The 72,089-nt window shown below is 42.3% G+C and overlaps 1 protein-coding gene across 1 annotated transcript; it reads right to left on the bottom strand.

Moving 5' to 3' along the window:
• Positions 1 to 25,998: 25,998 nt before the first annotated feature.
• Positions 25,999 to 58,480, bottom strand: LOC111839810 (caM kinase-like vesicle-associated protein). Its single transcript, XM_023804050.2, has 11 exons — positions 58,205 to 58,480; positions 34,385 to 34,492; positions 33,827 to 33,958; positions 32,609 to 32,683; positions 32,119 to 32,257; positions 31,663 to 31,783; positions 30,652 to 30,727; positions 30,386 to 30,522; positions 30,156 to 30,234; positions 29,887 to 29,974; positions 25,999 to 29,074 (listed from the first exon to the last, which is right to left on the bottom strand). Exons 2-11 carry the CDS (start codon positions 34,477 to 34,479, stop codon positions 28,763 to 28,765), a joined length of 1,254 nt encoding a protein of 417 aa, XP_023659818.1. The 5' UTR covers positions 34,480 to 34,492; positions 58,205 to 58,480; the 3' UTR covers positions 25,999 to 28,762.
• Positions 58,481 to 72,089: the final 13,609 nt, after the last annotated feature.

Here is a 72,089-nt window from a genome sequence, read left to right as displayed (position 1 = left end):
TATGATATATATTTGCTCAATTTGAATTTTAAGTCAGCAACATTTTTCAAAAAGCTGGGACAGGGGCGTGTTTGAGACTGTGTCGCATCACGTCTTTTTTTAACAACACTGTAAACGTTTCAGAACTGAGGAGACCAGTCGCCTGAGGAGACCTATTGCCTAATATAGGATGCCAACTGCTCGACAATTTCTCCTTTGTCACATGATTTGTTTAATGATGCACCAAATGTTTTCAGTGGTTCACAGATCTGGACTGCAGGCAGGCCAGTCTAGCACCCAGACTCCTCTACTAGATCCATGCTGTTGTATTACGCGCAAAATGCAGTTTGGCAAAGTCTTGCTGAAATATACAAGGCCTTCTCTGAAAAAGACATTGTCTGGAAAGCAGCATACAGTATGTTGCTCCAGAACCTGAATATATCATTCAACATTAATGGTGCCTTCCCAGATGTGCAAGCTACCCAAACCATGGGCACTAATGCACCCCCATACCATCACGGATGCTGGCTTATGAACTGTCTGCTGATAACAAGCTGGATGGTCCCTCTCCTCTTTAGCCCGGAGGATGCAGCAGCCATGATTTCCAAAAAGAATTTGAAATTTTGATTCATCAGCCCACAGGACAGTTTTCCATTTTGCCTCAGTCCATCTTAAATGAGCTCGGGCTCAGAGAAGTTGGCAGCATGTCTGGATCATGTTTAGATTCATGTTTCTTCTTTGCATGGTAGAGTTTCTTCCTGCATTTGTGGATGCTGCGATGAACTGTGTTCACAGACAATGGTTTTTGGAAGTGTTCCTGAGCCTATGCAGTGATTTCCACTGGAGAATCGTGTCTGTTTTTAATGCAGTGCTGCCTGAGGACCTGAAGATCATGGCTATCCAATATTGGTTTTCGGCCTTGTCCCTTGCGTACAGAGATTTCTCCCAGTTCTCTTAATCTACCGTACCATAGATGATGAAATTCCTAAATTCTTTGCAGTATGACGTTGAGGAGCGTTATTCAATTGCTGCACTATTTGCCCACACAGTATTTCACAGTGATGAACCTCTCCCCATCTTCACTGCACAGAGCAGTGAACCTCTCCCCATCTTCTGGCATCAAATTTAAATTGAGCATACATTCATAAAACAATAAAATTTCTCAGTTTCAACATATGATATGTTGTCTGTGTTCTATTTTCAGTTAAATATGGGTTTATATCATTTGCAAATCATTGCATTCTGTTTTTATTCATATTTTACACAGAGCCCCAACTTTTTTGGAAATGGGGTCGTACATTAGTAATGATGATCCTTGCATAATCGCTGAAGGTGTTGTTTTTGTAATTATGATAAATGACATAAGTATCATTTATCTGGCTATTTAGCAGAGCAAAAGAGTTCAAGGTTTAGACGAAACATATCAGGATCTCAGATTGAATTAGTTGCTTTCTCTAGTCCATGAATTTACTCATTAACTGAGCCAGTAACATTCTTGCTTGGAGTAAAAGACTTTGATCTTACCAATGAGGCCCTTCTCGTTGCCTCGCCTCACCTTGCCCTGTGAGACTGCAGTTCCTCCATACTGTATGTGGATATGGAACACGGACAGGTGCTAGGCTCAGTTAGCATGTCCTCTGAGCCGCTTCAGCAGTGTGAACATATTCACAACTCCTCTGGGGGTCTGTAAGACCTGGTGGTGACAGGTTTCCATGTTGATGGAGGTCATTTAGCTCACACATGATGGCAGAACCTGTCAGATATGTGGAGGACCAGAGGGATCTGGGTCCTGAAGACCTGCCGTTTACAGACTAGTGACTGGAAATCCTCATCCGATCCTTGAATCTTAACACCTGGATTGTGATGATTGTACTCCAGTTGCTTGCCCTGGTGATTAGAAACAAGATGCTGAGTTTCTTCAGGCGTTTCTCCTAAGGATGGTATCCCACCAAAATGGAGGTATCTGAGATGTCAGTATCAAAACTTCGATCGCGTTGCGGAACCTGAAAATATTAACCTATTTACCTATTTCAAGGATATTTTGCACGTTTAATAACGAGGTCCAGTGACAACTTTTCCGCACTATTGGAAATTGCTATTTGAAATTTAGATTTTTTTCACCCCATCCTAATATATATATATTTATAAAAAAAATCTGTGACTGCAATGAAAAAACTAAAAATGCAACTCTTGCATTTTGTTTGGTTACTTATGGTTATGGTTAGGGCTGGGTAGGGGTTATGGTTGTTAGCATTAGCATTTTTCCCATAGAAATGAATGAGCGGTCCCTAACACACACGACTGTGTGTGTGTGTGTGCGTGTGTGTGTGTGCGTGTGTGTGTAAAGCACAGGGTATCTGGCTGCTAACTAGCTCGGTTGCATCTGTTTCACAAGAAAAGCAGTAAAATATTGATACTAGTGTAAATAACTAATATCACGGAATACAGCCACAGGTATTTCTTCTCATTTTGTTCACTTGCTCTTTTGCGCCTCCTATTCAAATGTCAAACCTAGGCGATCGCCTATGTCACCAACAGGGGGGCCAGCCCTGTCTGACTTTAGCAATCAGCATGACATGAGTTATTTTGCTTGAAAACAGATCAAATCTAAACATCTGTAATCTGTGCTCGACCATGAAGTAAAACCAAAGAGTGCAATCTGTACCCATTTTGTAGATGCTTATAAAACTGATTCTTAGGATCTCAAGAAAAATATCTGTAATGCAAAAAGCCAACCAGTGCATATAAACTTTTGAGAGAGGGCGATATGAAATGAGAGACACATAGAGGGAGATATACACTTTAAAAAAAGTATTTTCATCCTTTCCCAGTGAGTTACCATAGAAACTCATTCCCTCCAGCAAAAACATCCAGAATGTTGTGAATGGATCCAAGGAATTTCAGCAGCAAGCATCTGAGAGATGCACGCGTGATGACATTCTAAGAGGTGCCAAGATTATTCTTTATCGACAGCCAATTATTCAGCCATGCCTTCAGTTCTTCACATTTGTTGTCCACTAACAATGTCTGCAATTGTTCCATGTAAATGCTATGCTCTGTTCTATCAGTGTTTGGGTCACTCAGTGGTTTAAATTGGTTTTTATTTTCCGGTTACAAAAATTTATACAGCTGAGCCCTGAAACATTAGCAAAAATAAAAGTATGTTCCAAAAGGATACCGGAGAATGTTTTCCCCACATGGGTAGTTATAAATGCATGGACCGGCTCAGCAGTGCATCCCGGGAGGAGAATACTTTGAGATGCCTGAAGGCAAATCCTGACAAAGAAAAGCTATAAATTCAATTACAAGATAGAATCCTGACCCACTGTGGCAGGCTGGGTGGCCTGATGTCATTACATTTTCTGATGTTCTTATCCCCAGAGGAGACAAAAAAAAGAACATTAAGAAAAAGGGATTTTTAAGAAAACCTTATTATGCCAAACCAATCATTAAGAGCCCGGTCTCCACATTGCACGTTTTGCCACATCCTGCAGTACGTCCTAGCAGACCCAGATGGACCAAACAAATCCTGACAATTTTATACGAACCATATATCTCCACACCCAGTGTTTATGGAACATATCTGAGGGAGTAAATTACATTCTGATCCAAAACCAGACATGGTTTGTTCTGTGTTTACTTAAACGCATTTTAATGCAACGTGATGACAGCAAGCAAGAGCAGTATGGGAATTATTAAGAGAGAGTGTTAAAGATGGGTCTATTACTCAGCATGAAATGCTGATCCATCTGAGTCTTCATTTAGATTTGAAGTGTGAAATGTGTGTCTTTTTAAAAGACATTCCCTCGTGTATCCTTCCAACAGCCCACTGTTTTGGCATAGTCAGGCTCTCTTGAACTGAATCGATAACATTTCGTTTTACATCAGCCAGTCTGTTTTACATTAGCATTCGTTTGAATGTAATTTGAATTGGCATTTAGCAGTAAAGCACTAAGGAATTAACTCTGTATCAGGCCCTTTAAGAAGGTACCACATCCACTGGCTCCGGCTTCATTAAGCAAAATGAATAATTGATGAAGCATATTAAAAGCTCCCCTAGCTCCCCCACTAGCTTATTTGTGAAGCTCTAAACATTGTACTTACTTCACATTGTTAGTTTTCTTAAATGCACAAGAACCTCTAAAGAATCATGCTGTGGCTCTGATTCTTAAATGACAACTGCATTCATCCAGTCATTTGGCCTCTGAAGTATCTACACTATTGCATTCACAGAGAGTGACCAAACTGTCCGGATCAGTCATTATACAGATAGTGACCAAACTGCCATGATCAGTCACTGCACAGAGACTGACCGAACTGCCCTGATCAATCACTGTACAGACTGACCATACTGCCCTTATCAGTCACTGTACAGAGAGTGGTCAAACGGCCCTGATCAGTCACTGCACAGAGAGTGACCAAACTGCCCTGACCACTCACTGTGCAAAAAGTGACCAAACTGTCCTGATCAGTCACTATGCAGAGTGACCAAGCTGCCCCAATCAGTCACTGCACAGAGAGTGACCAAACTGCGCTGATCAGTCACTGCACAGAGAGTGACCAAACTGCGCTGATCAGTCACTGCACAGAGAGTAACCAAACTGCTCTGATCAGTCACTGCACAGACAGTGACCAAATTGCCCTGATCTGTCACTGTACAGAGGGCAACCAATCTGCCATGATCAGTCACTGTGCAGAAAGTGACCAAACTGTCTTGATCAGTCACTACACAAAGAGTGGCAAAACTGCCCTGATAAGTCATTGTGCAGAAAGTGGCCAAACTGTCCTGATCAGTCATTGTGTAGTGATTGACCAAACTGCCCTGATCAATCAGTGCACAGAGAGTGACCAAACTGCCATGATCCGTCACTGTACAGAGAGCAATAAAACTTCTCTGATCAGTCACTATGCAGAGAGTGACCAAGCTGCCCTGATCAGTAACTGTGCAGAAAGTGGCCAACCTGCCCTGATCAGTCACTGCAGAAAGTGACCAAACTGTCCTGATAAGTCAGTACACAGAGAGCAACCAAACTGCTCTGATCAGTCACTATGCAGAGACTAACTGAACTGCTCTGATCAGTCACTGTACAAACTGAGCAAACTGTCCTGATCAGTCACTGCACAGAAAGTGTCCAAACTGTCCGGATCAGTCACTGTGAAGAGACTGACCAAACTGCCCTGATCAGTCACTGTGCAGAGAGTGACCAAATTGTCTTGATCACTGCACAGAAAGTGGCCAAACTGTCCAGTTCAGTCACTGTGCAGAGAGTGACCATACTGCCCTGATCAGTTTTTGTACAGAGAGTGACCAAATTGCCCTGATCAGTCACTGCACAGAGAGTGGCCAAACGGCCCTGATCAGTCACTGCGCAGAGTGACCAAAGTGTCGTGACCACTCACTGTGCAAAAAGAGACTAAACTGTCCTGATCAGTCTCTATGCAGAGTGACCAAACTGCCCCAATCAGTCACTATGCAAAGAAGTGACCAAGCTGCCCTGACAAGTCACTGTGCAGAAAGTGACCAAACTGTCCTGATAAGTCACTGTGCAGAGAGTGACCAAACTGCCATGATCTGTCACTGCACAGACAGTGACCAAATTGCCCTGATCCGTCACTGTGGAGAAAGTGACCAAACTGTCTTGATCAGTCATTGCACAAAGAGTGGCCAAACTGCCCTGATAAGTCATTGTGCAGAAAGTGGCCAAAATGTCCTGATCAGTCACCGTGTAGTGATTGACCAAACTGCCCTGATCAGTCAGTGTGCAAAAAGTGACCAAAGTGTCCTGATCAGTCACTGTATAGTAATTGACCAAACTGCCCTGATCAGTCACTGTACAGAGAGCAACAAAACTGCTCTGATTAGTCACTATGCAGAGAGTGACCAAGCTGCCCTGATCAGTCACTGTGCAGAGTGTGACCAAACTGCCCTGATCAGTAAATAAGCCTAAAAATGTATAAAACCCGGTAACCTGGTGGTTAGCCTGAGAAATGTCACCATGCTTCAGTTTAACCTGAAAGCTGACTGGCAGAGAGACCCACTGCGGTCTGGCTGCAGATACAGTGTACAGTGTTGTGCCTCAGGCTGCTTATTATCTGATTTAACAGCTCATGCAAATAAACAGTGTGAGTGGCTCGTGTCTCTAAGTCAATGAGGCCTTTCCTCTGGATAGTTTCATAAGAACACTCTTACATTCTCAAAGCGGGGAAAAAAAAGAACAAATTGTATGTTTGATTAAACTTCTTCATCAATTTTAACCTCATAAGTAATCCAACAGCAACCAGGATACACTGCTTAGCAGCAAACCTCACAAAACCATTAAAGTAGGAAAGAGATAAAATGACTGAGCAAAGCAGACTCTTTGATGGGCTGCAGGACTGCATACAGGATATGAAATTTACTCATGGGTTAAATGTGATAGTTTTTTTTTATTACAGGGAAGAAACTGCTATATGCTAGAATGAAATGTGAAAACAAAGACCAAAAGAAGACTTCTTGAGGTGGATTATTTCGTTTCAGTTCTTATTTTCAGAGAAGATCCAAAACCTTTAAATTCATAGAGGTAATGAAATTGCCAGTAAACTTTCTTGATGCTTGGTGCATTTGATTCAATATCAAATATTGCGGCCGAGAGGGACAAGACAGACAGATCGATTTTGTCGTACGACAGCTTATGCAGCAGATCCCCTGCAAAGATCACTTTGCACAAATTCAACTCCTTCTGGCCAAGAACAGCCAGACAGTCAAAACATAACATTGGCATTCAGAGTTCAGCTACACGTGCGCTTTGGGCTGCTCAGATGTTGCAGTGATGTCACAGTGCTCTGTAAGTCACTTCCTGCTTCTGAATAATTACAAGCATGGTAGTTAACCATTCAATTAATGTTGTGAAGACTGCATCATTCTAATTTCTCTAATTAAGGGTACAGTTTAAGGGGTGGGCAATCTCCACAGTGAACCAAGAACTGCTTATCAGGAGAACCTAAATGACTGTACCCAACACAGCATGTGGGAATGCTGCACTAAGCAAAACGTGAAGCTATAACTCATTTGCCGATAAACCCATCACAGAGCGACAATTGCCGGACGCTGCCCAGAAATAGCAGTTCTCCTGGGGAGATAAACCCAGACAGCACATCAATCAGAGCAGAGAAAACCAACGGATGGGTCCGTATGCCATCCTGAATGCATCTCCGCACTAAGAATGCTCTCAGAGTCCAGAAGCAAAAAGAACAAAGATGGCAGAAAATTCTTAGTGGGAGGATCGTGGGCAGGGATTAGACTCTGAAATTAACCCTTTTGTAATATAGGGACAAAGTAGAGAAATCCCCAAGTCTCGGGGTGAAGTTGGAGCAGAAGGTCTACAATAGCAGTGACCCATCACCGTTGGAGAAGACTGCCGTAGGCGTGGACTCAATGCGGTCATTGAAATCGAACATCTGCTGAGGGACTGGTGATATATTAGCCTTTTTAAAAGAAGCATCTCATTTGGATTTGAGTGTATGTTAACTACTTAACATACATTAACTTAACATTAAAATAATACCCAAGAAGTATTCAGGCGGCATGACACCAAATAAGAAAAGAGGCCTTCATTTCATCATAACAATAAAAGGTCATTTTGAAAATGAAATGATATAATTATCCTCCTAAAATGATCTGTATTGTTTTATTACTTCACATATGTCATCCTCAACTGTAATGTGACTAAAATGCATGTAACTAACAGAAGGTCTAGCCTACATCTATGGAAACAGAGTCTCCTACTGAACCTGATGTTTTATGGAAGGAAATCCCAGGCCTAAACAGATTAAGAATCCAGTTTTTCATATGCATGGCCACGTACAAATAAAGATTAAAATTATGTCTCAATTTGCTCTTTTTAATCTCTTTAGATGTTGGGAAGTCAAAGAAAACGCAGTAGGTGAACATGAAGGAGAATACAACTAAAATGAAACAGGTCAAGTACAAGTATTTCAGCTGCGGAAGCTGAGTGGAGAAGCTTCTTTTATAGCCTTAGAGCCGGGCAGGAGACTGAGCACACACTCCCCAGCACACAGGAGAGCTGTGAAAAGTTGCACTCTCACACTGAATGCCCCCAAAATCACTGACTGTTTCTTCCCAACACCAAGCCTATGACCAAGACTGAAACAGTTCAAATCTGTCCCTTTTCACTTTTTTTTACCTTTATGTGACAATGAAATCACAGCACTGGCATGAGAGATTAGGATCCAAAGTTATTGCAAGGCTGACAGTGCAGGAATGTGGAGAAGGGATACAGAAAGATCAGAGTGAGTCAGAAAACAGAAAGATCAGAGGCTCCGTTCTCATGTCACTTACCATAGGGTCACACATGTAGCAGTCAGTGTTCTGCAAGTTACTGAAAATGAGTAATTACAGGTACTAGTTACTTCATTCAAAAGAAATTCCTATTGTGGGTTATATAGTAGCCTAATCGGGAAAAATAACAGTAGGCTAAAAATTGCATAGTGATCTCATTAACGCTGTTTTGCTGTTTAAATACATCGTGCAGATTTCGGGGGAATGTCGAATCATTATTCGGTAGCAATGTCTCTGCGACATTGTGCCTGTGAGCAAATGACCTCATAGAGATGCTTTGCAAAGGGTTGGACACATTGTGCCAATGCATGTCTGCTGTCTGGGTAGGTATATTATTTTAGTGTTGCGGCTGTGACAGTGCAAGACAATACAACTGTCAACCTTTATTTATAACTGTACCTAATATCACCCATTCACTGGGCTACCGTAAGGTCGGATGATGTTAGATCCTAACCAGGAAATTAGGGGAATAGGCTGTATTTGTCCATTAAAAGGCAAAAGTAACCAGTAATGAGCCCATTTAAATTTTAGTACTTAATTTGAAAAGGTAATAAGTTACATTTCTAGTTACCACCAGAAGTAGTGGAATTAGAGCTACGCATTACTCCCAACACTGATAACAGTCCAGGTAACTCATCTTGGTGTTGATTCTATAGAGGTTCTACCATTGATTATTTGCAACACAGAATAGCACATTCCGTACACTGCTTTCCTTGTTAAAAATCCTCTGAATATAACTTTTATATGTTATAATTATATCCATAATTAGTCTATATTAAGTGATACAGAATCAGGTCCTTTTAATGACAGAATCTCAAGTTTATACTTCATTAGTAGCAGCTGAAATAGCCAGTGTCACTTTTTACAGTTGAAAAGTATATTAACAAGTGAAAAAGACATTTGGAAAAATGTCAGTTTTACAGTATAAAAAAGTGTGAAAAACAGTATTGTGCTTGTAAGATTCCAATGAATGGTTCATTTAACACGGAGCTGCTGAGAAGAAAAGGGCTTTGCATTATGGGAGTCTGTGTCATGTTCATGAAAACAAAACAGCAAACATAATGGTGCCCAGATATTAAATGACCGCTTTATATTCTCCATTTTCCTGCTCTGTTGTTGTGTCTTATTTTGTTTAGACGTGTCTTACTTTGCAGTTTTAGAGATGATCAGCAACTAAAAAGATGATGTACAGTTTCATGGCGAGCTTGTTAGAACATATACTTCCGCCAGGATTTAGATGTTGACCAGAAAAAACATTTAAAAACATATCAAAGAATGTGTAAATGACATCAAATCAAAGTGTAACAATTGAACTAGGTATTAAGTAATGTGTGAACTAGTCTGGTAACCATTAAGATTCCCTGGATTTTTGTGTGAATGGCTGTGATTTAGGGGCATAAATCTTTGGCCCCAAGGTGATTCGATGATAATTATTTAGGAAAGGATTCGATACATCAGAAATCTTTCTACCACGATTTGATTAGTTTAAATGATTATTCAATTTCATTGGATTACTTAGAACCTTTTTTAAAAAAAATTCACAAATACCACCATGAGCATGGGATCTTAATCACACACCATCCAACCACAGAGTGTCTCTCTTTTGGTATTTGCCAATTTCTTCTTTGGCCACGTCCTTAGAAGATTTCACAGTCTCTGAAGCTGACTTGCAGAATTCATCACATTAACTACACAAAGGGCTCCTGCATTAAAATACAACTGATAGTTGATAGCACTATTATTATCTTTAACATCCAGCCCTGATTAGAAAAGACTTTTATTCAAACATTTCTTTTATCTATGCATTAAACTGTTAGCCACTTCTACATTTTATGGAGGGAAAATGATGGCAAAAGAGCATGTCCAGCGCTTCAAAACAGTGTCATAGTGCAAAGATTTTCTTGACCCTTAAAGAGAGCATTCAGTGCTATAAAATGGGTACAAAAGCGGTGGAGTGCGAAGCACAAAGGTCATGAAGCAGTGCTTCCTTTATGAAGAATGGCATAGGAGAGAATGTGATATTGTGGGGGGATTAATAAAGACAAATTCAATATTGGGCGGGGGGGGGGGTACATGTCTCCTCCACCTCCCCCGGGTCCTACACCCCCATTTATGAATATTAATGAACCTTCTCCTTCCATCCTATGTTTCAGAAGTCCGCTTACAGACACAGCACCTGAGCATGAAGTATGCGACCTGGACGTAGAAGTGTCTTCAAGGGGGATTTTGCTCCAAAAAACGATTATGACCAATTCTGACGTTACAGATCGATGCAGCTAAATCGCAACCTTAATAATGCATTCATCATGATTGATCTTCACAATCCTACTGTGATCTTACCCTCATCTAAGTAATAATAATAAATGAACAAACATACAGCATTTTACATTGCCATGCCTTTATCGAACACATCTTATCTTTAAAGCTGAACGTGTAGCTGAAATCTATAAAGCTCTATTTTTATTTACCATAATGTTGAATGATTTAGGATTTAGCATAGCAATATTCAATGATTTAGCATATTAGCAGGACTGAGTACAGTAACATTTACTGATTTAGGCCAGAGTCTAGGCCAGGAATTTTATGGGTGATATGTATTCTTTCTCCAAAACAAGCTCATAAAACTTAATGCAATGTTTGCCAGTTGCCTTTAAAAAAAACATGTCACTGAGTAGCAAACAAACAGGAAAACAGTGCTGAAGCAATTTTACACCTGATATTGTGTTAAAACCAAGGCTGGGGGTGAGTCAAGTGTGAAGGAGGTTTTCCCTCGAAGCTCATCCCAGTCCTCCCATCCCAGTCCTCCCATCCCAGTGCATGCTTTGCTCATGCTGTCCCATCTCCTGGTCTCTCATGCTGGCCTAGCGTCAATAGTAAACTTCCCTGATGATGTAAAACTTTACTATAACTGTTAATGGACCAGTGATGCCGGGTACAGCCTAAAGAACTCTGATGCACCTTTTCAACAATGGTGATAAACATAGCTAGTGCAAAAGTCACAGAATACTGAACAATAATAATGAGGCCCATTTTCCTAACTAATCTAAATTCATTTTGCCCATATATTTCATATAGACTATAGAATATGAATGGATTATGGTAACCAATTAAATATTTCCCAAGTGATGTCATTGTCTGTGTTTTCACCATGGAGTAATTTTTTGCACGGAAAGGGACAGCTGCCCCTGAGAAACATAATCAACTTCTAGGGAAATAATAACCTTTATTCAAATGCCCTCTACATGGTGCCGGAGCTGTGACACTGACACAGCACTGACACTCTGCTCAGCCTTTGCTTTGCATTGCATGCCCATTACTGACATTCATGGTTTCTTTCTTATAGCTTGTCCAAAATATCTTTCATTTGTCAGTGTTCAGGTTTACCAAGAATCATGATATTACAAAAAAGAATCCTAACTTTAGGTCTTTTAAAAGCTATACAGAATTCATCGCACCAGACTCTTTCTCAAGTTTGGGCTACAATCCATAGGGAGCTAAAAGAATAGGGGGGGGGGGGGGGTAACATTTTACGTTAACTGCACCTTCATGATGCCTTTATAATGCATTCATAGAACATTAGGTGTATCTTCAAAATGCATTCATAATGCATTAATAACAAATGTTATAATTGAATAACTATTAATGTATATTAAAGCTGCTATGGTATGTTAGGATGTTAAAGTACTTACATGCAGCTTATGGATGTTCTATGTATGCATTATGAATGCATTATGAAGGTGCAGATAATGTAAAACATTACCAAATGGGAATTGGCAAAGCACCTGTAGAAAAAGGGGAGGATGGACATGGATTTTAAGGTGTTGATGACCATTGCACAAGGTGACCTCAAGATAGATATAATTCTAAGTATAAGCTATGAACAGCAGAGAGAGAACCTTTGGGAACACACGCTTTGGGTGTGTCAGCATCTGTCACTGCACAGGAATGCATCACATGTTGTTCAAATTGATCTCTGTACCCCTTATTGTCAATTATTATTATGCTCATCTATGGTAGAAATGTAAAGTACACCAATTAACTGACCAATTTTAACCACCGGTACCCTGAATAAACATGCTGATGTAATGTGTCCCATAAAAACACTGTACATGGTGTTAGATACCAGTGCATACAGTTGAAATGGATGCATTAAACAAGATGTGTATCTGCCAATAATTAGCCAAAACTGAGCTTAAAACTTCTATTTTGCCCCCCTGCCTCCAAAGGCAATACCTTTTTCATGAGGGAATGATTACTGCAGTCAGCAGGGAGTTCCTTTGCCTACAGCATTCCCTGCGTAAATCACCCACAGCATTGCAGTGCATCTGCAATCGCTCACAATTATTCTAATTTGAGTTATGAATGGTTATAACTGTGAGATTATAAGACAGTGAGTCACTGTCTGCATCGCTCACCATCACCGTCAAATGAGGAAGATGAAGTAGGTGAAAACAAGCAGAGGTAAGCTGGTTCTAACTTTTGGTGACACTCTGCAGATGCTTGGCACTCTGTCGACAACCTGAATTTGGGGCAATTATAAGTGAAAGTTCTCTTACCTGACTCCCACCCCCCCTTCATGGAAAATCTCAATTTTAGATGGCCAAGCTGACAAAGCCCTTTTTAACTGCTACCCCCCAGTTGACACTCCTGCCTAGCTCACTGGTCCTGGGAAGTCTCTGGTCTGGGATAATTGGGTCCCCTGTGATGGATTCCAACTTCACGCCTGCCACAGAGGTCCCCTAACACAGGCTAAGGTACAAAATGGATACATAATTTTGCTCATTCATTTACATTCCATTTAGAGCACTGAAGTTCACCTCCTCTGCTACCATGACGATTCCAACTCCCTACTGTATAAGCTGCTCCACATACGATCCAGAGTGGAGAATGCAAATTAACTTGACAATATTCGGGACACAAACGCAGACGACAGCCATACCTCCAAATGCAAGTGCAACATTCCCTGTTAGTTCCTAATTTTACATTATGAGTATGAAAATTCACAGATGAAGAACAAATGCATATTTGGCCAGGTATCTGCCCGAGTAAACTTCTTTCCTAGTCAAAGTCAAAGCAAGTCAGTGTCTCATAAACACGTATGGTCTGTGACGTCTAGCTCTTCCAGTGTCTGTAGACAGCATTATGGCAAATATGCATAATTCAGGATTTGCTGTGAGTGCTGCAACAATGCAAACATTCCAGAACAATGAAACAGACCGAGACAATCCAACACAATCATCCCACGTGTCAAGCAGTAATCCCTCCGATGCAGCTCGTCTTCCAAAAGACATTTAATGCAAAAAAGAGCAGATGGTATAAGGAAGTGCCCTCGCTTTTCATGAAACCTTTCTTTTGTTCATTTTGTTTTGCTTTTTTACTTTAATAACCATACATGCCCACATCCTGCACGCAAACTAATGTCTCCGTGGGAAACTGATATACCTCATGAAATAACAAAAGCCTAAATATCTACGAGAAACATTTACGTTTCAGCGATTCTGTCATTTATGTGTGCACTAACGTGCAATTCTGGGACTTCACACATCTGCTAATTCAATCCAGATTACACTGCACATCTCCCAAAAGATCTCCCCACATTCTTTTTTATTTCACTCCTACACCAGTCACAAGACACCTAACCTTTTGACTATCACTCCTTTTTGAGCGAGTGACAGAGAATTCAGCATTTGTCCGGTTGTAGCCATGGCAACTTGCAATGAATAAGGCAAATGGCTCCTCCAATTTCCTTTCACACCTGATGAAGAACATGAACAATGATTCAGGCATTCCAGAACCGGAGGGTGTGGACAGCCTGTGGAGCAGGCAGCCCCTTGGTAGAGGTCATGCCTGATATCATGCCACAAAGGTTCGCAAAGTATGGCATCATGTTACTATCAATGGCATAATGTAGAGGACATAGACAGACAGACAGACAGACAGACAGACGGAGACAGGATTAAACCGCAGAATATAAGACCCACAAAACAGGTGACCACTGCTTGTAACAATATAGAATACTGTAGTACACTAACGATATTACAATTAAAAATAGAAAGGTGAGGAAAAGATTTATGCCATATCTGAGAAAATTGCTTATGTGTTCTTTATGATTCATGTGGAATGAATGAATGCAAGATCTACACAATATAGCTTTGATTTTTGAGTATTTGATCAGGCTCTAATTACACTGAAATGTTGTAAATGCCAATTTGTCAGAGGCTGCAGCTTCATACGGTTCAAGTAAATAAATCTTGTCCATTGTAACAAAAAATGATGGGTTTCCGAAAGAGAAGAACAGAAGCTTCCATAAGAAGGCTGCACGTGTGAGAAGTTTCTGTCCCAACGCTACTCTTCCAGGCAGGACGCACTTTCATTACCCAGCACTTAACCAACAAACCAAGTTTATACAGAGAAGTGACAATCACTCCCTCAATCTCCTCCTCTCATTAAAATTACATAAATCCTACATGGCTGAAGAAAATGGACTTCACTAAAGCTTCTTTAAACATAGCTTTCTGACAAGCATTCAATCTATATGTAAATACAGAGCATTTTTAAAATAGCGGAACAAAATAAAATGCATTCCCGTTTCCATTCGATCGGTCCCAGCAGCTAACGTTATGACTTTTAATGAAACTTGTGCAGATATGCACGGAGTCCAGGGATTTCATTAAAGAGCGAGTCTGAGGTGCGTGTCCATCACAAAGTAACCTTGAATAGATCAAGGGTTTAAAGTCCATTTCAATACGTCAGCAGTTTTCTTCTTCTGTTTTTAAAGAGAAGTAGCTGAACCCAGGAAGAATGAAGTAAATCACAAAAGTATCTTGGAAAGCATGCATCAGGGTTTGGTCCAATATGCCGCTGAGATGAAAGGCATGAAGTAATGGACGTGCTGTACAGGGGCGTTTCTGTGACATGAAGAAGTCAGGCAAAGCTGCCACTGGCAGCCCCCTTGCACTGAGAGATGTTCACACCCTACTTATGAACAGCAGATTTTGCATGTTTTTTTTAAAGGTCTTTCCCATTTGCTCAAAGGTACCATGTAACTCAGGCGATACTCCTGTAACATCACTGAACAGGTGGTCGCGTCAATTTTAAAAGTTCAGATCTGCAGGAATGAAGTGTGCTTCTGAGTTCACAGGGCACACAAGTTTTTAAATTACAACCCAAGAGCGGATGGAATTAGGTGTTTGCAAAAGCTTATCGGTGGGAAAGGATTATAAACCTCTAATCCCAAAACTATAATTTAGCAACACGGACAATTTGTAAGACAGCAGAAAATTCCAACGAGGAAATTGGCAGGAATAACCCAGCAATTAATGCTGCTCTGCAGAGATCCTGATCAAAGCCCCCCCCCCCCCCCCAGGGCTCTATCTCTTTCTCATTTCTAAACCCACTATTGGATTAAGACACCTCATGCTGTTTCTGTTTAACAAAACTGTTAAAAACATTTATATGCCAAAAACAAATGATTTCCTTGAGTCACACACTCAAGTTCAGGAAATGCTTTAGAAATTATTTAATGCAAATATGCATGATGATTATGTTTGATACTGGAATTCTGGGCTAATTTTCATAAAGGGTCAACTTTTCATTTTTATTCATCACTAACGCACATTTGTTTCATCGCTGGCCATCGTCCCCAAATATCTTGAATACCTGTGCAGCCCTTACACATCCCCTGCTAGATAACATCTCTGTTGCTATCCGACCTGCCATAATAGAAAGCCTTGGTAAAGTCTCTGTAGGTCCCAACAGGGAACCATGTTAATAAAGGATCTGAATATTTGTTTGGACATACGACAACTGCTTATTTTGCCTGGACAGTAACAGTATTTGTTAAAGAGTGCTTGCTTTTGAGTTAGGGGGCCATTATACCTAAGAGGTTTGGCCTATCCCTCCCCCCTCCAATGAACTATAAACATGACTGGCTGATAGCTGGGAATGCCCTTAGAAATACCCTGCGATAGGGGTCCCCCAAACGAGCCCCAGGGCTGTGTCCATCACTCACCCCTGCCGCCCTTTCATCTCATGGTGTTTGTAAGATTGTATATTGCTGCATTATATCTAGTACAAAAACATAATTACAAGGCCTTAGAGATAATGATACAGAAGGCAGAGGCAAAGAGGAAGCAGCTGTTTGTCTGATCTGGTCACAGCTAAAGTCATCAGAGCATCAGATCCCCATTGATCACCCCAGAGTTTAGAAAGTTCCTCTGCTGAGATAGACACATTCAGGACGAGTTTCTGGACATCCAAGCCAATGGTGGAAGAGACGGGGAAAAAGAAACCTTCTTCTGATACTGTCCCAGGGTTCATGGCAGAGTTATTTTATTCTAGCGTTTAATTTGTTTTACAGTCATTTTATTCAAGTTTCCAGCACTACACTTATGAAACTGAAACTGGAGACAGGAAGAATGAATTAACATACACAGACGGAGAAGCACTCTGGCATTTTTTAGTTAAACAGTAATCAAGGCCTCCGAGATGGGCTCCAGTCCCAGAACGGCCTGGAAAGTAAGAACACCTTCGCTGCTCTGACAGACGCTGGCATCAACCCGCTCATCGTTTTAAACTTCTCTCCCAACCTGCAACTGGCAATAGCATAGTCACACCAAGAATGGCCACTGTCTCAGAAGTATGACCAAGCATGAAGCCCCAATGACGCTGAAATCCCATTCAAATATATTGAGGTTATTGATGAAAAAAAAAAACATTGAATTTTAGAACAGTAGGTTTGATTTACTGGGTCAAGTGAAATCAGGATAAGACAAACAGTGCAGGCAAGAGGCTGTGCTCTGGCGAGTCAGAACGTGATGAAGTGAGTCTGGTTTCTCATTATCGAGGGACATGAGAGTCATGGCAGGCAGCTGGAGGGGTGATTAATACCCCCCTATGTTCTTCCTGCAGTAAAAACCATCCATACTCTTCCTCCAGCTGAAGAACACCCTGTTGATCTCTGCTGGAATATCACTGGTCCCTACTACTCTGTCTCTCATTAGGTTATATGTTCGCAGGCGTTTGCCAAAGCAGCCTAAATAGCTTTATTTCCTACCAGAAAAGAATTTAAGTTTAAATACCTCCTTAAACCATTTACACAACTGGGTAAAGACAGAACAAAGTCCAGACCCCTAATACATCACCACCCCATTTATCAGCCATAGTTCTAATGCCCAGAGGTACAGCATCTGTCTCGCAGGAATCTCTCTCCTTCTCCTTTCAGGTTGTTCTGTAATGTGTACTGTATGTCAGAATGATAGAGTGAAGAACGAGGCGACTCTTTGTTGCCGTGATAAATTCCAGGACTTTGACGGACAGGTAAACAGTCAACCTGTATGGAGAGCCCACAATTAATTGGTTCTTTGCACACTCCCCGTGGGGAGCCAGGTGGGGAGCACACCCCGCTGATGTCATACCTGCTGTGCTTTAACCCTAATGACCCCAAACGTGGACAAGCTAAAAGGACTCCTGGTCCAGTGAGGATATTTTTTCATTCCTACATAGTCGGAAGTGAGAGTGCAAGTTCGGCAACAGTCCCAATGCAGCCCTCGACGCCGTCCTGGAGTGACAAGAAACCAACAGTGATGCATCACCCCTGTTTATGCATGTGCAGAGCCTTTCGGATGACGTGCAGCCTAGCAGTGAAGCGATGGCTCATTTCCGAAGCAGCAGGGTGTGCATAGGTAGCCCACTGGCAGTGTCTGTACACCAAATGACCACTCACTAGTTGACAGCCATTCCTGCGCAACTTGCCACTCCCATCTCCACGGCAACACTAAACATCCCCACTCAACAGCTATGTCCCGGTCCCAGTGAAAACACCAAACGCTCCTGCCAGCCGTTCATTAAACCCTCGGTTAATTAAAACTTTTACGGCCTTGATGGGACTCTGCGGTCGGAGTTCCTATATAACTGGAAAAGTGCAGAATTTTATAGTTCCTGCCTGGCTTGTTCATGTGCTTCACCATTATTACTATTATTATTATTTCATAATGATGCTTCCGGCACATGTCAGGGAGTGTGTGGCTTCAGGGACGTTAAAATTTGCCTTAAGGGCCCAGACTTCAAAAATTAATATGATTTATTTTTACTTTACAAGATATTTCCACACATGGCAGCAAGTCATGCTTTATGGACAGCAGGTGGCCTAATATGTAAAGAACTTTAAGCACCCGCTCAAATCCCCAGGACAGATTTTAACCCTTACAAACTACGCAGAATGAAATCCACTATAATATATATATATATATATATATATATATATATATATATATATATATATATATATATATATATGTAAGAGCCACAGTGGATAAAAGGAGCTGCTAAGCTAATAAACACGAGGTTTAATCTGGTAAAGTGTCTAACAGCAGGTGTCACGCTGTAAGGGCTGTGCGAATGTATCTGCGGCTAAACACTTGCTGAGAGACAGCTGGCTCATATGGCCAAGGGAGAGAGAATAATGGCGAAAAGCCCACAGAAAAACCACTAGCGAATAAGCAGACCGGGCTTCACCGTAAACGAGCGGCTATAGAGTGCCTGTCAGGTAAAAACAACCAAGTAGCCAGGTGACACACGGGGCTGTCAGGACACAGTGAGGCCTCCACAGTCGATTTATAGCCAGAAATGGTACTGGGTCTTCAGAAGATCATTGGTGCCTCTTCACTGATTCTGGAATTCCAGTGCTATAGACTTGTTTACTGCTTGGGGGGGGAGGGGGTGTGGCACAGGCCCCTGCTCAGTAAGAGGAGCTAAACAAAACACCCTGCGGGTGCAATGGAAAAGTCCACCCCCCGACCCCCCCCAGGCCTAATCCCCTGAATCTTAGACCTTGGTATTGAAACTCGAGCCCCATGTGGCTTCCAAGGTCTACAGAAGGCCCAGCTGCACCACCAGTACCACTGCGGTCTCAGCTGTACTTTGGGCCTCGGAAGGAGGATCGAACCTAGTAATCCTCTGCTTACATAGTAATCTTGGGGAAGGGTTGGGTCAACAAAAGTGGCATGAACGACAAACACAAAAGGAGCTATGATGTTTCCACCAGTCAGCTGAAAGAGAACCTGAGAAGCCACAGCTTCAGTGAGTATGAAAGTCTCAACTGTTTTGACAACAAAAAATTAAGACTTTCTTAACATCTCACATCCAGCGACATCCCTATCCAGCAACTTAAATGCCCCTATTTCATTGTATCAAGCATGTTGTGATAATGGTATGAATATGAATCGAATATTTTCGCATTGCAGTATTATACAGGCATACTTTAAAAAGCTAGTCTCTTCTAAATGACTTTACAAGCAAAGAACGGTTTAGCTTTCATGCAGGAACATATACATCGGTTTCCACCTTGTGGACAAAAAAGGTAATTGCATGACACCAAAGAAAAAATCCTGAAAACGGCATTATGGTTATAAAAATTACACACAGAGGGCTAACCCTAACACGTCGAATCTGCACTGTGAATCTCCAGGTCCAACACACAGGGAGACAAGAGGCATCTCACTCCCTCCTTCCCAGTGGCTCACAACATATATAATTCTTATTATTCAAAGAAAAGATCTAAGCACCAAAGTCTAAGACTGGGAGGTAGCCTATAACTGAGCCCCGAACATTGAAATGGTCAAGCACACTTGGAGCACCATGATTAGAGAACTTTACAATCACAAAAGGCAAACAAAATTCAAAGTACCATGGTCTCCTGCTATGGGGCACCAAGTGCATGTCGTCCACAAAATTATTTCATTCACGAAATGTATTTTGTCCACGGAGTGACATTTTTCGGGCCATAAAATGATGGAACCAATAAATCAGAAATATTTTTACAGATTTAAGCAAGCATCCCAAGACTTTCTGTGAGGACCGCAAGTCGGCACAGAGAATGACAATGCATATCAGCTGAGGACATGAAACAGACACATACACATCCTAATGTAACTGCCATGAGTAACAAAATCATAGCAAGGTGTCAGTACTATTCGAATGACTTCCAAGAACATATCATTTAGTTATTGCCTAGCCATTAATATAATTTTACCATTGAAAATTAGCAATTTGTAAAGTCAGTAAAATACAAATGAGAAAATGAGATGTGATCATGTAATGTTCTTTCACTGATGTCTGTAAACAAATTACCCTGCGTAATCAATAAAGCAAATACAAATAGATTTTGAATTTCCTCTTAATTTGCTTACTTTCATCCGTATTCCACAGTGTTCATAATGAACCAAAGCAGTTGAAACCATGATGATGAAACCCCCCTGTCCCCCAGACATGCCTGGATAAAAGGATATTTAAAGATTTCCAAAGCCTGAACCACCCTGAACGTTCTCCTGTCTACGGAGGAAAGTTTAAATTTTTTTTTCATTTTGTGCGCGTGACATGCCAAACCAAAACCAAAGTTGGAGTCTTGGGACTGCAGTACTTGTTGTAGCAATATCGATAGTGTCAAGCTCATGGCAGTACGTACAGTACTGTAATAATCTGCAGACTCAGGCATCATGGCGGCAGGAACAAGAAAAACAACACTGGTTACGAGACAACGGCACCTTGACTGCCATTACGTATCGGGATGAAATCCTTGGACCCATTGTCAGACCCTACGCTGGTGCAGTGGGTCCTGGGTGCCTCCTGGTGCACGACAGTGCCCGACCTCATGTGGTGAGAGTATGCAGGCAGTTCCTGAAGGGTGAAGGAATGGATACCATTGACTGGCCCCCACACTCGACTGACCTAAATGCAATAGAACACCTCTGGGACATTATGTTTCAGTCCATCCAATGCCACCAGGTTGCACCTCAGACTGTCCAGGAGCTCAGTGATGCCCTGGTCCAGATCTGGGAGGAGATCCCCCAGGACACCATCCGTCGTCTCATTAGGAGCATGCCCCAACGTTGTCAGGTATACATACAAGCATGCAGGGGCCATGCAAAGTACTGAGTACGATTTTGAGTTGCTGCAATCAAATTTTGGCAAAATGGACTAGCCTGCCGCATCATTTTTTCACTTTGATTTTCAGGGTGTCTTTGAATTCAGCCCTCTGTATGTTGATCATTTTCATATCCATCAAACAATGTGGCATCCTTTAATTCCTAACACATTACCCAGTCCATATCAGTATAGATCCAGTATAATTTTTCCCATTGAGATCTGATGTGCTTTCAAAGTGTTGAAATTAATTTTTTTGAGCAGTGTGTATAGGTATAAACTAAATATATTTTTAGAACTTTATACGGAGAATAAAAAGAACAAGAGTGACTGACTCCAGTGTCCGAGTGTCGAAGCAGTCCTGATCGCCCACCTATTTGCAAATAGCGCTATTCATATGATAACGATATGATAATCCCACGGTTGTTACTGGGTCAAGAAAACAGGTGAAAACGCCTGACAATCATGCGCTTAAAAACTGAAAAGACCTTTGTTTTAACCTTTAACAAAATAAAACAAATATTCCAAATTATGGTGTTTTCAACAATATTTTAAAACACAATGAACTAAGTAACAAAAGCTTCTCCCCATTTCCCTCCATCGGCTTCCCTGTGAAAACACAGATATGAAACAAGTGTTTCATATCTATTTTATGCAAACTGGAAGTGCCACTGAACAAGTTGGTGAATGAATCAGAACAAATCGTTTAGGTGAACTGAATGAAAAGAACTGTGTTCCAAAAAAGGGTATTTTTTCTCATCACTATAAGATATGCCCAGTATAAGTAAGCCTACCACAAGACATGCCCGCTTGATAGTAATGTCACGCTGCAAGTCACACCTACTGCATACGATAAATCTACATGAAATGAAGTAGGGAAGTTTAACATCAATTGCACTCTCAATCAGTAAATTAAATGAGAACAAACATAAAAATAAATGTAATAGGCTTTCACCGGTAGACTTTATGCAATAAAACTGTATTGAACAGAAGAAAATAGCTTAGGTTAAGTAGCTAATGAATAAGCTAGCTACAGCTCGATCAGCTGGGTTAGCCTATATAGTTATCAACATGTCTACAGAATGCTGCGGCTAAAAAGAGATGTGTAGTGTATTATCACCGTTAACCAAAGCAGGTTCATGCCATTGAGCTCTCCAGAGAAAAATGAACTGATTTAGCTAATGTTATTGGCATGTATTATTATGTATAATTATGTCTGTTTGACAATGTCTTGGGCTAATTCAGACCTATGCAAAAAAGAAGTAGACACGACGTCTGCTACAAATTCCGCCCCTACACGGTCAGCCCCCGCAGCTTTAGAAGTGTCATAATTTTTTTCTACGCTTTTCAATAAAACTGCGCCCCGCCAACCCTTGGTACTCGCTGACGCCCCCTGGTGGCCACCCCTGGTCAAGAACCAGTGCTCTAAAAGACACTAAAATGGTCAATGTATTCTCCGCTCTCAATAAATACTTAAGACCTTCGGCACAATTTACGCTCATATTTATTTATTTAACGGGCGGTTTTTTCCAAAGTGGCGCACAAATGAAGCAGATTAAACAGTAATAATTAAAGTTCATAGACAAATCATCAAACGGAATTAGAAATAACAAAAAATATTAAATTAGTTCCAATTTATCCACCCAGTAAGAAAATAGGTATGAATAGTTTCCTGTAAACACGAAACATTTTTCAGACGTTCACCAAATATGAAGTTGTAACTGAAAAAAGTCATGTACAAGTGTTACAAGATTAAAATAGTCCATTAAAACCGACAAAAGGCATACTCTCTGCCATAAATTTAATATTAATAATGAATCATTACAAAAAATTAATATGAATCGATTTTATCTATTATTCATGATTATTTATAATTTAGGTTAATTATCTTTTACAACTTTCAAGCAAAGGCAGAAGTAAAATCAGTGCAAGCCTGAGCTTTTTGTTATACAAGCCCGTCGATCTTTCTCTGGCGCAGCTAAGCAGGTTAGATAAGGTTAACTAGATAACCAGCGATTTTATTGAAGCGCAGGCGGGAGAGCGTGCACCTCGGCTCCGGAGATCCTCCCGATCCTGGGCGGCCAGACGAGCCGTGCAGTTGTAAGGCTGCCACATGCATTCACTTAACCACTAGCTTATTTTTTCTTTAACACTTTATGTACGGAGTTTTAAGCGATTAAACGTGACACGTGTTTGGAACTCGCTGTTATGTACACTGCAGGAGTGACAAGCAGTTACCTCGCTCATGCACTGTATCAAACGCTGCCCTGAGCCATTGAAAGTGACGTCTGGCCTGCGCAGTTTTAAAACCCATTTCTTGCCTTTAGGAACCCGTTACCAAGGTAACTGTTCAGTGACCACCCCTCCCCCTTCAATCCACAGCTCTGTATTTAAGAAGGCTATAAAAACATCCAGTATTGGTCAAAAGCCGTTTTTATCATTAAATATTTTTGGTGACGTGTTTATGCTTTTCCATGTAATTCTGCCTTGGGAAACAAAGTCATCTTCCCAGTTGGCTTTCGGTTGAGATGGTGGAGGCGTCACCCAATAATGGCCCAAACAGTGGTATAACAGCAGTGCTGGACTGACTAAACGCTTTCAGTATCATCTGACAGCTGGCTTTTAAAATTATGAATGCCCCGCAACTGCCATACTGCTTATTCACTTCAGCAATGTTTCCCAATCCGGTCCTCGGGGACCCACTGACAGCTTTTTAGTAAAAATGTGGACTGTCTGGCAGGGATCTTGGAGGGAGCAAAAATGTAGACCAGTGTTGGATCCCCGGATTGGGAAATACTGCAGTACAGGAGCACAGTGAGCCTGAAACCTCTCACAGGGAGCATAGGGCACCAGAGAGGGTATACAATCTACAGCAGGGGTGGGCAATCTTATCCACGAAAGGCCGGTGGGTATGCAGGATTCTAGGATAACCTTTAGGTAAGCTGTTAAAACCCAGGTGTGAGGACTCTTCAGACAATCTAATCAATTAATCCTCTAATTAGTAATGTAATGGTGCGTTCGATTATTTCTCTCCAAGTCGGAACTCGGATGAAAACGTCACGAAACTTCACTTCCCGTCGTAAACACTCCCCTTTTATGACGTTGAAGTCGGACAAGATTTTGTTGTCCGAGTTGCCCCTGTGACGTAATTTCAACATGGCGACTTGGGTAGCTCGAACGGGAGATTGTCGGACGTGATGTTACTAAACTCGGAATTTCCGAGTTCCGAGAGAAAAACGAACGCACCATAATTATGGAGCTGCAGCGTAAACCTGCATACACACCAGCATTTGCGGATAAGATTGCCCACCCTTGCTCTACAGGATGCCAGTCCATCACAGCCTACACACAAGGATCGGTTCAGAGACCCTCATTCACCCAGTTGCATGTTTTGCAACCAAGACATGCAGGCTGCTAAACACAGGTTTGACCAGAATTGCATCAGATGATTTCCATCGAGATGTCCAACAGAAAAGTGACATTCTGAGCTGTGATACAATCTTATGTATATGTTAGTATATGTTTTTTTCCCCCTTGCTTCTTGCATAATGTGTGTGACTCAGTGGGTTACAGGACTGTACTTGTGCTCAGGAGGTTGTTGGTTCAAATCCCTGGGCTGGGTTTGTGGGTTTACTGTTCTCCCATGTCACTTTACATAATACCATCTGCTGAATGACTAAAACTGTGCAATCTCTTGAATGCTCTTTTCTCTGTGCTGTATTTGGATTGAACTAATAATGATATGTACCATACAGTAGAGTTCAGAGATCTGTCTCTTCTATTATGCAAAAGAAAATATATAGCTGTCCTGGCTGCTGTTTATTGTTACTTTTCTCTTTTGATATACATAATACATCAAATGCTCTTGGCTTAGGGCTGCAAAACAACTGCAAAGCACTGTAAGTCTTCCCCAAACACCACAAAATAAAATAAAAAAAACTACTTATAAGTGATATACTTTACCAAAATCATCTCCCTGACCATGGAGATGGTGCGAAACAAGGTTGTTACTGTGATGAATGGGTTTGGATTCAGTACCATCTTTAACTGCATACCTCTCAACTAACAGCTACAGAGCCCAGAATCTGTAACTGAAGCTCATGTTAGAGTAATATTCCGTTTGTCTGACACCCACAGGGAATATGATTATGTGTTTGCTATAAATGTGACCTATTTTATGACTTTTAAAGGAAGCCAACTTAGACCAAAGTATGTATCAGTAATAATGTATTTTTTCTTCTTCCATCTTTTCTCTCCAACTGGCTAAGCAATTAGCGCATAAATTCATTTAAGCGATTTACAGACTGAAAACAAAGGTCAGGAAATATATTGCAGCCAACTATCATTTTAGCATTCTGTGCATGACCGTTTCATTTGCCTGCTAGGGTGAGATTAAAACGTTCACAGTGTTCAGCACCTCTCTGTACTAAAGCAAGCTTTGATATGATAAACTCAATAAATCGGCAAAAAGACCGGAGGACCCATACCTAGTTCCACTTTGTGAAGGTAATGAGATAAGACACAGAAAACTGCCTAAATAACTTGATAGCTGGTATTAAACACATCTTTCATCTTTCATAATTACTGCAGTTGTAATGTTAGTTACCCATAATGCACAGGTTTAAAGGGTCTCAGTCACTGAATAGTGGCACCGATGGGTTTAAATCTTGGACCAAAGTCTTGATGCTGTCTCCTGGGAAAAGACATCATTACGTTAATATGTCGAGATTGACTAAGGAGAGAATGGGAGAACTTTGACGTTCCATGAAGAAACTTTTATTACCATTAAATTCATAAAGTCAATGAAAGAATACAGAGGCTACAAACATGAGGCAGGATGTGTGCATCCTTCACATCCCTGTGAGAGTAAAATTCAGGGATATGATGGAGAATGCTGGACAAAATAAACAGACCGTTAATACTGAATACCGTGGTGAAGCTGAAGTTCATGTTGAGCCTTCTTCTAGCAACGATTAGCTTCTCAAACAAACTCTATTAAGGTTTGTTCCGAATAAAATATTAGCATTACCCGAACTTAATGAAGTAGCTCAATATTCTGTACATTTGTAATCAGCTCCATTGATAGTAACATACATCAGAAACACAGAAGTGCACCAGAACGGACATGTTTGAACATCTTTGATTAAAAAGTCACTGACTACCAGCAGGATGAATTACTTGTTCCTACAGTAAAAAAAAATCCTCTGATGTATCAGCCTGTAACCACAAGCAGATAAGCGGATTATAGAACAAAATTAATCAAACAAAACCGAACAAAATAGGACAGAAGCATGGAGAAGTAATCAATTAAACACTTGTACTGAGAGCATAGCACAGCGTGTGCGTCTGATCAGCAGACACACTAATTTTAAAGTTACAGCTTCTTGATTACAGGTGGATTGCTGGTGAAATGCATTTTGGGAAAATACAAGATGCAGGTGGGAGCAGAGGTCAGATGTGTAACAAGGCCTGAATAGGATAATATTCTACACAGAAAATGTAGCAGATGGTCAATCCTTACAAAATGTCTCATAAAAGCACACAGAAAGCAGGGTCACAGTTTTAAAAGCAACCCGAATATTGCTGTTTGTATCATGTTTACAGTGTACTGAAGATTTCATCAATTCACTAAAAAGAAAGGAATGAAAAATACTGACAATGTAGGTATACAATGTAGTGTAGATTCATGTATCTATAATTATAGCACTCAAATTAATGATCAGAACTGTAACAGACAAAAAATGACGATAAAATGTACATAAAATTTGTATGTTATCAGCGCAGCTGAATTCATGGTTCAGCGGAGTTGATGGTTATCGAACACTGATGCATTAATCTTATTCAAGATAAAAGTATTGACAGGAGAAAAATAATGGCTTTTATTACTGATAATCACAGGGTCATTTCCCTGTGTGAAACAATGCAAACAAATCTTTTTGATTTAATATAAGCTACACATAGAAAACAGCAACACAAAGGATGGCTTTAAAAACAAGAATGTGATAGTTTCAGAGTAAGATGAGAGTGCAAATAAAAAATGCACTGAGCCCAGCTTACCTTGGCAGAAATTTAGTCACTGATATGTACATCTACTGTTATTCCAACAGTATGTCATTGAGTATTACATTACTCTTTAAATTTTAATTATTCGCCATTTATTTTTCAGAGCTAGAAATACATACGTTTTTTTTTCTAGTTAGCAATTTGCATGCCTTTTAATGCAATCATCCAAATGAGAATCATTGTGGAAATTAGCATTTTCTAAAACTCAAAATACATCTAGCATAAACGAAGGGGGCATTTCATTACTAAAAATGTCCTGCTCACTTGCAAAATGCTGTGATTACGTAAAGAAAAATAAAAGTATAGCTGAGTAGAACTGCAGTGATTACAATACTGCTGAGCTGGGACTCTCATCAGGGAAAGAACTTTGTAAAATACATGGATAAATAGGACGTACAGAAAGTGAAAAGGTCCAAGTTATAAGTTGCACATCAGCATGTGTATAAATATGGTCTCTGTATCCTCCAGTCATGATAAAAATCAGCAGAACAATTTTAATGTATGGCTAATTGCACAGAGTTCTATTTACAGATCATATACACTTGTGAGCCAAACAGTGAGTTCCTGAGCAGGGATGAAGGTGAAGAGGGGTCAGCTACCAAATCACTGTCACCAAGCCTGATGCCATTACACAGAATGTCGAAACAAAGGACATACATTGCAAAAAAAAAGAATTAAATACTGAAATCTGCCAGAATGCTTACTTCTTGTCATGCTTTAGTTATTAGGGATACTATCAAGAGAGAATCCATGAGATGATACTTACAGCTGCTCGCAAAAATGATGTTTATGAAACTAGAACAGGGCTATTCAAATCACGGTCCTCATGGGCCGAGCACTGATGATTTTCCAGCCTTCCTTTATCTATGAGCCAGGTATGAAACCTCTGTGCCCAATCAGAATCAGTATTTATTAAACTACCTGCCTGGGAGAACTGAAAACAAGGCCTGGATCTGGAATCGAGGGCCGGATTTGAAGAGTCCTGAGCTAGAGGGAGTGAAAATGCAGGCCAATCAATGTTTCAGGCGAGAGGGAATGCAGGACACTCTGAACACATCGAACAACCAACTCCCAGGAAAGACACAGCACAAGTCGATCAGTCTCTAAGGAGAGGCAGGACACAGGACCGCAGGATGATCAGTCGCTTTAAGAGGAAAGGAATGCTGGTTAATCAATTGATTACAGATGGAATGCAAGCCAACTGACCTCTCAGGAAAGACATAACACAAATCAATCACTTGCTTAGGAAAGACAGAATATGGGATGATTGACTTCCTGTGAAAGACAGAACCCAGGCTGATTGGCTGCTCAGGAGAGATGGGCCACAAAATCTACCAGATGCTAATGTTGTGAAGGTAAGTAGCAGACTTAGGGTCACCATGCCAGCAGCTAATATACAATATACAGGATGGCTTGTGGCGGGGTGGGGGGGGGGGGGTTCCCATTGCGTCAGACTGACATTTAACCATTTTGCTCATCGCTGGTCACAGCTGTCGATGGGGGGGCGGCAGGGGTTTCGCCATTACACCGCAGCGAGGGGTCCGCCGACTGAGGTGCGGCAGAGGGCTCAGCGCTGACCCCGCCCACAGCCCCCGAACCCTCTGCTTGAGTCAAGGGGGCTCCCTTGTCACCAGAGGGCTCCGCTGTGGGAAGGGGGTTCGCTGGGCCAGACACAGCAGGCCCGGTGGCTGCAGCAGCTGGACTGGCTCCAGCGGAGTCGCTCTGCTCCGGGGCACGCAGCCTCTTCATGATGGTCGTGACCCGTACTGCTTTCTGTGGGAAACACAGCAGCTTATGATGCATTAACTGCTGCTGCAATCAGGCTGCCGTATCCAGCTACGACGACGAGGAGCTAAACCCAAGTGAGTTTCCTGTTCTCTAGGTGAGTATGAGCTTTTTGTCATGTTAGCAGGTAACCAGCAGGGGGCGCAGGTCTTCTTATGCCACTATATTACTTATTTAGGTTGCGGAGGTGGGTAGTTCAGGTCCAAAAAGTAAAAATCCAGACCAAGATTGTGTTTCAACCCACCATTAGATTACTGACTGTATGCTCTTTATACTCAATTGGTGGGTTGAAGCACAATCTTGGTCTGGATTTTTACTTTCTGTACCAGTCCACCTCTGGTAAGTTACTAGGAGATAACAGGGCAGGTATCTCCTACTTATGAGCCTCATTTGTTCCTGGAAATTGACTCATAATTGTCACATCTCATAACTTGTAATGACCACTAATGTCAATGGGGAAAATTTTTAAGCTGTTGACGAATTAAGATGAGATAATAATAGTAATATTATTATTATTATTATTATTATTATTATTACTACTACTACTATTAGTAATAATAATAATAATAACAATAATAATAGGTTATATTTATATAGTGCCTTTCACAATACCAAGGTCACACACTTGAATCACTGAGCACAACTGAAAACCAAAGTGCAGAGATTGTAACTGCAGATGAGATCGTAGTTGCGATGCCAGTACCTAGCTAGGCTGCCAGTGGGAACTCTGCAAGCTGCCATCTCAAATCTCATGGGATACCTGTATTTTGGGGGGGGGGGCGGGGGGGGGGGGGATTTACCTTCCATTTGGCTTTGGCAAAGTTTTTCTCGATTTGTGCACAAACACCATCCTTTATGTTCTTGTCAGAGGCAGCATTTCCAGAGATCCTGTGAGGACAACAGTTAAATAGAATCCTTACAGGGCACTCTGTGAATAATATAGGTCAGGTTGGGAAACACTGATATAGAATGTCTCGATCTGGCAGCATCAGTTACTAGCACTACATGTCAGCACAGTAAATGGCCAAACTGACTGGATATATGCTACTAAATATGCATGATTCAGTACCATTCATGATTGATCGCCTCCTGAGCAGTCAGACGCTGGTCCTGGTCCACCTCCATCATACGAGCTACTAAACTTTTCGCTGTGAGGCAAACACAAGCGCAGTCCTTAGTCTAGCCAACGTCATTAGCTTAGGCAATTCCCCTGGTGTCCACTAGCTGTCATTAATATGTGCCACCAGCATGACGAGCCTCTTCCTTAGACACTTTCTAAAATAACCAAGGGTCTCCTACCTGAGTCTGAGATATCGTCCCAGTATGGAGAGTCAAACTCATAGTCCCCTGCCAGAATCTTCCGGAAAAGGTTCTTGTCGTGATTCTCATAATCATCATCATCTGTCTCGTCGTAGAAGGGCGGGTTTCCGGACAGCCTGGGTGCAATGGGTACAGGTCAGGGTGCTGTCTCACTGTCCCATGGACATCTCTACGCTGATAGTACACGTTGCATCGATGTTGTGAATAGGTTGCATTAATGCTCTTCTTCAGCACTGGCTACTCACAGTATGTACATTATCACCCCCAGGGCCCAGCAGTCCACTGGCCTGCCATACCTCTGTCTGCCCACCACCTCAGGTGCTGGGGAAAGGGGGGGGGGGGGTATTATTGAAGATATCCCTCCATCCCAGAGCTAATTTCCTGTAAACTCCCCCTACCCCTATTAAACGCAAGCTATTTAATATCTCTGCTATATACATAGTTAATTGTTCTCCCCTTTGATAACAAGCGTCCCTGCCCTCGGTTTTTTTAGTAAGCCACACCCTCAGTGCCTTCAGTAAGCCCTGCCCTCAGTGCCTTCATGAGCCCCGCCCTCAGTGTCTTCAGTAAGCCCGCCCTCAGTGCCTTCATGAGCCCCGCCCTCAGTTCTTTCAGTAAGCTCAGCCATCAGTGCCTTCAATAAGCCCTGCCCTCAGTTCTTTCATTAAGCCCTGCCCTCAGTGCCTTCAGTAAGCCCTGCCCTCAGTGCCTTCAGAAAGCCCTGCCCTCAGTGCCTTCAGAAAGCCCTGCCCTCAGTGTCTTCAGTAAGCCCTGTCCTCAGTGCCTTCATGAGCCCAGCCCTCAGTGCCTTCAGTAAGCCCTGCCCTCAGTACCTTCAGAAAGCCCTGCCCTCAGTGTCTTCAGTAAGCCCCGCCCTCAGTGCCTTCAGTAAGCCCTGCCCTCAGTGCCTTCATGAGCCCAGCCCTCAGTGCCTTCAGTAAGCCCTGCCCTCAGTGTCTTCATGAGCCCAGCCCTCAGTGCCTTCAGTAAGCCCTGCCCTCAGTGCCTTCATGAGCCCAGCCCTCAGTGCCTTCAGTAAGCCCTGCCCTCAGTACCTTCAGAAAGCCCTGCCCTCAGTATCTTCAGAAAGCCCTGCCCTCAGTACCTTCAATAAGCCCCGCCCACAGTGTCTTCATGAGCCCCACCCTCAGTGCCTTCAGTAAGCCCCGCCCTCTGTGCCTTTAGTAAGCCCCGCCCTCAGTGCCTTCAGTAAGCCCCGCCCTCATTGCCTTCAGTAAGCCCCGCCCTTTTCTCACCAAGGTACTCAGGGGTCCCACATGGCTCCTTGATGAGGCCATTCTCCAGCTTGGCCAGGTGGAAATCACTGATGACAATTTTTGAGTGTTTCAGACGGTTGTAATACACCAGGTTCTCCAGCTGCAACAGAGAAGCAGAGAAGCTGAAAGAGTGGAGGTGTTAATGAAGCTACCTTCATCTATTTTATCCAGTTCACTGATTTAATTAAAATACCAAAATGAAAACAATTTCTCATCCAAAATTATGTGGTGGGTTTCTCTGTTTGTCCAACAGAGCTGAGTCTTATTTTATAGTTATGTCATTTTTTTATTTGCACGGACACACTTAACAGGAACATGGCTAATTATTTCAGAATTTCACATACAAGCTGTCATGGGATTGAAATAAGGATACAGTACATTTGAAATGCAGTTCAATTTTCCACCACCAGGTGGTACTTAATGCACCTCTCATACCTTTAGGTTCCTGTGAACAATATGGAGCGAATGCAGATAAGCCACAGCTTCCATCACTTGTCGAATAACATTGCTGGTGTCCCGCTCGGAGTAGTAGCCTTGATCCAGGATCCAGTCAAAGACCTCTCTGCCTGTAGCCCTGCAGATGAAAAGCAAGTCAAAAGATGCTGGGGCTTCATTACTGAACTTGAATGGATTAATAAACCTGTACTGCAGTTAGGCTGAAGTGGTAGCTGAGGGTCTGGCATCATCACACTGAAGGCTCCATTTCATTGGTATGTGTAAGTTAGGTAGTTTGGCTTCCACCCATTATATAAACACATGCTGTGTCTATGTGTGCTTTCTTTATACAGGTGTAAGGACAGTGATGCAAATAATGCACAAACAAAATACATTTGCAGTAAATGATCAGTTTGGACTGAAGATGAAAATGAGATCCCCCCAGAAGGAGAAGAAATATAAGAAAATTGTCAGCCAATCAGGAACTTACAGCTCAAGGAAGAGGAAGTACTCCTTTCTGGTCTCAAAGACGTCAACAAGTTGAAGAATATTGGGGTGCTTCACCCTGAGAACAGCAGAAGGTGATGAGAAAACAATGGGAAGGATTTACAAAACCCAAGAGATTGTCCCATTTACGAAATATGAAGTATTTAGATTTAGAATGAAAATGATTTTCACAGAAGTTATACTCTTTTAAAGAAATTTATAAAACATTTTTTATAAATTATGTAGTAGGATGTGACAAGACAAGTGGCCTAAATTGCCTTGGATCAATAAAGTAGCTGGTCTCTGTTAACGTTATATTAACGGGATGATAGGAGAGCAGCTTGTCCTGTACTTAAGAAACTCGGTCTTAGGCAAATTGATTGAATCACAGGAAGGCAACTGACACATGCAGTCGTCATAAAAGTGCCCCAGTCTTACTGAACTTTAATGTTGTGCATCTCTCTAGATAAAGGCTAAAATAATTATAATATGTCAACACTGGGCTGCTATCAAAGTCCTATTTATATTTGTTTGTAAAACCCATACACAGATATTTGTCTATTTATTTGTTTGTTTTATTTGCGATGAGACTATGCTAATGTGGAAATGAGGTCTGTAAGAGTAAAACACTGAGGCACAGATCAAACATGACCTTTCAGCACCTACTGCTGTTCCTGAGGCTACAAGAATTTTCCATACGCTATGTGGATGTACAGGGTAAATGGGGCCAAAGTGATGGAGACCTTGCCACCATACAGGTGCTCCATCTCGACTCTTTCTGAGTTTGCCTGAGGTTTAACGCATCCACAGCTTCTTTGTGCTTTCACTTTTTGTGAGATCCTGTTAATTTTTTTTTTAATGCTCACAAAAAGCACAACGTTCCATAACCAAGAAGCAATCGTTCTGAAGCATCGCTGACCAAGCTAATCACGGATGCAGGTTGTTCGGAGTTAATTTTTGTTGAATTGCATTGCAGCAGTTAGAAGCAGAGCCTCCAGCCCGTACTGCAGGCGTAAAACTTATCTCAGATCTCACGGCAATTGAATCTATTGAATAAAGTAGCCACAAGCAAGATATTTACCTAGTAAATAATGTGAAGGAAAGTCTACTTTTCCAGGTGTGTTGGTGCAATTATGGCCCAGGACAACGGGACCTTCAAAAATCTGTATGTAAAGTGCAAACAGAAATGGCCAAATAACTCTGAGTGGGGTAAGTGACTCACATCTTCAGGATGAAGATTTCATTCTTGGCCGCCTTCCTGACTTTCCTTCCATCTTTCTTCAGGAATTTTTTGCAGGTGTACATTTTCAACGTGTTCCTGTCCTTCGCTCGGAAAATTTCACAGAACTCCTCGCTAGATATGATACATCAGTTGTTAAATATTGACACCAGTACAGAATGAATAAAGGAATATGCTGGTGACAGAGCAGAATAATTCATAATTAATAATAAAACTATTCTGGGAGCCCATTTCTAGAGAAATCCTAATGTATTAGAATCAAATATTATAAATTTGATGTACAGTAACTAATATAAAACACACTTGGCCCATATTTCTTAATTATAATACTTGTTGGATTTCACAAGATGAGATTCAATCTAATAAAACTCGGATTATTATATACAATTCCCAAAATTCATATTTTACATTCACTACTTTAAGTAAAAATAATAACATAATATTTATTCCCAGGATGGCCTAGCTTTTTGTAAAAGAGGAAACATAAGTTGTCCTTGCGCATCATGCGTTTTGTAAAATATACAAATTTGAGATACTTACGATTTAACGATCTGGCCGAGGTCATATTTGTCGGTGACCTCTGCCAGATTGTTGTAATCCTTCTTGTCCCCGAACGTGAGACAGCTGAACGGCATGGCCACCCCAGCTCTGAAACAGAGAGAGAATGTGACGTGATGCGGGCTAATGCGCGATTAGCCTCACGCTAACCGCCAAAGTACCACCTCACGCTTTGGGGTGTAACACGTCAGACCCCAGTGGGTAGGCCGGCCTCTACACAAACTCTCACCCAATCAAATCACTTCACTACCATTTTATTCACATTATTATAACTAATGTTTCAAGGATGATGTAATTTTAAAGTGAAAGTTAAGGGAAAAAAAAAAACACAAATTTAATAAGTCAAGCAGATAAACACCCAGGATTCCAGGACACAGAGGCCCCGTTTCAGGGCAATGGATGAGGGGGGGCTTTGATAAAGTGCCAAGCTGGGAAACCGGGATGGGGGAGGGAGGAAGAAGATGTCAATCCCCCCACCTCCAGAAAAGTATTTTGTATCTGGAGGAAGAGAATAATTAGGGCCTGAGTACCTGGCAGAGGAGGGAAAATTACGCACCATAGTCGTTATGGAGCTCACACAGTCATGCTGCTCTGTTTTCGTCTTGTAGAAGGCAATTGCACACAGCAAGCCATCAAATTTTACTATTTTTTAACCCAACGAGACCCTGGAGAAGAGAAGCTCATTGTGGACAGACCCAGTGGATTCACAGCTATGCACTTGGCTCATTCACACTCAGAAAAGCCTGCTGCTACAGCTGCCCAGTCAATACGGAGACTTCCGTGCATTTTCTCAGGCTGTTACACGCCGACTTCAGGGACTAGTGTTTTGGAACGTTACCGATGTTTAAAGCTGGCATGCACGTTAAGCTGGGATTGGGAGACTGGTCTTAAAATTAAAACAAATTCTTTAAATTGTACCTCCATGACACAGTCCAGACAACATACAGCGTGTTGTCAATCAGGAGTTAATGATACAACCATGTTAACATAGCCACTCCCTTCACATGATGATGTAGGAAATATAAAAAGACCAATCAACGGATGCCCATCAGCACATACAGTCAGAAACGTCAACAGGGTAATCACCAAGCGCAAATCAGATCCCTGCTCTTCTGCATGATCTGTTTAATAATTCAACACCACTCTTTTTAATAGCACTAGACAGTTATCATGGTCATCACTGGGGGGGAGAGGGTATGTGACACAGTCACTAACAACAAACTACAATCCCTAAGCAACACTCTGAGTGAGTGGTGATCGCTGATTCAGGGAACCCACTGATCCCACCGATGCTGTCCACGATTGGTTACACAAAATGTGAGGGTCTCTGGTGTCACTAATGCCTTGCAAGGTTCATGGATGTAAAAACAAAAAGCTTTTGAATGCCTTCGAAGGAAGAGTTGCTGAACTTTTGCACCCATATTTATACGACAGCTCACGTCAAGATTTTAATGGTGTGCAAATTACCTATCTCGGATCTGCTCCATCACCACTGCCATGTTTGTTTTTGGATGACACATTTTTTTCCCACGTTATATGTGGGACCACTGCATCAAAAACATTTCGCGCCCTCTAGTTTTGTGGCATGACACAGAATGAATAAGTATGAAACATGCTGTGTTCGCCGACATTCGGTTTCGTTTTGTCTGGACGCTGTTTGAAGTATGCGGATACCTTCATGGTTTCTCGTTATTTCCGAGTATTATTTTCCAGCTAGAACATTCCCAAAGAAGGAGGCCCCCGTCACTGTAACAGGTTTCCCTCCATCTGCACCCAGAAGTGAGGTCATGACTGGAATGTTTTAAAGGCAACCAATGACAGAAGGCTACCCGCTGACGTCTCTTTATTTACACCTTGTCAGTGGTCCGGTGTGTGAAAATAACAACAACGAGGAAGCAGACAGTGTAGCGAAGGACCAGCCATGCAGATCAGCGAGGGAGGTGCTTTGGGCTTAAATGTCATCATGGTGAGATCCTGGCAGAAGCTTCGTAAAAAAAATAAACTCAGAGATGCTGATGAGGTAGATGAGGAACATCTTGCTTAAGAATCTTCCCTTTTCCCTTGGTGTTCTCGTCGCTTGCTCAAACACTGCACGCTGCTTTGTCAAACATTAAGGGAGAAATGTATTTGGGGGGACCGGGGAATTTTCTGCTAGGGAACCCAGCATGGCATCCAGACCCAAGCCAGAAAGGCCTTCCGGCCCTAACATCCAACGTGAACAGCCTGTGCCATTAATTCACACTGCGGCATTTAAAATACATGCCAGGGTACAGCAGAAAAAAAAAACTGGCAGCAGACCTCCATGGAACCTGATGTATGCTTGCTGGAAGACGGTGAGATATGAATCATGCCCGTCTTCAGCCATCGTTCCATAAAACACGTAATGCCGAGCGAGCGGATATGCAAATGAGCGCTTCTGCCACGGCCCACGGGCCGCACAAGGTCCATTAATGTTTTGACTCTGATGCAGAAGAAACTTCCCCAAATGAGCCAAAAATGATGCCTCAGAAGCAGGTTTATTAATTTCAGCATGAAAATGGGTAAATGCTGGTGCCTCATTCACGCCTCACTTCTCCTACAGAGGCAGCACTACTGCACAACTAACGGCAGAATTACAGCTTTCCCGACAGCTTGGCATGATATCAGAAATCTATGTTTGAGAGTTTAAATCACGAAATAATGCATGCATAAACATACACACACACACACAGAGGCCGTCTCATATCTCTCTCCATTGTGTGGTTAATAAAGAATCAACTCGTACTGTATAACCAGCCACCTCTGAGCAGTGTATGGAGAAGCTATCACGCCTTGAAAAGTTTGCTTTTGTCTACAGTTTAGTAAGTGACACCTCGGTGACATGGCACCCAGCAAGCTGCTTCCCTGCAGGGTTGGGGTTAGACCCCCTCGTGAATCAGCCTCAGTGCCACCGTCGGTGAGATTCCCAGGAGAAATCCTGGACGGCGTTCTCTGCAGCATTAGCTGGTGTCATTAAACCACTGCGGAAATGACATATTTTTTAAGTGCTTGGATTGAAAACAGGAGAGAAATAATTTGCTACGCTTAATTGAAAGCGTTTCTCATATTCCCAGAGCACCGACGGCACTAATGAGACCCTCAGTGCTACGTATCATCTGCCTTCCTCCTCATACCTCTTGTTTGTGCCTCGCAAAGAAAGAATTAGCATGATCTGAAGCTCGAAGCGGCACTCGCTTTCTGAGTTCATTTCAATACCGCCATGACACCAGCTTAGACACAGGGGATTGCACCATCTGGTTACATCTGTGTTCTTCTGGGTCCCACGGATACGATAAATCAGTGCTTTTCAGATCCAGACTCTTTTCAAGGCCACCATGTGCACATCCTGTAGTTCTGATCCATCTCTTCAGCCCGTGCGACTCTGTAAGGGGCTGTAAATGTGTCCATCGGTGGAGCCCATTGCGATGAAGGAACTCCGAGTTTCACCACAGGCCCAAGCAAACAGGGCGACTAGGAGATGGGGATGCTGCACCAGGGCCACACGCAGCTTGAACATCATCCCGTAAATGTTCTCTCTCACCTCTGTGGACCTTGGCTCCTCTCTCCATGCTGCACAGCTTGCTGCGTGCGGGCGCCTGCCGCTCGGAGCAGATGGGTGTGGGTGATGGTGGAGGAGCCCCCCCCCTCCTCCGCTCATGACACATACCACCTCACAAGCGGGGCCTAGATTGCCGCAGAGATACCTGGAACTGGCCCATGAGACCTCAAGTTCCTGCCAGACCAGGGTGGCATCAGGAAGCAGCACAGGAAGGCTGCCTCTGCTTGGGGATGGGAAGGATCAGAGGGAACACTGAAATAATGAGATGGGAAAGAGATCTGGCATCAATTATTCCTGCCTTGAGGTGTTGACTGACAGTTACTCAAAGTCCCGCTGTACTGGCAGCTTTAGATCTCCAAGCCAGAACAAGTCCCTTCCATAGTTTCTCTATAGTGACAGAGCTGTCAAGCCCATTCTGAGCAGATGCCACCCTCCTGAGCTCTCAGGATTACAGGCATACCCTCACATGGATATGGGGCACACACTGCACGCCTGCACCCGGCCTCAGAGCTCTTTGAGTCTTTGTTGTTCCTGTTTTGTTTTAGAGGATCATTGCACTTAGTCAAAGACATAAAGTTTTAATTTTTTAGAGGGAGGAACAATTAGTGTCTTTCTCTTGCTCCACATTAATCTGATCAGATGTTTCCGCATAGACTCCCTCTCTGGTAGGAGAGAGCAAAATGTTGGCAGCTCCATTTATAGATTATCAATGTCTCTTTGTTTCCTTTTGCTTTTTTGTCTATCTGGTATTTCATTTGCTTTCTGACTGGCTAACTGTACAGTCATTTCACGTGGCTGAAGTGCCAGGTTCTTCCTTCCTCCACTGGCACCCGCATCCTCTCATCGACCTTGTTAACCCTCCCTCCCCAGCCAGGCTCCCACACCACCATGAAAGCACACATTAGAGCTGTAATCTGCTGTTAAATTCACTATTCAAGACATTTGACATGCTTGCGTAACAGAGATAATTGGGGGGGCTACATCAGCAGGCTTGACCAACTTTTGTAACCTACTGGCAATAAAATGTTCCTGCTAATGTTGGCACAGCGAGGTTGGGGCATCTGTCCCACAGTGCCCTTGGGCGCCCTGAGAGACACTGTATGGAGCTGACAGGTGAGTAAATACCATATATGGATAAAAGTATTGGGACACCAACCTGTCTAACATCTCACTTTGATTCAAAGGGTATTAATATGAAGCTGGCTAACCCTTAGTTGCTATAATAGCCCGTGCTCTTCTGGGAAGATAATCCATTAGATGTTAGAACATTGCTGGTGGGATCTGCTGCCATTCTGGTTGGGTATCGATGTTGGGTGAACAGATCCCTTGTGTGGCTACCAATTTGCAGCTGAACTTGTTCCCAGATGTTTCCACTTCACTATCACTTCACTTACAGTTGACCAGGGTGGCTCTAGCAGGACACAAATGTTGAGAACCGACTCATTGCAAAAGTGTCCAATTGTGTCTCATAACAGTACTAGGTTGACTAACCTCTTCTGCATGACCACTCATTTTGCTGCCATTGCTTGATGCTGGAGACTTCATGGCCTGTACACGTGTATGTCAGCAGTGGGCATGGTTTACATGGCCAATTCCTGTAATTACTACAGGTCTCCCAATACTTTTGTCCATATAGTGTATGTGCTCCCCAATACTCAACCTTGTTTAGCCAACACAGAGCCACTATTGCCCTGACTTAAGATTCCTTTGCTATAGATCCTCTAGTTCCATAATTCTTTGAACTATAGAGCCTGTAGACACAATGTCTGTTAGCTCAAAATCGTAAATCTATACAAAATATAGTAATGAGGCTGTAATGTATGTGCAGGTGTGTTTGAATTCTGTGATGGTGTAAATCTCAGTGGTGATACCTTCTAACAATGTTACAGATCACATTTTAAGCAACTTACAGGCCAGAACCTTACATCTGCCTGGGAAGACTCAGCGGCACATCATGTAATGTCTGGGGTTTGGGGGCTCGGGACAGTCTTCTATATAATATTTTAATGTCAGGGTAAATTCTTCACTGGAAAAAAACATTTGTGGGGGTCAGGAGGTCGGATGAGGCAGCAGAACAGGAACAAGATCATAACTTTAAAAAATGATTGGCACTTTTCCCAATTCTTCTATGCATTTTTGCACCTGATACCCCTTAATGTCGATTTGCCATTGCTATGACAACTCTTGTTGGTCTTCACACTTACCTAGAGTCACAAAAAGACTTTAAGCTCAGGAAAGAAGTACAATGTGCCACACTGTAGGGTGCTCCTGGGTTTGAGTCTCCATCCTGGCTCCATGTGTGTGGAGTTTGCAAGTTCTCCCCGTGTCATTATGGTGCTTCCTCAGGTACTCTGTTAAGGGTCCAAAAACACACTAAGGCAAACTAGAGATTCCAAATTACCTGTAGGTGTGTGTGAGTGTGCCCTGTGTTAGCTTGTTCCCTGTCTTGTGCCCTGTGTTAGCTTGTTCCCTGTCTTGTGCCCTGTGTTAGCTTGTTCCCTGTCTTGTGCCCTGTGTTAGCTTGTTCCCTGTCTTGCGCCCTGTCTTGGACCCAGGCAACCCTGCATGAAAGGGCACCACACTGCCCCCTACTGGAGGACATTGTAACAGCCCGTAAGTAGAGATATTTTCATCGTGTTGACTTGTTAGCTTTTCAACAGAAATCCTAGAACAGGGGTGGGCAATCTTATCCGCAAAGGGCCGATGTGTATGCGGGTTTTCGCTGCAACTCCCTAATTTGATTACTAATTAGAGGACTGATTGGCTGAAGAGTCCTCACACCTGCGTTTGAACAGCTGACCTACAGGTTATCCCAAAAACCTGCAAGCACACCGGCCCATTGTGGATAAGATTGCTCACCCCTGCCCTAGGCAATTCCATCACTGGTGCCCACCCAACATGCCCAAATGCCGACCCCAGGATGACATCCTGGTAACACCAGTGCTGATGCTTAGCCTTCCGGGTCCTTCTTAGGCAGTCCAGGAGTCTGTTGAGGCTGGTAGCTCATCTCTAAGGACCACTGTGGTAACATTGTGGGACCTCAGTGTAAATTAAAGTTTATGACGGAAATGCAGGGATAAGTTGAGGTCCATGGCAAAGCAGACTTATCCAGACACGAAGCCTAACAAAGCACAAATCCACGCCCCCCGCCCGCCCCCCCCCCCCCGTTAATCCACAGCTTTATCACCAGCACTGTAACCGTGCAACTGTTCTCTGACAGGTCCTATGAGCATTGTAATATTCTCACAGAAATAACTCACCGCCTTGAGTACAACGTGACCCAGCAGAGGCTGTGTGACAGACCTCAGAGTGTCACTCTCACCCTGTCAGAGATCAGCCCGTTAGCCTTCCTGTGCACGCCTTCTAATCCATGCGCACACGCTCTAGTCCCCTGACGATCAGCGGCTGCTCTGCCGTGCTTTCTGAAGTCTGCAAGGCGGTCCTGCCAAGAGCTTGCTCTCTCCCCCCCCCACGCTCCTCAGCAGGATAAAAGCTAGATATCGTAAACGTGCTGCAGAAGCTGCTTGCTATGTCACAATACTAACCACATTTTTTGCTTGGCAACAGCAGAGCCCCGGTAAAGGCAAACATCCTTAGAAAACTAGTGAGCTCAGGGGTACCAGAGCAGCTGTCCGACGACTGAACAACAACACATTAGTGTCCAGGGAGCATCAACAACCCCCCCCCCCCCCATCAAAAGCAATAACTCACCGGGGAGGCTAAGGTCAACGACCTCAAATACCTAATGCCAGGGAGTCAGATAGACAAGGAAAAGCCAGAACACACACACATGCACACACCCACCCAGTCACACACACGCACACACCCACCCAGTCACACACACATGCACACACCCACCCAGTCACACACATGCACACACCCACCCAGTCACACACACATGCACACACCCACCCAGTCACACACACGCACACACCCACCCAGTCACACACACATGCACACACCCACCCAGTCACACACACATGCACACACCCACCCAGTCACACACACATGCACACACCCACCCAGTCACACACGCATTGACACAAACATCACTACTCTGTGGTGTCAGATTATAAAAGCATGTTTTCACCAAAACACTGTGCTGGTGATGTCATCGAGAGCCCAGATAAAACACATATCCTTCGGGCAAGGGGGGGTTCAATAATGTGCAGGGCATGTGTGTTTTTCTGATACTACGTTAGAATTATAAACAAGGCCCTTTGGTTTTATGCTAACATTAAAAATGCCAGATTATGTCATATTTATGAAGGCCCAGTTCTTCCAATCATTTTTTCTGTTGGAGTTTCTGGCCTAAAATATTTATATCAAGTCATATCTTCCTCACTTTCCTGCATGTTCAGCTGAGAAGTCTGGCATTCCGTGGCTCTCTTTCTGCATAGCAAAGTGTTCTTCTCATCACTTTGGATTAGGAAGATAGCGTTTTACACACAAACACATGCTACCCTGTTTCCAGGGGTCCATTGATCCCAACTACATTTCAAAAGTTGCAAGAAGGAGACGGTGAGCTTGTGTGATGGCGTCAAACAGGGGAGTAAAACAGGTGAGAATGTAGAAAGAGACACAGGCATGGGAGAAATGGACTGACAGACTACATCACACATACTACCTTTTAAATGGATTCCCAGCCAAAAATGATTTTAAGCTAATTCAGTTTGACATTAGACAATGTCTTGTGTATTGAAAAGCAATTTTGTTACCATGTGCTACTAACATAGAGCATTCACTTTATTTTTTGGAATATGTTACGCTTTGATGTCACCATGAGTCACTTTAATTCCTGTTTGTTTTGAAAGTCCATGCAGAGTGAAATTTATATGTTGTGCAGATCATCAGTAATTTTCTAATCTCATTGTCAGCAAATCTGAGGCATATTCTCGATGTCTATCTGTCCATTTTTAAACTGCGCTTTTATATTAGGATATTTTCATGAATAGGGACCTTCTTCTCTGCAATCTTCGGTTTCCCATGATTCCTCGATGCAATGCGTCGATAATGATGAAATGCTCACTGGGAATAGCAAAAATGTGCCAGCTACCCGCTGCGGCCCTGACACTATGCCAAAGAAATCGCTGATTGAGTAACCAGGAAGCATATGCATTATTTTCTTCATATTTCTAACACAGTATATGTGAGTAACAATGTATGAAGAGAGAATTTGTCTCATGCAATATAATGCAAAACACATTACAATATTAAACTCTACAGAGACAGTCTTTTTGACATCAGGTCAATTTACCTGCATAAAAGAAGGTGAAGGTAAAGAATGGAAGGAATGCTGTTTTAACTCCACCTCCCTGTATGACCTTAGTTTTAATGGGCTGTTAAGCACTTCCTCCTAATGTGACCTCAGCTTTTATGAATCTTTACACACCATGTTCCTCCTTAAAGGCACAAATTGAATGAGTTTTTAAGTACTGCCTCTGTACTTGACCCCTGCATTACTGGTTGTTTATGCGTATAATACTTCATAATGACAATAAACTATGTTACTGGTTTATGTATTTGTTATACTGTACTTTTTATCATAATTTTAGAATGCACTCTTTCTACTTTTCCACACGTACACCTAATACTCCCACAATGTTAGTATAATCATTACTTTGTTTTTAACAATGTAACAACTGCATTGTAATTATTCTGCATTTCAGTCAACAATGATTTTATGCTGCTAGCTTCATCATGCAAATTTTATCAAGACCTCCAAATGAGCAGCTTGTAAATGTGTTACCTGCCTTCAACTGTTTGACTTCAGTATCCATTAGATATTTATTTTAGCTAACCAAGTATTTCACAGGCAGTATAGCAACCTCTTGTCAGTGTCCCAGACCTCGTAATGTTGTTTACTACTCTCCTGCTAACCTGGGGTATGTTCCGCAAAAGCATAGCTGCTAAAAACGCTAGCAACTTACAATATTGGAACCATGCAACAGAAATGGTTCCCACTATGTAAATTGGTAGCGAGAGCATTTGGGAAACGTGATCCTGAATAGGATTTACCTTCTTAGCCTACTAGTAACAAATAGCTGTACGTCGTTGACTGTCAGTTTATTTTTTTCCTTGCCAGATGTACTTATGGAAACTGTGCATTCATGTCCCTCAAGAGATAAAATATATGCTGCAGCTTGTGCAGGTCTGTCGGGCTTGAAAGTGGGCTGGTATATGTTAAGTTTGTGGGTGTAGTTGAGACTGTTACGTAATAGCCTAGAATTTTTGAATCGGCCCATTTTTAACACTTTCTTTTACATTTGCAGGTTTTATATTTGAAAGAAGGAACAACAGTGTTTGAGATTCACAATATGTCAGTTCAATGTACCAAACTCTCCTTATTCTAATTCTTTGCTGCGGTAAAGTCAGTTGTTCATTGCCTGGCAACTTTAACACATTCTTCTCACAGCTGAGGGTGAAATAAAGCTTACGTTAGGCTGAAGTAAGTCTGAATAAAACAACCAACTACAAAACACATGCCCCCTGAGAGATCTATGGCCCCTCGCGGAACTGCAATATGTTCGGTACTCATTAAACACAGACATTTGATCCATCAGTTTATCATTTTGAGAAGATTCTCTGCATCAGAACAAACACATAGTGAACCAAAAATAAAACACGGCACCGATCATGCACTGCAAGCTCTGAAAGTAAGGTTCAAGAAATAATGTCTGGCTTTTTACATAAGTAATGCATGAAAAAAGGTAGATGCATTGATCATTATAAATAAAAGCTCGTGTTAATGAATTATCGTTAAGCCTCAAATTTTAAAAGCAAAGTTTGAAATTGAGGGTATTAAAAAAGCACAAAAAATAAGAAAAAACACAAACCTCTTAAACACCACTCTCTGAGACTCTTAATTTATAAAAACTGCATTCAATTATGCTGCAAGTGAAGAATGTGCATAAATACAGCTGATGCACCTGATTGTGTTGTGCTTAGCGCAGTCCAGTCATGCATCGCAGGCAATGAGCCAGATCCTCACAGGCGAAGAGCACATACCACCCAGTGGGCCATGCTAAGGAGGACTTTGTTGATCAGCCTAACCCATTATGTACAGCAGCCTGCTTCAGTCTCCCCAAACAGCCAAGGCCTCTAAAAAGCCATCCGACGTGGCTCTGGGGCTGGAGGTGCTATTAAAAGCCTGGCAACAGGTTTTGTTGCATTGCCAGGTTTTTACTGAGCCAAAGACTTAAATTCTAGGGAGCCACAAGTGCCTTTGAACACCTTAGTATCTGGGCGATTTCAGATGGCAGGTGCCGGGCCAAGGGAGAACAGACGGCTGAAGTCTCCAGCCTCAGTAAGCTGGGGAAAAATCGCTCACCATCAGCGGGATTTCAGTGGCGGAGTTCCAGGCATGTAGAAGCCTGAAGCCACAGGTGTCTACCGATATATTACACACAGGCAAACTGTCTCCCTCACATACAGACATGCTTATAATGAAACGTTTGGTACGAAGGGGCTAGAAGTGGATGTCTGAAGCCTCGTGGGATCAGGGGCAGGGGGGTGGAGGCAATGAGGCATCTGCAGATGGCTGCAGGTCTCACGGGAGAAGTCTCATGGCCCGCCTACCAGGACAGCCCACCTGCTCCCTAGAGAAGCCAGCAGAGCTCAGCGTAGCACTCTGCACATGCCTCAGACTCCACATCTATTCCTCCACACCACCTCAGACTCCACATCTATCCCTCTGCACACGCCTCAGACTCCACATCTATTCCTCCACACCACCTCAGACTCCACATCTATCCCTCTGCACCCGCCTCAGACTCCACATCTATCCCTCTGCACCCGCCTCAGACTCCACGTCTATCCCTCTGCACACGCCTGACTCCACATCTATCCCTCTGCACATGCCTCAGACTCCACATCTATCCCTCTGCACCCGCCTCAGACTCCACGTCTATCCCTCTGCACCCGCCTCAGACTCCACATCTATCCCTCTGCACCTGCCTCAGACTCCACGTCTATCCCTCTGCATCCGCCTCACACTCCACATCTATCCCTCTGCACCCGCCTCAGACTCCACGTCTATCCCTCTGCACCCGCCTCAGACTCCACATCTATCCCTCCGCACCCGCCTCCTGCAGCCACACAAGGCCACATCTCACACAGCTTTAGGCGTCCAATCATCCTGACTCTCCTGCGACCAGCTTCCTGAACCAAGCAGCCTCTCTTCCTGTGGTCCGTCCCCGGATTAGATGATGCCACCAAGAAATCAAGGCCTGAGCTTAATTGCATCAAAGAAATGTGGCTCAGCCTTTGGCACTGCAGGGGTGCGAGCGCATATGCGCGCACAGATACCAGCAAAGCCACGAGAACAGACAGCAGTGCAAAGATGAGGTCAGAGCACAATATAAGAACAGATACTAGTACAGGCACAAGTACAATTATCTTCATAGCCACTTGTAGAAAGATGAGTAGAGACACCAGTACAGAAATAGTTCTAATGTTCTGTCCTAGGAAATACAAGTATAATGACGTACCTGTATTTTTCTGTATGATGCAAGGTTTTGTTTATTACTCCGGGAAGCATACAAAATAGTTACAGTTCACATATTATTTATGGGAATCTTTTACAATGTAGTCAATTTAGAATTCTATTAAAGAGTTGTTAAGTTGAGGACAAACCAGGACTTTGGTAGAAAGACATTTTTCAGAATTGGTTTTAGGATGGAGGAGGTTCTGAGTAATGAACTTCTCCAATGAAAAAGGCCAAATCGTGACTTTCATTTCAGTCTCTCTCCCCCCCCCCCAAACAGACACACCAACTGTTCCACCAACTCACCGACCCTTGTCTGTTGACTGGATAATTATCTACATTTGATAAACCAAACACAACACTTCTTACCTTTTCATAGATTTGGAAAAAATGGTATGATGGATCCCACACTGATTACACAGCACTGCAGCACTCACACAGCACTGCAGCACTTACACAGCACTGCAGGGCTCACACAGCACTGCAGCACTCACACAGCACTGCAGGGCTCACACTGCTTTAACATCACTGTTGAGTTTAACTGTGCCCAGGATAGATCTCACGTGCTAAAAAAGCTGGTTTCTGAACTAGGCTCTCTGTGGGATACAGGACACCGGAACTTTCTACATAAAAGCATAATTTATGGTAATATAAATGCGACCAGGTTTTATTACCCTGCAACACACACAAGGTCCTAGTAAAAATCCCTGCATTTTATGCTATTTTCCAAACTATTTATGACCATTGAAATAGGGTTGTATCTATGCATATATTTCTTCCAGTTCATCGCATGGGTGCTTGATGATGAGACACGTCTGAATTATTTCATCAATGAACAGAAGGCACATGCACATAAAACAATGCAGGATTATCCGTGGTATGGGCGAAGCTGGGGTTAGTAAAGGGGGAGGCTGTGAAGTCAATGGATGAAGCATGAACTGATGACGGAACCCGCCCCCCAACGAGCGAGCGCCTCTGACAGGGTGTCTCTCCCGTTTAAGGCTGCCGATATCACATCTAGCACCAATACACAGGTCCGTGGGTGTGGATGGGAGAGATTGATGTTCCGCACACCCTGCCAGACTTAGCCATTGTGTTTATCTACAGCTGGCTTGGAAAGTTCCGTTTTGTTCTATTCATGTTCTTTTCATGTTCTCATTGTCCTGCCAAAAGCTTGGTGTGCCATTTCTGACAGCTTAGAAAAAAAAGGCCAAGCACATATTCTGCCTCGTTTAGTTTGTCAGTAAATACTGCTATCAGGATCTCCAGCTTTCGGCTATCTGTCCATTGCTAAACCTGCACAATGTAGACATCTGGAAATGTACCAGCGCTCTATCATAGTGTGATAACTGTGCTCTCTGAGATTATTCCAGAACACAGTTTTACACGATTCTAGGATCATTTAATAACCCTGAGTAGGAGGAACACTTCAGTACATTGTAGATCAAAGACAACAAGCAGGGGACAGAAGACTGTAAGCACGGCAGAGATGAACACTCCAGATTACATGGTTGCACAGAGATATATTACTGGACAAAAACATCCAAATACATAACAATTTATCTCCTGCCTGTAAGATCCTTGACTCGAAGGAAGAAATAGTTACAGTCTAGACTGGTCTGTTGGACTTTTTGCATGGAATTTCTGTTACATTCCTTAACCTGACCATCATGTTCTGAAGTTATTTGTTGCCTTGGTTACAAGTCCTTCATCTATATCTTGGTAGTATGGTTCCTTCATATGGAATCTGGCTGCAGCCTGGGGCTAGGGGGGGGGGACTTAATCCAATGCACAGGGCTAAATTTAGGCATTAACTGTTCTCAGGCTTACCTGATGATCCATCCATGAACCACAGATTTGCCTGCAACAGTGAAAATTCATAATCGTCTATCCAACCTATCTGAGGGTACTACATGCACTGCTGCTAAGAGAGAAACACAAGGTGAATGCAGCACAACACTTCAGACAGAACAATGGTACAGCTTTTATGGTGCAGGAATAGAATAGAACAGAACGAATTCATTGTCATTCACAAAGCTTGCCATCGGGTGAAGAGTCAGATCAGTTTTCCTGATTGAAGGCATTGCTGAAGAGGCCAGCAGTGCGATCATTACTGCGGCAGCTACAGAACATAAAGTCAAAAGTTAAAACATCAAGATTTACTTAATCAACCCGGAACTCAAAGTGATTTGATGCCTATTAAATATAGTAGATACGGTTCAGTTTGCAAGTGTTCTTCGTTATTTTTCTCAGATTATCTCTTTGAACCATCTTAAGTTTTCTGTTTATCTCCATCAGCTCTTATACGGCTCATCAGTGCTTAGATCGTAACGCTAAACGCTGTGTTTTCTGCCATCAGGCCAGCATCAGTAGAATGGGGCGTCACCCCTGACCCTCAAAGCTCCATGCACCAAATGGTAAGTGCCTTCCAAAGCTAAATAGCTCCATCAGGATGAGCTAATAGGGAGTGGGGGGACAGGGGGGACAGCAACATCTGTCAGTTGCTTCTCATGATAAGTCCCAGTATCTTCAGGGATCATTTTGCAATTTTAGTCATGGATCGTTTCCTCTTTTGCACCAATGTTTAGTTACATCAGAAGCAGAGGGAATGTAAGCCACTGATGAGGAGTTGTTGACCCAAATCCAAACAAATCAGTAACAAAAACAAATATGGTTTTTGGACAAATATGGTTAAGACTGAAGTTGATTTCAAACATCACGTCCTTGCAGTGCTGGAGTGCAGCCAAGGTAACATTTCTATCACTCATCAAGACGGCAAGCTCAGCACTTTCACAAGTGTGTGAAATCCTAATGATTGTGACCTCTCCAGACCAACTACGTCTCCACTGATACATAACCATAAAAAATTTACCATCAGCAAGATTTGTGACTCGATTAAACGACAAATTCTGATGGTTCTGAAGATTTAAAATGATGGAATGTGGTTCTGACATTCCAGCTTCATAGCTGATGCCACTTTTAAGAGTAAAGTGAGCAGAAGCAGCAGGCAGGGTGTGGACACCCCAGGGAAGATTCCCATTAGGTGTTCAGTGATCACCTGCACTTAAACCTACACATGCACACAGCCCTCAGAGACCGTGTGTGTGTGTGTGTGTGTGTGTGGTGGGGGGGGGGGGGGGGGGAGGTTATGTATATATTACATTGTGGAGATAAAATGTCTCCACAGGGTGAGAAATAGCTGCGATTTTAATGTTGTGGGGAACATTTTTTGGGAAACTCAATTTTATAAAAAAATATGAAGAATCAAGAAACAAAAATGTCAAAAGTCTTGAAATTTGTTAGGTTATTTATGGTTATGGTTAGGGCTGGGTAGGGGTTAAGGTCATCTTTAGAGTTTTCCCCATGGAAGTGAATGGAGAGGAGAGAGACGTACTGTAAGGGGCATGCACTGATTACAGAGTGTCGCTGCACACAACACACGACAAACCACCTCAGGGATGAGAACCTGAGTGCAGCCATATGGCAGGTGACACCTCAGCACCATATACTAGTCCGAATGGACCAGTGTGAGGTTTTTTTTCCAGTGGCTAGAGCGCTAATCCTGCCACCAACCCCCAAGTTATTCCCTGTAAGTTGGAGGACCTCCTTATAGGGCTGGATGTAGATTAATGTCATACAGGATGAAGCAATTGCAGGTTAAGGGCTTTGCTCAAGGGCCCAATGGCATAGAATCACTCTGGGCATTCATGGGATTTAAACCAGCAACCTTCCAGTTGCTGGTACAGATCCCTAGCCTCAAAGCCACCACTCCATCCCTAAGCGAATAGACAGTCCCCACAAAGATATAATTATAAACTTCTGTGTGTGTATGTGAGCGGGTATACCTTACCTTATGGGGACACAATGTCCCCATAACGTGATGAATACCCTTTTTTCCCTTATGGGAAAACTCAATTTGATAAAAAAGCTGTGAATGCAATTAAAAAACTAAAAGTGCAAACACTCTCATATTTTGCTTGGTTGCTTATGGTTATGGTTAGGGCTGGGTAGGAGTTAAGGTTGTCATAGTTAGCGTTAACATTTTTCCCATAGAAAAGAATGAGCGGTCTCCATAAAGATATGTTTACCCGACGTGTGTGTGTGTGTGTGTGTGTGTGTGTGTAGGATCCTCACAGCCTGATGCATGATTCCAATCAAACAACCTTCTTGTCCATTCTGCTTCTTCCTCTTCGCATACACAATTCTGTGGAATATGAAAATGTCGGTGATGACAGCATGAATCAACCAGACATTAAAAATTGATTTGTTTCCATATTCGATTCTCCTTTTAATTGCTATTTGTAGACGCAGTCAGCAGGAGAAGCTTTTTGAAGCCTGCTGGTGTGGCAAACAGGCCTTTCAGAGGAGTGGACCAGGGCTGGCTTCTCTCTCGACAGATACCTGCTCCTCTTCTCTTTGCCATATGATCTCTAACCAGTAAGCATTCATTCATCTGTGTTTGCCTGCCACTTCAGGGCCTCCCTGCCAGTCCTGCTTAGAGGAGCCCTGTCATCCTCACATCATCTGAAAGTCAATCACTCGCCAACAGTCAGACCCTCCAGATAGTCAGGTGGACAGAAAACACCCAAAAACTTCACATTCTCTGCAGTGCTCTGGTGTCCTTTGAGCTCTGGTTCCATTCAAAAATGTTTCCTCCTTAGTCAAAATGCCATGATACAACACTGTAAAAGTAGCTGCTTCTCCTAACCCTTATAAAAAGCTAATCTTTATGAGATAAGACTGCCTTTTGTCAGCTGTCAGATTAATTTGCAGTGTACCAAGTGATCTACCAAGAGCTGCTACATCACCCGGAGGTAGACATTGGGTCGTAGACTTCTCATTTATGATTGCCATTGCCAATTAACATTATAACCATGCCAGAACCAAGACTGAGCAACAACTCAGTACAACAGTGGGCAGAATGGCTTCTCTGAACACGCACAATTAATTTATGTTGAAGTGGGTCTGGAAACAAATGAAGGTTCAATCCTGTACTGGCTGGTGTACCTTACAAGCTGGCCACTGAGTCAAAATCCCAAAACAAGTCTCATCCATGGAGCTAAATAATAATTTTAAAAAAAGTCTATAAAAAGTCTTGCTGCTTGGCAAATAGTCAGTAACTTATAATCATGCATGCCTCACTATTGTTAATGTGAAACAGCTGGATGAGTCTTTCAAGCAAGGAAACAAACCAGTCAAAGCACAAGAAGAACTGAACTATTCGGCCAAGCACATGAACCTTTCTGTTTTAAAGCAGTTTGTAAACCTGAAGTAGCTCAAAGTGTCCTCCCTGACATGGATTATCTGGTCACTCTATGCCACTGGTACAGAAGAGGTATAAGCATGCCTTGTAAACAGGTACATGATACAGAGCATGTGGAACAGTAAAATGATGCGTCAAAGACAGCTGGGTTAGTGTCCTGTGAGCCGGGTGGGCTTGGGGACATGGAGACCTGAATGACTGAGTAATCAGATGCAGGTTGATCCACTCAGTCATGCCTCCGTGATGGATGGTGTACGTCAACTGTACCAGACCTCTGTTCAGGGCTCATAATTCACAATGGAGTACTGGAATACTGCCCTCTTTCATTACCACTTCCAAAGGGTCCACACTCAAGTTTCTTGAGCTTCTCAACATGCTTTATCCCTCTAGAAAAGCAGCAGATTAGATGACACTGGCTATGACTGGCTAGTAAATCACATGTAGCAGTTTGCAGATGTAGTCTTCAAGGACATTAGACTTCTCATGCCGGTCAAGCCTGCCATGGATGTAGAAAAGCTCCTTTGTTAAGAACCAGGCTCAGACCAAGGCATGTCGTAACTTCAAAATTTGATTCCTGTGAGGCTGGAGAAGGAGCACTGTAAGAGAGCAAAATACACAAGCCTTTTCCATGGCATTTACACAGGGCTGCAAAAGCAGAAAATGCTGGGTCCTCTGGACAATAATCAGATTCATGGAACAGATGGGGTAGAAGATTTAAAAAATCCATCCATCGGGATCCATCAGGAAGGTGAACTGAGCCATATATAAAACCATTGTGGTCATAATTTCTCTCCTCTAATACAAGCAGCAAAGTCAGACACAGGATAAGCAGACTGCAACTGTTAAGCTGCCAGCTATTTCTAGCTATATATTAGGTGATAGAGCAGATTCATGAAGATGTCCTAGTTCATACAGATGCTGTGTGATTGTCGAGCATTTTGTGTAATCTGTGCATGAACTGAAAACACTCAGCAGCTTTGGGGCATAAAGAGAGCTTAGATGAGAAGATGCCTTTAATTATACAACACCTGGTCAAAATGATTTAACAGAATTTAACAAGAACGCAACAGACAGTTCTCAAAGTCGCATGGGGAGGGGAAACCATGAAGATGCAAAAGGGAAGGTAGCAAACATAAACGACATGCTGCCTTTGAATTTCAGCTTCAAAACCATTGTGTGACATCATCAAAGCCATGCATGGGCTTTTCATAGCCACTTCACAGAATGATACAAAGACCATGACTGCTTCAGCACGTCTGGTCGTTTCAAATCAAAGCTTCCAGGAGGCAATTAGCTATAACACCCTGGCCTAATAGAGAAAATGGCTGATGTTTACTTACCTGTGCGTGTTTCTGTGTGTGTGTGTGTGTGTGTGTGTGATTGTGAGTGTGTGGGGGTTTATATTTACCACATTGTGGGGACCCAGTAAAATATGTTACTTTTTAGCTTGTGGATATATTTTTTCAGGTCCCCACAATATAAACCTCAGCTTCATAAAAATCTGTGACTGCAGTCAAAAAACTAAGAATGCCAAAAGTCTTGTATTTTGTTCGGTCATTTATGGTCAAGGTTAGGGCTGGGCGGGGGTTAAGGTTGCTATTGTTGGGATTAGGGTTTTGCTATTTGTCCCCACGAAGATATAAATGCAAATGTGTTTGTGTGTGTGTCTGTGTGTGTATTAGTAATTGCATTGTTCAAGATGTAGGTATTTTTGAGTGTTGTACAGTTTGGAAAGGCCACACAAAAGTGAAACATGAGTCACCTGAGTCCATATATGGGAGAATGCTGTACTCTGGTAACTGGTATGGGTTAGGAAGATAGAAGCTGCTTATGCATACAAGATACCCTCAACAGCTGAACAGGAAACTCATTTGGAACTAAAAGTAATTAATAAAACACTTACCAAAAAAAAAAATAAGATGGATACTTGGTTTGTTCCAGTTGGATTTCATCAAACTTTAATTTCCGTCATAAGGTTAAACCTTCCTGAATCCATACGAAACAATCTAGAACATTCTTTAACACAGCAGGAAGAGAATTGGCATTACTGTGTCCTCCAAACAAAAAAATATTACATATACAGATTACACCTCATTCACACTCTCTCTCGTATTGTCACACAGAGATAAAAAAAAAAGCATTGCTAATTTTATAATTACCTTCAACTATGATCGTGTTAAAAGTGAGGGTGACAGAGAGCTTTTAAATACACACAGATCACACATAACTATGATCCAACAGCACTCCTACAACACTCTTTGCAACAGGTCTCACACTGGAATCATTATTTCTTAATAAAAAATGATATATTTAAGGTATTATGCAATATTTTACATAGGTTAAAAAAATTAAAAAAAATAATAAATGTGGCAGATGTTAGGATATGACAATCACCTGTAAAAGTCACATAGATGCATATCTTATAGTGGTATACTGTAGGAGTATACTGTAGTGAGTATATTGTTTTAAAATACTGGACAAACATATCATTTACTCTACAACAGCCTTTATAAGGCTGATATCTGTGAAAAATCTGGAATACCACTGTGCCTATACTATAGAGTAAGAATGCCCAATGCATACATCACATGAAAGCAAATTAAATTATCTGTAATCTATACTCCAGGCAGCTGTATCGTGAAGCCAGATTTCTTGCTTAGCTGGATAACTTTCTGAATTAAGGCAGTCTGGGCTCAACATTAGTGACTGAAGATAAAGTTCATTTATGTACGCGTCAAAATTCGGGGGGGTCACCATCTCCCAATTGTTGCGCAATACCGATCTTGAGACCCCCTTAAAATTTTGCTTTTGAGGCTTTCATGGGGTCTCATGGGTTAATCGGGGGTGTCGGACCCCCCCGGAGCCCCCTGTATTTCGCACACTGCTGGGGTCCCTTAAATCCAACAAGTTATCCGGCTAAGCGAGAAATCCGACTGATATTGGCCCAGGACAAAACCAACGCTCCATATTTACACAATAGCCAAACAAAACAATTCACACTGTATATTCCACCTGAAATGCTGGACAAGGCAGTGGGACCAATTCATTAGACACCCCTCCAGCATACCAGCCAGCATTTGGATATGGATAAAGACTCATTCAGTAAATTCTCTCACTGTAACTGAGTTTATCCTGCTCCCTCGCTGTTTCTTTTTCTGCCTCAGATAGTCTGGCATTTGGAGGGCAGTGCTGGGGGGGGGGGGGGCTCCTCTTTAAGCACTACGGGATCAATAATTCCTCAGAGGCCTAAATGCTAAAAGGGAATTATTCACTTTACTTGTCATCTGTGGAGAAGGTTAAAGGGGAATAAAGGCAGGCAGCTGTAGTAAGTGATGAGCAAGCAGCTGAAATCGCACACACACACACACACACACACATGTATGACAGTGAGGGAAAGCTTCCACGCCTCAGCAGAGTATGAATTTACCCAGGACACTCCTTCCAGAACACATGCAGAGCACAGTTATAATGAACCGGTTCACTACTGATAACCAGTGCTGCTTCAGCTTCTAGTTAGTGAAAGAAATCAAGTCAACAAGCCATACTTAGAAAACCACCCTGGTCTGTACACAAGTCGACAAAAACTTAATTGGTAAGGGAATGATAGCCAAATAAACAATGATGCCAACTCTATTAAAACTCTCTTAGTGTATTTCTGGCCATATAGAGAGCAATATTGTTGATTTATCTCAGTGATGGATTTTAATTTCGGTTCGCAACTGCATAATAGCAGCAAAAAGCTGACGTGGGGATATTTTTACAGCATCCAGAGTGAAAGTGTTAGCTCTACTGCATTATGGTGGTACTGTCATCTATAACTGAATCTCGTTTAAAGTGACAAGCTTCTCTGGACAAACAACAATTAACATACACCCACACATCATCCAGCACCAACGTCCCAGAGAATCCTACAATCGTGTATAAAGCATTCAGTTATGCCCATTGCATTGAGAGAACCTCGCCATGGACTCTCAGAATTACCAAAAATGAACCTGTACAGCACACATATGCAGAACTGAGCACTAAGCACTATGTTTAGTGATGATTATTCTCAGACAACCTGTCAATGAAACAAAGAAATTATGACTGAGACAATGCTGCACACACTCACAGTTTGTCGCAATACAAACTCTGATAATCTACATGAATACCTGTATAGATTATTATATTAATTGGTAATTATAGCATAACTAAATAAAGCACTTAATGCACACGTCTCCACTGTGAATTTCATAAAGCAAAGTGGTGAGAAAACTCAAATCAAATGGAGAATCAGGTTTATGTAAAAATGTATCCCACGATTTCCCCAGCTGAAGTAGGCCAACCTGCTGTTGTCCATCTCAAACCACATCCCTGGCAACTCAGTGTCTTTCACAGAGCCGATGATCTTCTCAGAAATAAGCTTGGTCAACAGCCTGTCACTAATTTTGGTACCTCGGGGTAAAGGGACAGTGTAATAATCACACAGGTACACAGGTCTATGTTAGACTCACACAGCTGAAATACTATTTGTAATGGTCACACAGATGCCACGTGATGACAATACAGGTGCTAGGTTGACAATGTCATACAGGCACTTATGCTCACCTTGAGATTTACAGGGAACAGCTCTCCAGAAACCGACCGAAATATTCATTGGGAGACTGAAAATACGGCTTTTGACTGCAGCTAAATAAATCAGGCAGGCTCGCCGCCAATTCAAGTGTCCAAGATCGATTTTGCTTGAATACATCTGAGTTCGTATTGAACGCATATCTTAAAAAAAAGCATTTAAAAGCATTTCAAAAACGCAAACCGACTTTGCATTTCGGGGTTAACAGTTTTCTATACCAATGCCATACTTTGACAGGAGTGCGCAGTGTAACTCAAAATTATATACCAATGCACAAAACTGACATATTTTCGCACAGTTCTTTTTTTTTCTATGCAGCGTACAGAGCATGTGTGCATGAACTGCCTTAATTGTGGCGTGTTTTACTGACCGGCAGGTTGCACTTCACCCGCCTCATAAACACTTCTAAAATTGCGGCATTCTGAGTGTCACACTTCGATCCTCTGATTGACGAGGGCAGCACGGCTAACTCAGCGTATTTGTCGCTTCAGCAGATCGGTTCAGAATCAAAGGAGAAATGACATTTCATAACTGTCTGAGAGCCTGGTTATGTCTGATGGTAAAACAGCACTGCGCAAGATGAGCAGCCAAGTACGTGTCCTGTGACTTTCAGTCGGGGTGCTAATCTTACACTTATACTGTATAATGACGAGTTAATAGCGCTTTAGGATGACGCTCATTCGGAATATAGGCTATTTCAAACTCATAGGAACTAAATTGCAAATAGCCTACCATGATCCTTTATAAATCAAAACCAAACAGCAAAATTTCGCGATACATAACGCAGGGGCAATCACTCATCTTATGTATTAAACGTTCCGTATCTTATTGCGACTACGTACGGTAAAACCGCACATAGATTTTCTTGGAAAAGTCATTATCATTATCATTTATTTATTTATTTATTTACCCAAAGTATGCCTACAGATCAAACTTGTGTGGTGAGGTAGGTTTTTATCTTGCCTGTCCCTTCTGATTTATCTCCTTTTATACTTGTTGAGCAGAAAGTTTGATTTAGCCTACAGGGTAAGGTGTTCAAATATAAAGTCAGTTAATAGCCAATGGTGACTATCAATAATCCGGAATATAAACTTGGGTATACTTAAATGTTTCAACGTTTGCAGTGTACTGGTAGCATATCAGTCAGGGCTTCGTGCATATTGATTAATAAGACGCGATACACAAATCAGAAATGACATGTGTCTCCGAAGAGCGAAGCAAAAATAAGAGTATCAACGAAGTCGCTGAACATATAAATCTTTCAGCAGAACTGCAAAATTAATAGGCCTATATACAGAATTAATATATAGATGAAACAAAAAAAATAATATAGATGAAAATATAATTCGTTAGTGTGAAACATTTGCTACGCTTCAAACTGGCAATTAAATTACAAACATTGAACACTTCCAAACGGTAGTTTCTCGTCGTAACTAATATTACTTAAACCGTCATATTTTGACGCTGTACCAAAAACATTCTCCTTCAAATGCATAAGTCTATGTTATGAACTGACTTGAGTTTTTCACGCCAGTGCCAGTTTTTGACGCCTAGCTGAAATAGTTCAAAGACGGTAGAAAATCAGTCAATGAACTAATTTATTATGGACTATGAATCTTATTTTAGAGACAAACTCGTATATTCACTGGAGTGATTAGCAACTTCGTGATTTTCTTGCAGTTTAACCAAGCAAAACTGGTAATTGTCTTAAACACACTAAAATTACGCTCTTTGTTAAAGAAATGCGTGGAAAGCTACACGGTGAATATTATTTTTATAACCAATTAAAATATATCTGCAGCAATCATTACGGTCTGCCTTTCCAAGAGTCGTCCATAGGAGTTATCTGCGACGCGCTGGCTTACCTTAAACAGATTATTCTGGTGTAAATGAACGTTCCACAGTTGTTCTGCTGTCTGATCTTCTCAGATCGTGGTTTGCACCTGAGCGTTCAGATGAACTGGATTCCCCCCGTCTTGACAGGAGTACACTTCTTCCTAAAGAGACGGGGGTAAGTCCCAGCTCTCCTGCTCCATAAGTCTCTACAGCGTTGCTGAAAGCGCAGTACGCAGGAGGGAGGCAGCGCACAAGCGAGCTGACTGCAGGTTGATCTGACAGACATGCTTGAGGTGTGGCCATCCAGTAAAACCCCGCCAGCGTAACATTGCGCTTAATTATCGCAGTATACGGCCGCTGAAAAGCGCATGAAACGAGAAAGACCATTACACTGCTGTTTGAATTATTGTTTAAAGTTACACATCCTAGGGCACAATAAATAATAATGATGATTCAAACAACATTGAGAAATTGGTCAAGTAAAAAAAAAAACCAAAAAGCCTAAAGCTTGATAAGGTTAGGTGGTAGACAATCTTCAATAACGAGGCTAAGGAGTTATGTCGGTTTTTGACATTAAGTTTTGTATTTGCAATTAATGTAGTTTATAGAATCACAGCAAGACTATCTATCTATCTATCTATCTATCTATCTATCTATCTATCTATCTATCTATCTGATCACTAATCTATCTATATATTATATATACATACTATTCATTGAATACATTTAATTGAACCTTATACCCACATTTTTAAAAGAGGTGTCAGAGCATACTTGACATGGTGCACTGATGTGATTGTAAATCCCTTTCAAAATTACTGGTTGGGCAAGGAAGCCCACACCTCACTGAACACTAACCTGCAGACTGGCTCAAAGGGTCTTTTTAACCTCAGTCTTAAATCAAGCACTTAACAGGGGTGTAAAAATCTATATTGTTCTCTGACTTGTGCCTCTCTGGAAGTTAAGTTTGGGATGTCTATCGTCTTGTGAGCCTTTGTGAAAAGCTCACAGTGAAGCCCTTCTGTGTTGTGAAAATAAATGGACCAGTTTTGATGTTACATTTTTTCTACATGTGTTACCTTCATATGACTGGTGAATTTGGGCCAGCTGTTACATAATCATGGCGAATGCAGATAATATCAATGTGTGTACTTTCATAATGCCTAGACTTAGCCAGACATAGAAAGGCATTCCTGTCCCGTACTATTGTTGTTGTCGTTATTAATATTGTTATTATTTGAAAAGTAAGCTTACTGATGAAACCTAAAAAAAAACCCTAAATAAATTAAGCCTTCTGCTGCATTAAAAGAGAGTTTTGTGGAAGGTTAAAAAGAAAAGTGTGACAATGCCGAACAACCTTAGACTGTCTGTCACGAACCCGCTAGGACCAACAGAGGGATATTTGACAGAGCCTTTATTGTACCGAGCTGTAGCAATAGAAACTGCATGGGAGCGGGCAGGATCGTGGTCGTACAGGCAGGGTCGAAAACCAGGAGATCGGGCAGGCCAGGGTCAGGATCCGGATTCGTAGTCGGGGTCGCAGGCAAAGGGTTCGAGAGCCGGGAGGTCTGTCAGATGACACTGACAAGGCACACGGGGAATTCACGAGGAGGAAGAGCGAGGGGAGGTCAGGCAGGAGGGAGGTCGAGATGGGTCGCAGGGAGAGTCGGGCAGGGCAAGCAGGGTGGAACGGAGCTATATGGAAGACAGGGAAAGTCACGCTCAGTATGTATCTATACATCTACAATAACTGGCACCGGGCTGTGATGTTTTCGGGCTTATATCCAACGTGGAGTCCCGGTATTGGTCGGGGCTGCCGCCTCCCATTGCCGGTTCACCGGCGGGGCGTGACACTGTCCAGTTGATCTTGGGTCTTGAGCAATACTCAGGCTGCTCCATGCATGGGAAGTCACGTGACCCCCCCACTGGAAAGCTGATGAAGATAATTGTTCAGCTACCTTCTGCTGGTGGATGGAAGTAAGTACCATGTAAAGAATTGCTTAATAGATCTGTCCATTGAGGTAGCATCTTAGTGTCAGTGATGTGCACTAGGTCATCGTCTACCCCAGTCTCCTCAGCAAAGTCATGCCTGGTGTGTCAGGCGTCCTTACAGTCGTACTTGGGGATGGACATGCACATCAAACATTTCTTGTTTTCATGCCCTTTACAGACTTCTGGGTTTTAAAAAGAACCTATACCCATCCCTTTTCTGGAACCCCTGTGCAGGGTCCAGAGCCTATCCTGGAGGCTACAGGCACGAGGCAGGGAACAACCAATCGCAGGGCACACACTCACACATGCTCATTTATGGTTTGTGGGCAATGTGGTAACTCCAATTAGCCACAGCAGGTTTTTGGACTTGGTGGGTGGGTGGGTGTGTGTGGGGGGGGGGGGGGGGGGGTTCAAAACTTGAGGGAACCCTACAAGGAGAACATGCAGACTCCACACACATGGAACCCAGGTGGTGACTTGAACCCAGGTTCCAGAGGTGTGAGGTAACAGTGCTAACCACCACACCCCGAGGCAACATATATTTTTTCGTAATTTAAAAAGCCAAATCATTGCTGTTTTCATATATTAAGCAGCAGTCCTCACAATCTACCTCGCAGATCTGAAAGTTGAGAGTAGCGGCAGAAAAGGCCAACTCCAGCGTGCTTTCAGAACTTCTCCGTAAGTGTTAAGTAGCATAGCCTGATGTATGTAATTTCCTTCTGACATGCACTTTATTCTGCGCTTTCTCGCCAATTTTAAGAACTCCACATCATCTGTAGTCCAAACACTGCGACTAGGACCATTTGAACATTTATTGTCAGAAATGACACGAAAGATGGAAGGTACAGAAAACCAAGACTTGTCGTGTGATTCCGATAGTCGCATTTTTTTATTTCTTGCCGTTACCTGCAGCTGGATTTGATGACCCTGAAACAACATGAGTATAGCAAGCATGCAGTATTTTGTTCAGACATGTAGTCTGAGTTTGTGAAGAACGTCTTTCAGATACATATCTCATGAGGCCGGAGCATCGGGTTCTGTAGTGCTTCAGGACCGGAGACTGCCAGAAATATCCTCCACCATCTAGAGAGGAAAATGTTCTAGAAATGTATAACATACCTGGAATTAACACATTTTTATTATGGAGCTGACTGCAGTGTTTCACTGTTTACAGGAGAAATGGTCATGAATTTTTTAAAATCCAATACAGCTGCAGAAACTGGTTTCTGCCTTTCTTGGCCATTTTGTGGGTAATATCACATTATTAATGCAGACAGAAAGGCACAGCGGAAAAAAAACATGAGGAAACACATACAAACGTGTCCTTTTCCCTTTGCTTTGTGTTTCACATATTCCGACCTAAATTAGATAGTTGCTGATTCTGAACCTTCTTTTTCTTGGCTTTCAGCCTTCTGTGATGTCATCATGCAGGGATTGCACCAGGTCACATGGCTCTTCATTACCCATTTGGGGACCTTATGGATGGTGGAAATAGGAACAGCGTAATGGTGGAGAGACAAAGATTATGGTGGTCGGAACTACTGGTATAGGGATATAATCGATGGTAGAAGGCACATTGGTGTCTTTATTGTTGCCTTCACATTCCTATGGACTTCCCAAGAAGATTATCTATCTATCTATCTATCTATCTATCTATCTATCTAATCACTAACATAGCTGAATAAACGTCTCTTTTCCTCAGACAAGGAAATTCCCCCTATCCTTGTAAGATGTTGATCCCCATTATCGTTAACCAATGAGGGTCAACAGCGTTGAGGTCACAACCACTGGTCTACAGGGATACCAGTAGTTCTTTCCTCACTGGCCACTGACATTCTGACCGCATGCCATTGGGCAAAAATTCAGAACACTGCCCCCAGTCGAATAGAATGATGAGTTGTGTGTTTTAATCTGAATCTTTTGTTTTTGCCTATTCAGGAAAACTGCATAATTTATGCACCGTTTCTGGCCCATAGAACTGCTTACGACAGTCTTCAAATACCTGTATTTTTCATGATTGTTTTTCAGTCTTAGTGAGAGGTGTGATGTTGAGTGACACAATATTTTGTATTTGTCTCATATGAGTTCAGTTCCATACATCACTGTATCTTGTACAAGCCTTTTATGCCTTGTATATGGTTTTATATACCTTCAGAAAATCCACAAATCACTGCTGGTAGATTATAATGTCAGAGGGAAATTATGTCTTTCAAAGCCCCATTCATAGTGACCTGCTCACAAACCAATACTGTTTGATTTTTGTAAATAGTATTGTTACTCATGCAAGGGACGTCCGTGCTTTGCATATTGAGGATGGGCCAGATAAAGGAAAGAAACTCAAAATGGTGTGCATTGTACTCGCCTCTGCATCAGGATCCGCATCACTCCTTTTTGCATAAGGCAGAACATGTCAGATGCATGTAATCCTGCACCGATGGGGCTCCAATATAAACCTTGTATTATGCAAAGTGGCTGATTTGCCAACAAATTTTAACATTAAGGGTCTAATACAAGCATTATGGAGTTATGAACCCAAAGTACAATGTGAGTTAACAGCACTGAAAAGAATCTGATTTTAAAAAGAACCCTCAGCAAGTGCTCAAGCTAATCATGCAGCACCGTGCAAATAATGTTAACTTGCTGACATTGACATTTAAATAGAATACTTGTCCTTTCAAAAGAGAGACCACTTTTGGCAGAGAGACTGTTAAAACACTGAGTGGAAAGATAAATGATGTAATGTATTCAGTCACAGGAGGCTAAGACTCGCGATAGCTTTATAAATGATTGGCTACCTCCAGATTTCATTATGCAGTGTCCCTAGATATCATTACAGCGCATTTGCTTTTATTCAACGGCTTGAAAGTTGCAGAGAGAGCTAATGATAGATGAACAGAAGGTAGGGCTTCTGTGAGTGTGGGTTTGCTTACAGGTTCCTGCGTACAGGTAGTCAGGAACTCAGAGGTCATGAAGACAAACAGCAGCATAGGCTCGCTACGAGTGCCGCTTCCAAAAATACCGAAACATCCACAGACACAGTTATGTAACACAGAGCTAAAGCCTTAATTCCCAATATTTCTTGGCTAAACTGAGTATTAGAGGTAGTTTTTGGTTCCATTCTCTGACAATTCAAGATGCTTTCAGTCTTTTTTGGGAAACTAGGGCCACAAGGGTCCTAATGTGGCTAATAAAGTATTTAAAGCAACCGCGTAAACATTTTACTTTTTTATCTCAATGTGCCTTAATGCCATTCTGTGTACTTCTTTGCTCAGTGTCCTTAGTAATGTGATTTAAGGGCTCTGCTCTTTCCCAGGGTGTAAGACATTCATTCTTTTTTCAGTAAGGGTTGGATCTTCTTTAGGCCCATAAAGTTGTCATTTGGTTACATCACATTTTATGGGTGCCACAGCTTATGAAGTCATCCCAAGAAGTTATTAGGAGTTGAGGAGCAATGACAGCCCCACTACCCCATCACCCTCGGGGGCTGCGTGTTGAGTCTGTGAACTTTATTTCACATCCCTAGATAAAAGTGTTAGTATTGAACAGAGAATGAGGAAAAAGCTTTGTAGTCAAAGACCACACTGAGTTATGGAGAGTTTGGACCTAGATGAGACTGCGAGCTCATGTGAGTTTGAGGTCTTTGTTTCTGCTAAATTTCTGGCTTTTGGTGTCAATCTTCTCTGACAAGGAGTGTCGGCCTTTCTGTCTGCACACTGCCTCTCTCTTATGTGTCCTTGTCTGATATGCACCGCAGCTGATCAAAGTTTTAAATATGTATTTAGCCACGACAGGTGGAGATTTTTCGAAATGATTCGACTCTGCTCTGCTCTCCGCTTTTCTAACGGGACTATCGGACCAGCCTAGATCAGTTTACAGAAACAGCACAAGACTCTGTAACCATAAAACTTTGGAACGCTAAGAAGATACAGCTGAGTTAATGTTTGCACTCACTGACATCTTGTGAGTGATTGTCAGTTACCTGCCTTTAACCTTTAACCTTTAACCTTTCATACATCGACGCTTATGTAAGCCATCATCCATTTCCTATATCTGCCTCTCCTATGCAGGGTGGTGGGGGTTCCCAAACCAATACTCATGTAATGAGTCCATGTAATCACATTAAAACAGTTCTTGGTATCTCTCTTGGGGTCTTACTCTAAGACCCTGTTTACACTTGGTTTTAAAATGCATCTTGGGTGATCAAGTGAGCTGGCTGAGTTGAGACACGTCACCATTTACACCTGTGTCTATCATGCGTCTATAACGTGTCCAGCTAAACACCTGTGCTCTGATTTCTTTGCTGCCTACATCACTTCTGCTAGAAGGTCAAATGGCCGCACCCACAATTACTGTAACGTCCTTTTCGAGGATGCATCAGGATGCATTAGTGTTTACACTACAAAAGTTATGTGGTGAAATGCATCCCAGACCACCTTGGCAAGTGGTTTGAGTGATCGGATCATAATGCGTCTTGGCGGTCATTTACACTTGTATTAGTGCTGTGTACTTGCAATCTGATCACCCAGGCTGCATTTTAATACTAAGTACAAACAGGGCCTGAGTCATTGTGTCAAATGATCATTTTTCAGCATCACTACGGAAGCCTATGAAACTCCACTCAAACTGCCCTCTCTGAGCACCAATTTCATATAAAATGGAATCACCAAGACAGATCATTGCTGCCACCGTGGTGCGCTGCCCAGGAACTGCCCAGGCATCTGAAGGGCATCATCTCAGGCAGCAGTGACACAGTTTAGGCTTCCTATACTTCACTTTTTCGGTTTTCTCTCTGCATCTCTGGTGAGTACCGGCTCATGTTAGCTCACGAATCACATATTCAAAATGTATTTCTCTGCAGCCCGACATTGATTGCAGCCTGTGTGAATTCAGCTCTGTGAACTGTGATTAAACTGACTAGCTGAAACAATAGCATAGCACTGGGTGAGACATCGCGGGGGTCGATACTGGAGATGGAATAGGAGCAGGACTCTGTGGGCTCTGCAGAGTATCTTAATGATGACCCTGTAGTTCAATGTGGATCAGAGTAGACAGGGAAAACGTGGAACACAGGGTGCACAGAGAAAATGTGGAACACAGGGTGCACAGAGAAAACGTGGAATGTGGAACAGAGGGTGCACAGAGAAAACGTGGAATGTGGAACACAGGATGCACAGAGAAAACATGGAATGCAGGGTGCACAAAGAAAATGTCAAACCAAGGTGCACAGAGAAAATGTGGAACACGGTACACAGCAGATTGTTTATATCAAGTGCAAAAAAGTTTAAATCACATGACTGACATTCAATGCTCAGTGCTAGCAAAGGAAAAAAATCACAGTCTCATGTGGCTCAGTTAGCTGTGTCACTGCCCACAGTCACTGTTATTGGTCAAGCTGACTTTCAGTGCCTTGTGAAACCTTCCCAAAGGGCTGGGAGATGGAGTTGACAGAAAAGATGTAAATCTGCTATTGGTGCAAAAAGAGAGAGAAAGAAAATCTCACCTGTGGTCTTTAATTATGTTGATGCTCTGATTGCTGAATGAATAAATAAGCATTTCACATGTTTGTGTTTGCCTCTAGAAGAGTGTATGGAAATTGCAATCTGTGTAAAAACAACAGAATTGCACTCAGAATTTTGCGGGCATGGTGTTTGTTTTGGTAAAGCAGTCATGTGACGTGCATGCATTTACATTCCATTCCTGGAGGTTACCCTCACTGGTGAGAATGCAGCACCAGTGCTTTTCATCTCAGGGTAGCTACAGTATGCCAGAGAACACAGCAGGTGCAGCTGGTAAGGAACCTGACTGAGGCTGTAGTTTAAGTGGCTGATGATGCACATGCTGACTGATCATATAGCTGTACTCTTCCCGAGCATTTTTATATGCCGTAGCATCATGAGAGTGACAAGAACCCAGCTCTATATCTCACCCGACACCAGCTGAGTCAGCATGCCCATCCGGAGAGATGGTGGGTCAGGCTTTCATTCCACTAATCCACCTCTTTGATTTATTAGCAGCAATTAGGGTTAGCTTCCCAAAAGAAGTTTCTGGAGACACCTATGAATTAGCAAAGTACCAGAAACAGCTAAAGTTTCACTATACTGCTATCCAGCTAACGTCAGATAACACTGCCTCAGCTGTGTTTTATAGAAGGTGACATTACCCATTACACGTACGTATGTGAATTTCTTCCACAATTAGAAATGACATTCTAAGTAGATAGTGTAGCTCAAATTCATCATTAAAAAATACATTACATAATTGAACATATCAGTTACATAATGCATGTCCCCATTTGTGCAGCTGGATAAAATACTGCACTCGCATATGACACAGGTGCAATGAATACTATGTATGAATAATTAAAATGTCCATCGGTGGTCACACTGTTTTAATAAATCTTTGAAAAGGTGTAGTACTTAGTCATGTGAAAAAGAAAGTACACCCTCTTTCCGGTGTGGATTGTGGATGGTTTTACATATCAGGACATAAAAAAAAAAATCATTGGGTCCTTACCAGGTTCTAAAATTATTTTAATCTAACCTCAGGTGTAAAACAACACACAACAGATTCCACCATGTCTCAGACACATGCCTTGTGTGAAATATTAAATACACCCCATGATTGAATAGCTTGTAGAACCACCTTTAACAACAATAACTTGGTAATAATTTTCTGTATGACTTTCAGTCTCTCACATTATTGTGCAGGAATGTTGGCCCACTCTTCTTTACAACGTTGCTTCAGTTCATTGAGGTTTGCAGACATTCATATATGCAGAGCTCCCTTAAGGTCCCACCACAGCGTTTCAATGGGGTTGAGGACTTTGACTGTGTCGTTGCAATACCTCGATACAATACTTTGGTATACAGAGGAGTTTATGATCGACTCAATGACTGCAAGGTGCCCAGGTCCTGTGGATGCAAAACAAGCCCAAACCATCACCCCTCCACCACTGTGCCAAACATCTCCACTTCGGTCTCATCTATGTGAAGTCTTGTGGTTTGTTAAAGTACAACATTACAAACCTAAGCTGTGCTGCCACGTTCATTTTAAAGAGAAGAGGCTTTCTCCAGGCAGCCCTTCCAGACAAGCCATATTTGTTCGTCTTTTTTCTAATTGTACTGTCATGAACTTTAACATTTAACATAACTGAGGTCTGTAGAGCCTGAGATGTAGCTCTTGGGATTTTTGCAGTTTTTCCTGAGCATCGCACAGTCTGCCCTTGTGGTGAATTTGCTGGGACATCCACTCCTGGGAAGATTGGCAACTGTCTTGAATATTTTCCACTTGTGAATAATCTTTCTCACTGTAGAATGACGGAATTGCTTCTCTAAGATCATTGCTGATGTCTTTCCTCCTTGGTATCACGTTAACACACACCTGACTGCTCCAGACCAGCAAACTGCCTTCTGCTTTTATAGACTTGGTCACACTTGATGATGATCAATTAATCAAGTGCATTTGATTAACAGCACCTGGCTGCTACTGACCCACTTAATTCTTATAGAAGCAGTATAGAAATTAAATTTTTCACATACTGCTTCTGCATTTTGGCTTAGTCTTTGTTAAATAAATAATGACAGGGTGTAATATGTCATGTGATGTTGTTCATCTGATGTTGTATTTATCTAATTTTAAGACCTGCTAAGGACCAGATGATTGATTTTTTATTATGTCCTGATACATAAAACCTTAGAATTGAAAGAGGGTGTAGTTTCTTTTTCACATGATTGTAATTTTTAGGGCTGGTAATTTGGTAATTCAGTAGAAGCTGAAATCAGTGAGATGTGGTAAATGTCCAAAAAACAGATTTTCTGCATTAGAAACACAAGCTTTCTTGAATTTGTCATATGTGCTCTGTGCCCTAGAGAATTGTAAATACTTTCTAATTAGCTTGGTCTAAAAAAAACTGCGGGTGATTGTAGCCTGTGTTTATTTAGGCCTGTGAACTGTGATTAAACTGACTAGCCGAAACAATACCATGGGTAAGAGGAGGGAAGCGTAAAGATTAAACAGAACATCTACTGGAAGGAAAGACAATGAAAGACTTTGACAGTGCATATTACACTGGAAGTTTTATTATGTTACTAAATCTACAGACAACAGCAAATCATAAATGTTCTTCAAGAAAGAAAAGGATTAATCAAAAGCTTTAGGCTTTGTAGTATAGATTTGTCTACAAAAGCATGACACCATTCATATTTCTGTAGTTAGTGCGGGCACTGCTCTATAATTTTGCAGTGAGGTTCACTGAAGAATCTATGCCACCTCGAGCTGAAATACTTTCAACTCTTTGACCATAAACATCCAGGTATTATACTACCCTATTAGGGATGGTAACATTCACCAATTCTCATTGGTGCACCGACATAAAAATTCACGGTGCGATTGCCCCGATTAAAAACTTGTGCGCCAGATACAATTTGGGATGAACTCGGGACGCATCATTTCTAACATCTATGCATCACTAAAATCTGATTTATTAATAGATCATTATTAGTAGAGGCCCTGTGCCTTTATTATTTAGAAATATGACCAATAATTTTTCACCAGTATTTTTATATTTAGATTGATTCCCCCTCTCTAAACAGTTCCTGTATCTGTACCACGTTGAATTGCCTAGCATCGTATTCTTTTGCATTATATCGTATCGCACTGAATCGCAATAGGGGTGAATTATATCGTATCTCATTAGTAGTTGACTCATATACACTCACCTAAAGGATTATTAGGAACACCTGTTCAATTTCTCATTAATGCAATTATCTAATCAACCAATCACATGGCAGTTGCTTCAATGCATTTAGGGGTGTGGTCCTGGTCAAGACAATCTCCTGAACTCCAAACTGAATGTCAGAATGGGAAAGAAAGGTGATTTAAGCAATTTTGAGCGTGGCATGGTTGTTGGTGCCTAGGGTGACCAGATAATCCATGTCAGGGAGGACACTCTGAGCTAGGACAGGAATTGTAATTTACCATTTCAATTAAAAGGACCTGGATTTCACTTCAGCACTGAGCTCTTGCTGTGTGCTGATTGGTCATTCTCCTATAATCATGCATGTGTCACTAATGTTAATGTGAAACAGCTGGATGTGTCTTTCAGTCAAGGAAACAAACCAGTCAAAGCACAAGAAGAGCTGAACTATTTAGCGGAGCACAGGAGCCTTTCAATTTGAAAGTAGTTTGTAAAACCTGAAGTAGCTCAAAGTGTCCTCCCTGACATGGATTATCTGGTCACCCTATTGGTGCCAGACGGGCTGGTCTGAGTATTTCACAATCTGCTCAGTTACTGGGATTTTCACGCACAACCATTTCTAGGGTTTACAAAGAATGGTGTGCAAAGGGAAAAACATCCAGTATGCGGCAGTCCTGTGGGCGAAAATGCCTTGTTGATGCTAGAGGTCAGAGGAGAATGGGCCGACTGATTCAAGCTGATAGAAGAGCAACTTTGGCTGAAATAACCACTCGTTACAACCGAGGTATGCAGCAAAACATTTGTGAAGCCACAACACGCACAACCTTGAGGCGGATGGGCTACAACAGCAGAAGACCCCACCGGGTACCACTCATCTCCACTACAAATAGGAAAAAGAGGCTACAATTTGCACGAGCTCACCAAAATTGGACAGTTGAAGACTGGAAAAATGTTGCCTGGTCTGATGAGTCTCGATTTCTGTTGAGACATTCAAATGGTAGAGTCAGAATTTGGCGTAAACAGAATGAGAACATGGATCCATCATGCCTTGTTACCACTGTGCAGGCTGCTGGTGGTGGTGTAATGGTGTGGGGGATGTTTTCTTGGCACACTTTAGGCCCCTTAGTGCCAATTGGGCATCGTTTAAATGCCATGGCCTACCTGAGCATTGTTTCTGACCATGTCCATCCCTTTATGACCACCATGTACCCATCCTCTGATGGCTACTTCCAGCAGGATAATGCACCATGTCACAAAGCTCGAATCATTTCAAATTGGTTTCTTGAACATGACAATGAGTTCACTGTACTACAATGGCCTCAACAGTCACCAGATCTCAACCCAATAGAGCATCTTTGGGATGTGGTGGAACGGGAGCTTCGTGCCCTGGATGTGCATCCCACAAATCTCCATCAACTGCAAGATGCTATCCTATCAATATGGGCCAACATTTCTAAAGAATGCTTTCAGCACCTTGTTGAATCAATGCCACGTAGAATTAAGGCAGTTCTGAAGGCGAAAGGGGGTCAAACACCATATTAGTATGGTGTTCCTAATAATCCTTTAGGTGAGTGTATATCTTTAATGTATCGGATCGTTGGGAATGCACTAAGATGTGTATCAGATTGGCCTCAGTGATGCACATCCCAACATAGTATACAGTCAGTACCATGCAAGGAGAGGTGGAAGATGACTAGGTTAAAAGGGTTATGCCTCAGGGAACTGCAAGATAATGCAATAGGAAGTAAGGATGGAAATGACAAGGAGACCCAGCAACAGCAAATGGAAATATAACTGACAGGAAGGCAGTGGACTGGGAACAGAGATTGCAACTGATAAGAAGCCACTGGAACAGGAACTGGCAATGTAGCTGATCAAAATACACAGGAACAGGAATTTCAAATTCAACTGGCAGGAAGACGCTAGTATATGAACTGTAAATACAGATGACAGGATTATAATGGAAAAGGAACTGGGAAGGTAATTGTCTGAGTAATGCATAATAATTACATTTACATTAATTTGTTTAGCAGATGTTTTTTGTTCAAAGCCATATACAAGCAAGGCAGATGGTACATTATGAGTATAATAATGATTGTAAGTAATAATAGTAATAATAAATGTAAAAATATTTTACACAGGAAGGACAACAGACCATTAACATAACGATCGTAGGAAAAGTAAAAAATCACTATCAGATTCACTTCACATGTAAAGTAGAGAAGTGCTATTTGTCACCAGTTTTGACATCTATCATAAAGTATGCAGCTGGTCTGTTTGTACTGGTTACTTAGGCAACAGAGTCTGGCTGCAGAGAGGGCCAGCTGCATTGTGGGAGGTGTGGGGCCTTAAACAGGAGTGTGGCAGACATGTAGTCACGGTCACATACTGCCACACTGCAGGAGCCCTACATGAGGACTGCCTGGAGTCCGGCATGTCCCTCCTCGAGGGTTTGTCCAAGAACGCATGTCTGACAGGGAGAAACCGCGGCCCAAAGGAGCAGGTCAGGCAAGATGACTGATGTGGAGCCTGTATGCCTGGTCACGTGGGTCATGCCTGCAGATCGGCACAGTCACTGAGCAGGATCAAGCCACACTTCTGCATCTTTCCTTCCAGAGCGGAAATAATCTGGCATCACGCCACACAATTATTTCATATCTCCAACAAGTACATACCTCAGTGGCAGGTCTGCCAAGTGTCTTGCACATTTCCAATTGCCTTTATAGTTAGTGTGTTCAAATCATCATAATCATTTGCTTTACTTTCTTACTTTGCAATTGTCTAATCAAGTGTGATCATCTTAAAGTTTGGATTTATGAGTGTGTCTGCTGATTAGTGAGTACAGAGAATCACCGAGTGCTTTGATTGTGTGCTCCATTCTGTCTTGCTAAAGAATAAATGTCACACAGAATAACAGACAGTGCTGAATGTATATAAGCATTCACTCACATCACTCGGACATTCATTTATACACTTGGTGAGGTAACTTTCTGGTCCCAATGCCCAGTCTAGCCATCTGTGACTCACCATTCCCAAAACCCTTAAACTCACTTAACTTTCTGACATAACTAACATCTAAAGCATGCTGTGAACCAGCCAGAGGCCAGATGGCATGATCAATATGCACGGAAGCTCGTCAGCTTTGTCTCTGTGGGCCCGTCTTCCAGCACGGGCTTCATTGTTGCTTGTGGACATAGTGTCATACTTTTAACCCAAATGTGGACACC

This window comes from Paramormyrops kingsleyae, chromosome 8, assembly GCF_048594095.1.
Source record: "Paramormyrops kingsleyae isolate MSU_618 chromosome 8, PKINGS_0.4, whole genome shotgun sequence".
Taxonomy (NCBI): Eukaryota; Metazoa; Chordata; class Actinopteri; order Osteoglossiformes; family Mormyridae; genus Paramormyrops; species Paramormyrops kingsleyae.
Note: the sequence above shows the minus strand (reverse complement) of the source record. Positions and strands in the feature narration are given on the sequence as shown.

Coding starts and splice junctions, on each gene's coding strand:
- LOC111839810 (XM_023804050.2), bottom strand. CDS start 34,479: ATGCCGTTCAGCTGTCTCACGTTCGGGGACAAGAAGGATTACAACAAT. Junction 30,523..30,651: donor GGGGTGATAATGTACATACT/GTGAGTAGCCAG, acceptor CATTGCACCCAG/GCTGTCCGGAAACCCGCCCT. Junction 30,235..30,385: donor GGACGATATCTCAGACTCAG/GTAGGAGACCCT, acceptor TTTGCCTCACAG/CGAAAAGTTTAGTAGCTCGT.